Raw genomic sequence first — 72,089 nt, 5'->3', positions numbered from 1 at the left:
GTCATATTGCGTTGCTCTGTTCATGCTCGTCGCTGTGTATGACCTCTCGTATGCACTGGTTCCACAAACGCATCATTATCATGGCAGTACGTCCTGTATGAGCAAACATTTAGCGGTATGACAAACACGCCCGTTGACATCATTTTGCGCCGTTCGAACTCACTCAACTGCGTATGTTGAGACTTTTGATGTCGACTAGGCATACTGACACTTGCCTACGTGTTTCCACATTGATTGTCCAGTTTCCACTGCCTCTCTGCGACATGCACTGATCTTGTGATGATCACTCCCATCAAAGATGAGAGATCGCTGACTACCAATTATATTTGTGAAATCTGTCGTAACTATTTTTTTAATTACATATTTCTTGTTGGAAACAGAATTTATGATGATGTTAGTTAAACTTACTAAGCTGACCGTCCATTTGAATGTTACATTCATAAATCATGTTTAGGTTGCATTAGTTTAAGGTCACATGGATAATGATAAAGCAAACGGTTAAACAAATCCCAACATGAATTGCTTGATTGTTGTCAAATACAAAAGCTCATTCCCGAACAGTGGCGAACATTTGTTTCATTTAGTTAGTTATTACAGTTATGATGTGAAAAATAGTCTTGTTTTTGTCGCAAAGAAGGTAATTATCACTGAAGGTGAAAATATGTACTTAAAAAAAAATGTTTTAGCCGATGTAGAACGAATATCAAAAATTAAAGATTAAAAGCTACTTGCACTGGAATCGGAAACTTCTAAATTGAGATTGAAATTTGATATTGAATATTTTAAACAAAATTAACACCGTCTTTCCTCTGCAGGAGTGTTTGCTTTATCTTCCATTAATGTAATAAAGTATTATTTAAAGGAAAAAGCACAGAGCGATATTGTATTTGTATTGTTGTTAGGGCTTTCTGAGTGCGATTGTCATTTTGCTCCCTTCGTTTTTCATTGATGAAATAGCATACTTAAAATCATAGATTATATTAAGATTTGTTTTCTTCTGGAGAAAAGGGTGCAAATGATGCCATTACATGGGGCTGCAAATTACCAAATATTTGTATATCCCGTTCTCACTCTATTCTCTACTAAAACCAGATTTGGCAAAAATAAACACTTTGATTATTATAGATTAAAAGAGATAACAAACACCAAAACAGGGTTTCCTCTAATCAATGAAGTGCTAAGAGTATATATCCCATCGCCTTTGAAATCTTTCTATTAAAAAACGGAAGCGGCATAAACCAAACCACTTTAACAGCAATCACTGTAGATTAATAAAATGTAATATATAAAGATAAATCTTTCCTTGCAATCAATCAAAATCACAAAAAAAAAGTATTTCAGCTACACTCTAATTTCCCTAACAAAAACAGAAGTGGTGAAATCTATTATCACTTCTGAGTTCAATATTAATTGATAAAATATCATGCTATACATATCGTAGTCCATCACATGGTACACATCTGACACTGTTACATGTTTTATAAATTCGGAAAGGATAGAGCAGTAATAAACGTCAAAAATAATCATATACATGAGCAATCGTAGCAGCAATTTATCAATATTTCTTAAGAGAGTACCATGCTTTTTTGTGGGGAATATGACAATAAAAGATTCAAACGTGGTAGTGAAGATCATAAAACTTTAAATTATGATTAATTTTGATGTAGAATTGCAGGTATCTTAGTTATTGTATTGTTTGAAAGAGGTATTAAATAACTAATTCAACGAGAATGAAATTAATAACAGTAATGGAAGGAATTGACTAAAGTTCATATTCCGATTTCAGTACCAAAGTCATGTGAAGCACATTATAGTCCTCGACGTGTATCCGAACAATTGGGTTTGAGACTTTAATCTAAATCTTAATATGTCTAATTAGTTCGAATTCGCAATCTCGTGCGAGAAAATGAACTGGGTTAGCCATTTCATCACACACAGCTTATAATAACTTCTCAGTCGAAAATAAAGTGAGAAAAATACGAAACATGATGAAGTAAATTTATTTCATTCTAATTATTTCTCAGTAATTGAAATCAGACTCACGCAAGCAAATGTATAAATCGAGGTGAGAGCAAAACAGGAATAACGATTTAATTACAATAGAAGATCAGAGAATTTGTAAGTCGAGACGAGTCTCATTCTAAACAGTCATGTTTTTGTTTGTGTCAATTCAATTCCTTAGATAATTTTATATTTTAATTTTAGTTCCATTATAACTTATAATTTTTGTAATATTTACACTCAATTTTTTTTATTGATTATGTGGTAGTGAAGATAATAGATATTACTGTGATAAATCCAATTAACGAGCTAAACATGAATAACGAAAGACATAATTTTAAACTTATAAAAATGGAAGAAAAAGTAGTTTTCAGAGTTGATAGATATGCATATTTCACCTTACAAGAAGCGGTGCAGTACACGCCCATTGCTCAGGGTATTACTCACATTACTAAAGCTTTATTTTCTTACATTTTGAAAGAAAATATTGTGTATTGTTGAATAACTATGAAAAATCGTATAACAAATAATCATAACAATGCGACAATATGGATATATAGAGACTGTCTCACACATTTCAGGAATTCTGATATGAATGTCTGTCCTGAATACCGGAAATGGTTACTACAATTCTCATAAATTAATGTTAAGAAACTATTTAAATTCTGTTAAATGTAATGTCATTCTAGTAAATTTGGAATTCAACAATAACAGCTGTAACATAAAACATAATTTTCATTTTATTTCCTTAGAATATATATATACAATGATGTTAAAAATAATTAACCAAGGTATCCATAACCTCCGACTCCAGCGTGAAGATTGCCACCAACTCTTCTCACAATGGCATTAAATCCATTGATGTCATCAGCTCCATATGTAACAATTCTTCGGCTGCCATCAGGTTCAATAAGACTGTACTGTCCTTTTACAACTGGACCATCACGAACTTCGGTCTGCTGTTTGTTGTCTCCTGTGAGATGGTCACTCACTGCGTAGCCAAATTGGTATCGTGGGTAAGTCTTAAGGAGAAATAGTTCATAAAATTATCTTAAATGTTGTATAATTTTCACATTAAGATAATTAGTGATGTTTGTCTTTCTTATGGATTGCGACATACAGGTAACATAAGTAAAAATGAAAAACAACTAAATATTTCTTGGTATTTTCTAAATATTATCGGATTATGTAAGTGAAAAAGAAGTATTTCTGAAACTTTAGATTAAATGTGAACTTTGCAAAGTATTGGAAAACTTATAGTAAGAGACAACAAGATTTAAAATGCCTATATTCAACCTTCCATTGATATTGTCACTGAATACACTGCTGGTCTTTAAAAAAAAGAATACTATAGATGTAATAAATTACTTTCCAATAATGCATCCATTTAATACAAAACTATTACATTATATCTAGGAATAATCTCTGATGTGGTTGGAAAGAGTCAGCGTAAGTTTAACCTTCGTTCTTATAGCGTTCTCGCTACTAAATTTTTCAGTGAATTTCAGGGTTGACTTTACGTTGTTATGAATCTTATTTCAAATCTATAATGTGAAGCACGACTCATTTGTTACAAAAAAAATTTGCGTATATATATATATATATATATATATATATATATATATATATATATATATATATAGATAGATAGATAGATAGATATAGATAGATAGATAGATAGATAGATATAGATATAGATATAGATATAGATATATATAGATATATATAGATATAGATATATATATATGAGGTTTATTTTCGTTTAAGGAACATATTTTTGCATTTTTTTAAAAGAAAAGCTTCCATGCCCGAGATTGAACACTGAATACAAAATATGTATTGATCGTGCTTCCCGTCTATGAAACGTCGTAATATTGTTACTGGATAATATTCGTACTTATCTGTGCAATTACGCGTTGTTTATTCAATTCTTGAGAACGGTTATCCAAAATTTCGACTCATAATATTTTCCTCGTCACTAAAGATGATTTTTTTAAAAATAATTTTAAATAAGACGTGAGCTAAACTACCCCCATACAAACATATATATTACTAAGCTAATGCCATCAAATTCGGAGAAAACGTTCATGAATTTTCTCATCCATATTCATTCCAGGTCATCTAAAAGGCATTGATCCTCTGGGGGTATTGTGATTTGAAACTAAATGAAACCTCAACAACTGTATTTGCTATAGAACTTCTCTGGTTTCTGCTTTAAAGAAAATATGAAACGTCGTTTTCACAGTCCAAATTGAATTAAACTTAACACAATACTGCAGCATAAGAAGCAAATGATAGCCTGAGTGTCCAGGTCGGGGCTGCACAGTGGATTCATTAAAATCTTCCACCCAATTTGTCTCAATTTCTAACGAGACTTTGATAATGTATTTCTTCTAGCGTTGTCAGCAATATACAGCACATACTTTGTGTTGACCAGTTCAGATCGTTTCTCTTCAATTGCTAGGTGCAGTCACGTTATTTTTCAAGAGCACAGGTTATGATGCGCTGATGCACGAGTCCCACAGGACGCACAGTATAACCTTGATGGGCATCAATATATGCTTTGAAACAGGCTGTAGCGATTCTTCTAACTTCAATTACGATCCTTTAGAACCATTGATGTGAAGATTAACAATTTTTTTTATCATTTGTGATCAATCACTTTATAAATATGTCGAGTTTCTCTGCTAAACATAGCAACTTTATGGAACTAAAATTGTAGAACCTAACGCAGTTACACGGGAAGTTCAATCATTTTCATGGCCCAGCGCCTTATTCTAACAATCATGGCCCAGCATGAATTCTAAGAATTCCAACTTTTTTATATATATTTATTAGATTCGACTACTTGCTGTGATAAGATCTTAGGCTTGTCCAGGTACGCCACGTATACGTTATGAGTTGGGACACAAACGCCACCTCGTACTCGAAAAACTCAATAGGGTTTAGACTACCTTAAATGTCTCATTTGTTCCTATATGTTATTTGAAAATATGCAGTTACGAATATATTGCATGGTATAAAAAATGCCTTTTTTTTCTCAATCTTATGATTTGATATATGTAGACAATCCAAGTGGTATTATTTTTTGAATGACTCATCAAAAAAATTATATTATTTTCAAAGTGAGAAGCTAGTCAAGTTTGGAAGAATATTTTAATCACTTTTACCTTATTACTATACGGGCATTTGATACAGGAGATCAGGGTTTGATTATAGGCAGGAGTTCGTGTCTTTTGGATTTCAGTGTTCAACTGAAGGTATATGTCTCATGTAAATTTTATGCTGAATGGGACTCACAATTACAAATCAACTAAACAATTTTGGGGTAAAGGTAGGTTAACACTTACTACTTTATTAAATATAATTTTATATCTACTATTTATTAAACAAAAAATATGTAAAATCAAATACCCGAATATCTTTGAAATTACAAACGGTATGCTGCTGATGAAAAAAACATAATTCAAACTAATTGTCTCCATTTAATTGATTTCAAATGAATGATAGATTAGTTGTACAGTAAATGAAGTTGGAAAGTTAAAAACGATGAATGCAAATTGGTTTGTATTTCAAGTAATCTACATAATTCATAAGAAACATTTACAACCTGAATTCTCATTGTACTTACGTAATAATCAAGTCCACCACCAATTCCGGCAAGGACACCAACTGCATAAGCAGAGGATGCAAGAGCAATGAGAGCAAAGATAATCTTGAATACAAACAAAATAATATTTTTAGTGATTTTTTAATTTGTATAAAATACCCAAATAATATGTACAAAAATATTTAATTACTAAACAATTTAGTTTAGTTTTATTTTTTTCACAAGTAGTACTGCGTATGAGTAGAGCATTTTTTCCACCCACTACACTCATGAATTACACATTCTTATACACAACTTTTCTAACAGTATCTTTCATAATTTAGAATTAGAAACTTGTGTAACAGAAGTATTAAAGCTTTCTATGCTATTGCTCAAATTGTTTCCAGATAATTTCTAAGCCATGATAAAAAGTAACAGTTTGTTATATAGAAGGATATATGCTTTCTAGGAAGTAAACAAAAATGAGATTTTGGACATAGTTACATCGTACTAATGAAAGTATTCTCTTGGCATGTTGCATATTTAAAATGACTAGCTATGTCTGGTATCCAAGAGCCACCAGACATAGAAGTTCTTATTTTCTATTTCCCAGTGATGATATTGAAGTTATTTAGCTATTATTAGGGACGTTCCGCTTTGAAGTGAAACTTATGTGAAAAATCTAGTATACCACTGGTCATTAAGTTAGATTAATCTACTCACTAAAGATAACTAGATGCATTATTTTGCGTCGTTTTTGAAAATTTCTCTTTTCTGTGGGTAAGGATTTTTTAAAAATACTTTTTACTATATTGAAATCGATCTTCTTTGATTTTTATGAAATAACTGGAGATTTGCATAAATTATTTATTGAATAAAGTTAGTACCAACAGAATGTATTATGAAATCTCATTATTTCAAGTGCATATTCTAAGGGAAAGTGGCGCATTTTCATCAAACAATATATTGTATCTTGAGACTCACTACAGTTCGGTCAGACGATAAAACTCCCTACATAAATTGCTCATTTCAAGTAAGCGGAAACTTCCTACAGCGTTCTTGAGAAGTTCTGCTTTAAGGGGGTAGGAAAAAAAATCTACAGCAATTTTACAATGTTATATTAGTCTCAAGAACCACTAAAGCTAGAAAAATTAAACTCGGTAAATAAATTAATAATAAACATTGTCAGGTAGCTTTGTCAGAAATAGGTTCGATATATAGTTAGTATTTCGTTCTAGTTAATATTATGTCATTAGAGTTTCATAAAAAGACATCTAAAGAAATCTGAAGATGAAATTTATGTTAAAATACAGTACCTCATATATTTTTTCGTTACTCTTTAATTAAACCTTTGGCACGGTGCCTCAGTGGTAAGGACTTTATCTCTGGTGGGTCGGGTCCCTAGTTCAATCTCCGGACAATTCAGTTTATGCTCAATTACATTGTGTCCGTGGATTTTATCGGGTTGCTCTTTTACCTCCCACTTTCTCATTTCACCATCTCTCTTATCGTTATTCCCTTGCTTTAATCATTGTCTCATAATCGTGGGACACTAAACACAAAGATTTAATTTCAAGATTTTCTACAACAAATCATGCTTGTTGTAAAGGTGTTAAAATTTTCTCCGTTTGAAGAGTAGGCCTTTAATCTAATTATTTTTAAAGTTAAAATCGTACTCATGCATAAAACAAATCTTGACTCATCTAATGTCTTAATACGTTACAAATACTTTTAATTTAAAAAACAGAATATTTTTAAATAATTCCTGACCACACGTGGTAAAAATGAATTACTTTACACATTGTTAGCTTTTCCACTCAATGCTTCGTTGATCAAATCATAAAGTAAATATTCTACAACTTAAAATACTTATGTATACCAATTCATAAACAAGTGCATATTATGACCGACATTTCAACATATGATAATTTACGAATAAAAAATCATATAATGTTGACATTAAATGAATTGAAGATACTTACAGTGAATGCATTCATTTCTGTTATTGTTCAGACGGGCTTGTCTTAAACTGTAATTGAACAAAAAATAATTCTGTCAGTTTTATTCAGTAATGAACGGAAAGAAAGCAGTTAACAGCGTGTTGTTACAAGTAAGTTATTAATTGGTTTCCGATTTATATAATTAAATGCCAAAAGTTTCTAACGTATAAAATATTTTCATTCCACAATAATATAATGATAACCTTGTAGAGAAGATTTCTAATCGTATCATGCCATTTGAAATAACACAGAAGAAAGCAATTTAAATAATTAATTAAAGGAAATCAATCGCTTCAAAATATGATGTTCGTGGCAACAGTATAAGAGAATATACTACACCAGAGAAAATATTTTATACATCTGTTGTGACTTCCTTATATGTTGGTATATAAAGAGAGCAAGATGGCTGCATTTTACATTCCAGTTCGAACAACAGAAGCTATATTCAAGGAAACTTAAAGATTAACAACATGGTAATGTACTGTACATGTAATCATTAAGGATCGTAGGTTGGTGAATAGCCCTCTGTTTTTCTGGTATCGCGTACACAATACCCATCAAATCATATACTTCGTTCTGAAAAAAGAAAAGAAATATATAGTGAAATTGTTGCATATTTCGACAATTTTCTTCTCTGTATTCTTTGCTCGATTTTGTCATTTTTTCCTAAGTTTTGATGATTTCTTCTTTCTCACTTTTCGTATGTATCGATATCGAGACAACAACTTACAGACGAAAGGAAAACGATTTGAACTACTTGCTTCTATATTGCCAAAACAATGGCGATGCACTCCAATCGTATATAAACTAAGTGGATTTACTTCCAGTTTTCTTTTTCATCAAATATTTCTGAAATTAATTTATCTATGGGAAATATTTTATAGTTAATTTTGTGACGTTTTAATTAGTTACTTTTTGACGGTCTGTATCTCTGCGTTTCTAGGAAACTCCTCTCCACCTAAAACGTTCCTGATTTCCACACACACACACACACACACACACACACACACACACATATATATATATATATTAGATATGTCATGAAAAGCTTATGTTGCTAGATAGTATGCTGAGGAAGATATAAGATTTGCTGTCATCTGTCTTTTCTGAATGTCTGATGAAAAGGACGTTAGGTCCTTGAAACTGTAACAAGAAACGTATAGTTATTATTTGCTATATTTGTCTTAAACATAAAATTGCTTAAATTTATATTTTATTGTTTTCATTCAAAATAGAACTTAAATATTTTAACTAAAGACTCCATTATTTTATTTGTATATCGCGGACACGATTGCTATCATTAGATACATTTCTTATATTCTTTAAAATTACAGATACAATTTTTTATCATTTTGAAATTGTTAGGTCATATTTCATAATTTTTAGGTTCTTTTTACACATTTCGCGGTCTATATCTATATTTTATTTCGTGAACTTTCGTCACTTAGTAATCTTAATATAATGACTCACTTATGAAAAAAGTTTTATTTATGTTATGGACTAATTGATTGAGTTAATTATTTGTTGTGTACTATAAAACAAGATTTTATCTTTATATATATATCCCATGGATGTGATGTGTTTCCTTGAGTGTCCTTAATTATTTTCATATTAAAGTTGCCGGATGATTTTATTGTTATTTGATAGATCATAATGGTTTTGTCAATTCGTGTTTATTTGTCAATCTCGTATATTTTCCTGTACTGAAACCTGATTAAGTAAACTGTAATTGAACAAAGGTTAGCAAAGCTTCTACCATTTTAGTTATCTGTCTGCTGTGTATTTGTATATCTGTTCTGCATTAACTGTCAAACATTTATCTTATTTTATTGAAACATAAAATCTGTCTTTCCTCAAATTACAAAAAGACCAGGTGTTGAAATTCTTAATCCAATCACAATAACTGTATAAAATATAGTAAAATGCACCACTCAATGTACACTATGGAAAAATGATTCTATTTGGATAAAATTAGTAAATCAAGGGAAATGCCACTTACGCTGAAATTTTACCTCATTTCACGACATACATTTTCTTGGAGATATTCCAGCTTCGTCCACTGCTTGATGTTAAAGCCTATAAGAAATGGAAACGTGAATATTACCTCTTTTCATTAGAAGTGTTCGATAATTATTTTCTTTTTTCATCTTTAAGTAATGTTACACATGCTTCATTTGATGCACCATGATTTTGTTAGCAACCACAGAATATTGAGCAAGTGCACTTAGCAGTTAAATTATTCTATTTCGATATTGGTCTCATAAGCTATCAGAAAGTTACAAAGGATCTCACATATGACTGCTGAATAAGAAGTATTATTTTTCCTTCTCTGAGTAATGAAAGTGTAGTATTAATATACATACATCTGTGTATAATAATATATTTTCTTGTCCACAGATGTCTTCTACTCTCCTCTTGTGTCTTGCTTTGTTCTTCGGAACTTCTTACGGTATGTATTATTTTAATTATTTATCAATACCTTCGTTATACAGTATACTTTTGTATTTTATAATGCACTTAAAGAGTTAGAGTCGTTTATTACCTTTACAATTACTATCAAATAAGGGTAGTTCATGCTCTAGTTTATTAATTCGACGATTTGCTTTCGATTAATGATTCTGTGCAATCACTGTGCTTCCTTTCTACCACTGTGTTAGCACTAGGAGAATGCTAAAGAAGCAACTATCTTGCGGGTTCATGTTGAACAGAAATTTAATGAGCAGCTCGAAAAAGTAACTTCCGATGGATAATAATGAACACAATTAAAATAAAAAGAGACACAGTTTGAAATGTTTTTTTCTTAACATTCTTGCCTATTGCTTCATTTGCTTTCACGATTTCAGTGTGAATAAGGAAAAAGGTAAATAAAAAAAAAGTTGCCGAAGGATCAAAACAGTTACATTATACTACAGTAGATAGTTAATGACATGAGCGCATATACGAAACAAGCGTAAAATACACATCCACTACCATTGAAAAATAACTAATAAATTCAAATACAAGGATTATACTGAAAGTTACAGGAAAATGAAAGAACGCAGAGCATCAGAGTACAGCAATTTTTCTTGCCTTTCAAAGTAATCTTAATGTGAAGAAATTTATTGTTTCATGTCACAGAACCACATCAAGAAACAGTTATACCACTCCAAAGTTCGTACCTGTGAAACAAGCAGTTTGTGTGCATCTGTGCCTTCTTCTAGAGCAAATGCGCTTCCTTCGCAATATGTTCTTGATTGTTGAGAACAAAAAGAAATCACTGGTGATAAACCAGGAAAATGAGGAGGATGCAACATGACTTCAACGTTCTCCTGGTCCAAAAAAATCATTTGTGGCAGTTACTGTGTGTGAGTTGGCATTGTCGTGACACAGAATGATTCGACGGTTGCGGAGGGACTATATACTCACATTCACACAACACCACACATTGAAAATTGAAAGTAAACTTTTCTATTCATTTTTCGAAAAATACCTCTTGGATTCATTTTAAAATTGAATGAAGTCAGAACACTCACGGCGTACCTTAAAACAAACTAGAAAGTATGCTACACTTACATATCAGTGAAATATATTAAATAAATGCTATTAACAGCGAATATTGAATATAAAGGTACCAGTTCAATTTAACTTATCTTGTTAAGTAACTTTAACAGTAAAAGTACATTTAATTCATTAATATAATACTCACGTTTGTACTTTTCAGCCGTTTTCAGCACTGGAATCAGCAGCCAAAATAACAACCGGCTCTCCCTCGCCACAATCCCAGTAGTCGGTGCTTATGGTGGCTATGGACTTGGTGCCGGATACGGTCTTGGTGGTTACGGACTTGGTAGCGGGTATGGTCTTAGAGGATACGGTCTTGGTGGATACGGTCTTGGAGCTTATGGACGTCTTGGATACGGAGCCTGGGGATATGGTGCACAAGGTCTCCGTGGAATCGGTTATCTTGGTTAAGAGTTTGAAAAATATGTAACTGTATTCGTCTTTTCGAATAAAATAAGAAATGAATACATCTTAAAATATTGACTTTTTTAAAATTATATCTCTTCTACAATTAAAGTATAAACTTTAAGGTGATGTTTATTATCAGAAAATTATATTAAATAACTTAGTTTACATGATTTCGTTAATTTTGAGAAGAGCTATTAGTACACTCTTAGGAAATAAAAGATATACTTAGAATGGCAGTGCAATCAAGAAAATCTTAATGTATCATTCTGAGCGGTAGGAAAACAATTGCTACAAATATTCATGCCGAGCCTGAGGTGCTTTCTTATATGCCAGCTTTTAGTAGCTTTCCTGCTTACTGTTCCTTCGTAGTTCTCTGAAAGGTAATTATTGTAATGCAACCATGAACTAAACATTAAAAAATCAATGACATACACTAAAGGTACTGTTCTGGATTTTTTCTAGTTGATGGGGTAATGTAATGAAACCATGAACTAAGAATAAAAAATAAACATCATTTTTATTCATAAAACTGGCAATTTTGTAGGTGAAAATGGAACAAAGTTTTTTGTAATATCTTAATTGTTGCATACGTGCATAAGATTATTTTTAAAAATCACAAGGACAGTATTTGTAATCAGCTGTAGTCAGGTAACTGTTTTTCAATAGTAATTAACATTCGGATAAAATCACGAATAAGACGAAAGGAAACCACAAGGTAAATTAAAGTTCAAAAATACTTATTTTTATATCATTAGATAACAACAATATTTTGTCAGAAAGTATAATTAGGACTTTCCTAAGATTTTGTAAAGTTTTATATTGGCTTTTGGCAAATTGAAAAGAAAAAAAAACTATTGAGGCAAACAAGGACAATTGTCCATATAAAATAATCAAGTTTGCAACTAGAAAAATTACTCCTCATTCTGCATTCTGGATCCTGCATCCAGCATCGAAATGGAAAGATCCATACGAAATTACAAATACCGCAAGAGAGACCATTGTTTGGTCAAAACCAAGCGAAATATATACTAAGGTAAAGTATGACTACAGAGAACTTTAACTATCAATTTTGCATGTAGCATGATATTAGGAGGTCTCTAAAAGTGACAGGCAAATTTCTGAATGTTTAAGTACTCAGCTTATTCCTGTTATAATTGGCTTAGCATTGAGTGAATCTAAAAATTATTTGTTACACAGTTAAGCTAACATACCATGTCTGGTTATTAACTTAGTACTTTTGAATGTTCACAGATGAATAATATTGTCACAAAACTATAAACTATACAGGGGTAGGACAAAAAATCTAAAACGTTTGTAAAAGTGTGCAAATCATACCTAATATGTTGTGGGGCCTCCTTTTGCGTCCAAAACAGCTTGGATCCAACGTGGAATGGACATATACAGCTCCTGAATCATGGTGTGTGGAATTGTGTACCATTGTTCCCCCAAAACATGCTCCAGTTCCTTAAGGGATGCTGGTAAAGGGTAATGAGACCGAACACGCCTTTCTAACTCAGACCACAATGGCTCAATAATGTTCAGATCTGGTGATAGTAGGACTCAGGGGAGGTGTGATAGCTTCTGGTCATGCTCCTCAATCCATGATTTCACCGTTTTTGCAGCGTGACAGGGTGCCAAATCATCTTGGTAGATGCCATCACCATCAGGGAACTATATTTGGGCCATGGGTAGAACCTAGTAACCAAAATGGCCTCATACGCCTTAGCATTCATCATTACATGCAGGGTTATGATCTCGTTGCTAAAATATAGCATTAACTAATATCGGTCAATTAGTTTGTGAATATCTTTTCTGCAAAGATTTCCAGTTCATCTATCTCATACCCGTCATTAGGATACACTGTTTCCTTACAAAGAAATGCATTCCTCTAAATTCCATACTGGTGGCGAAAATTAAATTATTCTGTTTAATATAGAATGAATGCTGCAAGTCGTTGTAATAGTCGATTTACTGTTCGTAAACTTGAAAAACATTTTATGTATACCCACTAAACTTGCTGAAAAGTATTAAAATTTCAAAATAATGGAAACACACGAGTATATGTAAACCTGAATAGATAAACAACCAAGTCTTCTAAGGATTTCCATTTTATATGTGTGTCATTATTTCTATTTCATTTCTTAAATAATCTTATTTTTAGCGTAAAATAATTTTCGCTGAATACAATAACATCACAAATCAGGTGATTTAGATATGTTATTGAGTTTTTCAATGGCCATGCTTAGCGTAGTCACTAACGCTCTTGCGTTTTGTACGAGAGGTCCCAATTTCCATTCCTGTAGGATCATTCGATCGAAAGGGTGTAACAACTTTTCACTTCAGTCCCATTTGTAACTGTTTCCACATTCTCACTAGATAAATATCGTTATGGTATCTAACATACAGGTCCCAGGCCCTTTTGATTCTTCCTCCTTCCTCGGTTAGTGAAGTCAATGAGGGACGCGATCAATCATTCATGAGAGTCTTAAGGGCGAAGATGATTGTAATGACGTTCTTGTATCGAAGTGAAATACATCGCTAGATTGGAAACCTTTAATGACTGTGAAGAAACAATGTGTCTGTAATATTTTGTTGACCTTAGTCGCAAACAACGAGAAGCAAAGTTACTCAAATTTCAGACATGTTAACATAGTTATAGGATACTGTCATCCATCTTTTGAAGCTTTTGTTTTGAGCTGTTGAGTTAAAAGTTCAAAATATTCTTTGTACATACTATCACAACAATAAGACCATACTCAGAAATTTTACAACAGGACGTAGTAATGTCAGTTTAGAATTCGCTCGAAAACAGGAGACACTCTCTGGTATATAAGTAGGAATCGTGTTTTGCATTAGTAAATTAACCAATTATTCATACTTTAAGCTTGTAATGGTGCTTAACAACAAAGAGCAATTCCAAATTGAGGACTTGAATTGAAAAACAGACTATATCCACATATATACAGTATATACACATATTGTCAATTGAAATATCTGTTTCACGCAGCCAGCTTTAGGAAGGAACAACAAGGAACCTAAGGTATAGAACACGCAAAAAGCATTTCTAAACAAAAACAATTTACTACAATTATTTTTGTTTGTAATGAAGATTATCCTCAGGTGGACTTAACAGGTTTTCCAATTCAGGTCTTGATATACGAATGAACAAAATAAAGTAGTTATAAATATTAGAGTACAATTCATTTAATGTTATGTTTGACCAGGCAGGTAACTAATATAATGAACCAAATTTGAAGGATTTCTTAGGGGAAAGTTTGTAATAAATTGTTTAATTCGAATATTAAAGTTTATTTGTAACCATCTAAACGGTTGAACCACTTATTAGTGACGCAGCATCATTGTCTATTGTTTCCAACAGTTATTTCCTTTAAACATTATGTTAAAGACAGTAAAAGGAAAATATTTCGATTATAATTACCATCTCTCGTACGTTTGTCCAGAACAAATAAATTATGCATTGTCAGATTCTGAATGGCATTTACATTTATGAAAGACAATATATAATGTGCTAGTTTTGAGTAAATCGTCCGAAAAGTGCTCGGCGACAAGAATAATCTGCTATTTGTAGATTTTCCCAGATTAATTATCTTGAACATCAGTGTACATTTGGTAACACAGTATTGACAAACGAAATATAAAGAAAATAATTAGAGCTGGTTTTGAGATAATCTTTAAAAGTTCACTATTTAGTAACCTACATTCTGTTAAGGTAGGAAGAAACTTTGATACAATTTCTCGGAGAATCTTAAGATCAAAATTTCGTTCAAAATCGTTGAATAGTATGATTTCTAATTGAGTGTTCTATAATTGAGGAGCACGAATGGATAATAGATATAACTTTCTCCATATGCAGAGGTCACGAAACGTGTGCATCCTTCAAAATCTGATATTCGATTTTTTTTCTCGATCTTCATACCACCTTCTCCGTGATTCACACCATATTTTGTTTACAATTATACGTAACTGAATTTGCGGGAACTATCTTGGGAGTTACAGTAGTTGCAATGTATAAAGTTAGTTTTTGAACAGGTCAGATTTTATTTTACATCAAAAAATAATTGATATAAACAAAATCTGTTAACTAATGGAAGCTTAAAATGATAGTTAATAATAATAATAATAATAATAATAATAATAATAATAATAATAATAATAATAATAATAATAATAATAGTAATAGTAATAATAAAGTTATAAGAACGGTTACCTAATTAAGAAAACTTGTTGTAGAAATTAAAAAATACGATGAATAACCTAGTCCTCCCTCCTGTAGTTAAGTACGATACCATTATGCTACGAAGGTTTAATGCATACCTGGCAAATTGGAATACTAGCTATACCAGATGTTTCTTAAGCGCATTTTACTTAGAAAAAAATATAGAAACATTCACAGAAGTCTTAAGGTATTGGGTTTTTGAGGTATTTTTTAGACTTTCAGTCAAACAGCTACTGCATTGTCACTATTTACCCTAAGATCATGTTTCCTGTCTCATTCTCTTCAGAATAGAGAGGGCTGTCAAATGGTACCACATACATGTCCATACCGTATAAAAGGAGAGGGAAAATTGAGGGAATATGGAAATTTCGAGAAAATGTTTTGTCACACTTTGGGCCCTTCTGGAATGGCCCTGTGTGAACGTAGAGATCAGAAAAAATCAGATAAATACTACTCGGTAGACTTAATGTGTGTACCATATTTTAAGTTTCTATCTCTAATACTAAGGACAGGAAAAAATTACCAAGAATCCACCCAATGCACCAGATTACTGCAAAACACCCTGATCTCAGGAAAAACAAAATCCTGAGACATCCATATTCATCCTAGAATCATGGTTTGCCAACCATTCTCTTCAGAATAGAACTGACTTTCAAACGGTATCATTCAGAGTCCACATCGTGTATATGAGGCGAGAAAATCGCGAAGAAATGGATTTTTTTAAAAACATCTCTTTTATAAATGTTTTCACCTTGGGACCCCCTCTGTTTTAACGCAGAGATCTGATAAAAATCTGATAAATACTACTCAGTCCACTGAAACTTTGTGCAAATTTTCAATATTCTAGATGCAAAAGTGAGCCCACCAAAAAGCCCACAACACCTCATATTCCCGTATAAAAAAGAATATTTGGTAAAACTTTCCTGAGACATCCCTAATTATCCTAGGATCATGGTTCGCACATCTTTCTCTTATGAATGGAACTGCCTTTCAGACGGTACCATTCACATGTCCTTATCGTGGATCTTAGGCGTAAGAATTAGTGAAAAAGGGAATTTTTGGTAAAAAAAAAAAGTATCACTTTTTTTACCTTTTTGTCCTCTGGACCCCCCCCCCCCCTTTGCTAACGCAGAGACCTGAAAAAACTGATAATACTGCTCATTGGACTGAATGTATGTGCAAAATTTCAATCTTTCAGGTGCAAAAGTAAGCCCGCCAAAAATAATAAAAATAGGCCTAACAAACGAAAATATATTTTTTAAAGTTATGGCGTCATCACGTCCTATGTCTCGACCCAGGAAGGCGTAAAACCACGCGTAACGTGTACTACAATGCCTCCCCACAATGCCTGCCAAAGAAATGGATGAAAAAGCTCAAATAGGAGAGTTATAACGCAAAGTACTATAAAACACCCGTATGGTAAACATTGTACCAGAAGATCTTAAAAGGGTAAAATATAATGAATTACAAAACAATGGTTGCACATTTTCTTCTTCCTAGACCGCGGAACCAATATCAAAACCTCAATCTCAACTAGGTACATATTATTTTACGGCACTATGTCTTATACACAATATAATTAGTTAAGGTTTGGAGTAATTCTTAATAATATTATTGACAATAATAATAATAATAATAATAATAATAATAATAATAATAATAATAATAATAATAATAATAATAATAATAATAATAATAATAAGGGAATAATATAATTACTAAAACAGCTTCATAAACAGTTCAATTTGACGGGAAAAAAATCAGCACGACGGGACTCGAATCCGGTTCTGCCAGCTGGTTGTTTCGTACGAGACCCCCATGCTTCAACTACTGCTAGTACAAGTTGTCAAATTATAGTACTAGCTGTGGAGAAAATACGTTTGCCAATCATATTTTAATTTAAGTTTTCTGAAACCTTGCTAATAGCCATATATGTCTTGATAAAACTTCAGGAATTAAGAAATAACCGTCTCCGTTCTTTTTTCTTTCTAGGCTGCGAAGCCAATATTAATATCTAAGCTTCAAGTTAAAAATAGCTTGAGACATTTTTCTCCTTAAGGAAGATTTTTTTTAAACCTATTTCTGAGTGAAGAGAGAATTGGTGAGTAATTCAAATGATAATCAATCTTTATACGGTCCTTAGTATCTGGACTAGTCTTTCTTGAAACATTCTTAAGTAGTTAACCGTATTTTGTGGAATGCCAACTAAGTCTTGGTGCCGCATTAGTTTTATACCCAGGTAAACAGGGTTCGAATCCCTGCAAAGTTCGAAATATTTAGAGAATCAATTACAAGTGCAGGTCATACTCGTATGATACACAATTTATTGTGTTGAAGAAAAGGAAGGAGACGTTCTCAAGACGAGAGTTATGATATATAATATGTGTAGTTCCATGAGTAGAGACTAAGATTTAAAAACGTATTTCATTCAGTACTTCCAAATTTGATATTTTCATTAAATTTCAACATATTTTTTAAATTATATATGATCAGTTTTTTTTTTTTACTTTTTTCTCATAGCCAGTGTGCAGTGAAATTATATATATTTAAAACGAATTATAATATGTTCGATATATTATACTAGTTGGACAACATGAAAAAAAATAGATATTAATCTTAAAAAGTCGGGGACAACTACACTATTTATTAATTAATTTATAACATATTTTATTATGGCTATAGCAAGTTGTAAAAGTATCCATAATTAACGAGTAATTAAAAACAATAACTGACTGGTAATATTTTGTTGCATTTTTTTAAAACACAAACTACCTTCTCAGTACTAGGGGATTTCTCCTTGAGATTATTTGGATTGAGAAGCGAAAACACAAATCTACATATCATTATGGTTAATTCAATTAATATGAAGACGTAGATGAATTGTGAAAGCCAGTTTTGTGAACGGCATAATGTAACATTTTTCCGGTATTGACGGATAACTATCTATTGCACTTTGTGGATAGGTAGACGTCTTTGAGTTTTACGTTCCACGGGTATGCCGTATAGGCTAAAGGAGGAGGCGGTGATGATGAAATAATGACTGAAATGGTGAAATGAAGAAAGTAGAAGGAAAAAGGAGAACCACGAGAAAACCCATGCACACAGTGTTTGTCCACCACAAAGTTCGCTTGGTGCGAGCTGGGATCGAACCAGGGGCCCCATGCACCAGAAGTGAACGCTCTACCACTAAGCCAGCGCGGCCCCAATAGGTCGACGTTTCAGGCACGATATTAGAGCTGCTTGATCATGTTGAAGGAAGAAATAATATGTAATGTTCTCTAACTACAAGACATGGGCAAACAAATAGGATTTCACAGTCATTTAGGAAACAAAGATATTTTAGCAGTTACAACCTGGATACCTTCTCCCTACCTCCGAAGACATTACTACACTGTACGTCTACTTAAATTAATTAATTAATGGAACTGTATTAAGCGTTTGAATAACAGAATAAATTCTCCAATTCAATAATAAACTTCATAATTCAAAAGAATAACTGTTTTATTTCCTTAGAATAAATAATTCACTATGTTGAAGGGAATTAGCCGAGGTATCCATAACCTCCGACTCCGGCGTGAAGATTGCCACCAACTCTTCTCACAATGGCGTTAAATCCATTGATGCTGTCAGCGCCATAAGTGACTTGTCTAACACTGCCATCGGGTTCAACAAGACTGTATTGTCCTTTGACAACGTCGCCATCTCTCACTTCGGTCTGCTGTTTGTTGTCTCCTGTGAGGTGGTCACTCACTGCGTAGCGAAACTGGTATCGTGGGTAAGCCTTAAATACAAATAGTTATATTATTAGAAATGTTCTAAGATTCGAAGATTATGTTTATTACTTATTATTTATTTCACAATGGTTCTTATAAAAATATTTAAATAAATAAAAGTAGAAAATTTATTATATTGTGACAGATGTTTAAAAATAAATTATAAAATTTAAGAAAGACCTTTGATTAAAGATTACGATTTTATTTTAATTTTTTTTTGAAAGATATTTAACTTTCCAAGAAAATGTTATCTGAATTTTTGTTTTCTTATAAACAGAATTTGCTAGTATCTGCTTAATATCGTTTTATATTGTATCCTATTGAGAAAAAATATTATGAGTTAGCAAGAAATACTTTCCAAGGTGATTTGAAGGTATTGATGTCATTTCTTATAATCTGTGTATTTAACCAGTCGAAAATTTTCAACATTAAATTGTCTTAGTTTGGATGTCAATGCTGAACTTATATTGTAAAATAAAACTAACTTACTTAAACATAAAGTTGGATCTATATTGATTATTATTGTATGCGCAATTTTTCAAGAATGATTTTGAAATTAAATAGAAATTGGCATCATTTTACTCCATGGATATACCCTCTTTCTCATTAATCGAAGTGAGCAATAATGAAAAAAAACCTGCAGCATGACAGTATCTGAGGAAACTTTAGGAGAAAGCCCTGGAGAAGTACACGAACATGCCGATTCCCATCACATACTTGCTTGGCGTGGGATCAAACCACGAACCTCTAGCCCCGGAACTGATCAAGCTTTATCGTAGACACCGTGCCCCAGAAGGAAGAATTATACATCTCAGATAGAACATTATTTACAAAAAGAAATGCAAAACGCATATTATATTCATTCTCGACTACAAAATGTCATACTACGTTATAACTAAAAGATTTACGTAAAAATGCACAAGTATAGGTAATAACACAATCATTGATTATTATTAATACTGGTATCTGTAAATTCAGTTTTTAATATTGGACAGTTGTTCATTGCGATCTCTAGATTTTAATACTATTAAATGAGAGCGGAGCTGAACTGAAGCGATGGCTCCACAACTGTTGTTTTAGCCTAATGCCATTAGCTTCAGAAAAGGCATCCATCCATGCACAAAACATTGCATATCTCATAGTCTCACGTTTTTATTTGGATGAAACATGTAGATAAAGCGATTTCCATTACTTCTTTAATTAACAAAAAATCGTATAATTGATCTTAAAGGTTGAGTTGCTAGCGTTACGTCTCTGTCTACTTAGTAGGTATAAATATTAATGTTGTCGAGATCCCCTCTAATGTTGTATTAACAATGCGCAATTATTTAAATCAATGATGTTGTTAGTAGCTAATCAAAGTTAACAAAAGATCAGCAAATTCCTGGACATTTTATACACTATAATTTATAAATACAAATTGTATTAATAATAATTGTAATTTTCCGTTTTCTACTTTACAAACAATAATTCTGTAAGTGCAGCAAAATAAAATTGCAAGTTCAATTATAATGCCTAACTTTCGCATTAAAAAATCATTTTTGTATAACAGTATACAAATTCCCTAAATTAATAATTATGCAAACCCAATAATTTCCAAATAACGTACATTTTAAATGTTAGAAATCCACTAAAATTGTAATAAATATTTGTATATTTTTACTTTTTTTTACTTACATAGTAATCAAGTCCTCCACCAATTCCACCAAGAACACCAACTGCGTAGGCAGAAGATACGAGAGCAACTAGGGCAAAGATAATCTAGAAAATAATAATAAAGGCATACAAACAGCATTCATTTTGAAAAGAAAGAAAAAAACATAAGAAACAAATAGTGCGAAATAAGTATTAAGTTTCTACAGATATTAATATTCTATTTTCGAATTTATGTTTGTTTACAATTTTATTGCAGTCTTGAAGCACATCTCATGTATAAGGAAACAGCTTCTCTTACTACCATTAGAGACAGTTTAGAAAAAATATTGAAAAAGAGTGTTTAGTTGTTGTTCAATTTGTTTAACAGTTATTTAAAAACGTTCATAATTTGAATGTGAACTTATCTTTAAGTTATTGTACAAATTGTGTTAGACGGAAGTGTATATTCTATTTGAAAGATAGTGTAAAATATACGCGATTAACACGGTGGTTATCATTTTTGCCCTTAATGAATGCCCATAAGATAAATTTTACTCAATCAACGGTAAGCATAGTAGTTGTGGGCAAACTACTCGCCCAAATGAATATTCATGAGTGTGTACTTTTCTGACATGGTAGCACTTGGTAATGCACGTTTTAAAAAATGGATACACCCTTTTTCCCCGCATACTAATGACACATAATGTATGCAGGTGCGGCCGGAGGTAACATGACATATAATAAATGGTTTCCGGTCAAAAGAAATGTTAATTGGACAAGCAGAATACAGAAAAAACCTTTTCGGAAATAAAATATGCAGATCACACACGTAGAACAAGGTAATTCATTAATATTCAGCACATGTAACGCGACAGCTGCTGCTGGAGAATATTGTAAAAATTGTGATCGTCGGAATGAGTGAAAGAAAGCACTAGAAGCTTCCAGATTCTTTTTTCTAAGCTTATTATTGTTGGAATAGGGAAAGAACACTCTCGAAACTTCTGGAAAGGTTTCTTGTATTATACTTGTTTATTTTTATATGGGAAAGGGACATATTGTAATTGTCTGGAGTATAAGGGGGACGGAACTGTTTGGTTTTAATCGGGAATTGATTGCGGATTTTTCGGCATTGAAAATGATATGACTTGGTGTACTTTTTTGGAATTATAACGTGACTAAGATATAGTATAATGTAATATGGAGGGTACAGGGAATCAACATTAATGATTGCACTGGGACTTGAATTAGTATTCTCCCACTTGGAGAACCGTACGCTAAATATTTTGCTTGCAGTGCGAACTTGTTACTTATACATAACTATGAATTGTGTAAGACATAACAGGTATATATAAATTATATTGTACAGAAAGTTAGCAGAATGCGCTCCGGGAATCGAACCAGGACTCTTCCACGTGAAAAGCCGTACGACAAACATTTTGCTTAGCAGATGTTGTTACTTATATGTAGTAATGAATTGTGTATGACATAACAGGTATATATAAATTATATTGTACAGAAAGTTAGCAGAATGCGCTCCGGGAATCGAACCAGGACTCTTCCACGTGAAAAGCCGTACGACAAACATTTTGCTTAGCAGATGTTGTTACTTATATGTAGTAATGAATTGTGTATGACATAACAGGTATATATAAATTATATTGTACAGAAAGTTAGCAGAATGCGCTCCGGGAATCGAACCAGGACTCTTCAACGTGAAAAGCCGTACGACAAACATTTTGCTTAGCAGATGTTGTTACTTATATGTAGCTATGAATTGTGTAAGACGTATAACTGGTATTTAGAAAGTATATGGTAAGAATTATTATTATTATTATTGTAAACTGTTGTGTTTTGTTTCATAAACGCTAGTGTAACAATGAGGTTATATGGCGACAGAACGTTTAACGTTACCGCAGATTGAACTTAAGGGTTTTTCATGTTGAAAGCTAAGGCAAAAGAGACCCGAGATTGTTTGAACATATTACCAGGATGAAATGTAGTAGTGAAGTTAAAACGGAAACTTTATACTTATATTTTGTAATTGGAAATCGTAATACAGCAAATAATTAAATTTTAATTCTTTTATTGTTTTTAGGTGGTGAAGGAAATAAAAAAATCTTAATAGAAACACTGGAGAGCAAACCTTATTTTCCTGAATTGTTTGTTGCGGAGGTTGTTAACGTAAAGGAGTTATAGATTGGTTTTTAAAATATGGATTTACTGAAACCGTTGGATCTTAGTTGTATGAAATATCGAAAATATTGGATAATGTGTGATATGAATATTGAATACTGAAATATCGACATAAAAGTTATTATAAGTTTTTACATCCAACGAATATACTGGCTAGACTAAATGAGACGGTGATGATGAGTAATGAATGAATATGGTGGAATGAAGAAAGTGGGAAGAAGCAGGAGAACCACGACAAAAACCCACGCACATAGTGTTTGTGCACCAAAAAGCTAACTGGAAACAAGCTGGGATCGAACCAAGGACCCCATGCACCAGAGGTGAACACTGTATTGCGTACCCACCATAGCTTTTTCTATGTATTATATTTGGATGAATAAAAGTACGCATGTATAAGTTGGTGGAACGAGAATGTAGGTGGAAACGGGAAAACTTCACACACAATGTTTAAACTAGAAAATACACTTTGATTGAGGGAAAGCATTTTGTTTTAGAAGTGACTTTTTTATGATCAGCGCTATTTATTGTTTATGAACGAGGAAAAAAACTTACTGTAGCAGTTATTGGAGAATTATACTTTTGAAACTCTTTATACAAAATTATGTGTTTATATAACTTTATACATACTAGTAAAGAAGATATATGATGTACATTAAGGACGATTTTGACATTATTTAAACAGTGTAGGTAACGACTCTTAAGGCAATACAAGAGACGGACAATTATTTGACAGCGCAGATTAGTTTATATGCAGATGGAAACAATTGCTTTAAATAAGAGATAGCACTTTGAACGTATAGTTTGGTTAAAATTGCTTTACTTTAGAACTGATAACATTAAGTACAAGGTAACCAACACCATTGGCGATAACTATTAGCAGGACTGTGACCGATGGGAATTAGCGTGTTGGAGAGACAGATACATTTTGCATACATAATAATAATGAGTATGAATATTTGACTTTGGCACCTAGAAGATTATGCAACCGACAAGTTAAAAATGTTTTGAGGATTGCATATAATATTTACAGACAGTCTGATACGATTTTGTATTTTATTTGAAGTGTGATGAATGTTTGTTGAACTAAAAAGGGTATTTTATTTATAGGTCTTGTTTGTAAGTTAGAAAAACAAGAAAATATTCTTGTAATGGTGTTATGACCACCAGAAACGAAATAATAGCTAACATGTTCTTTTTACAGTTGAAATAGATTTCTGTCAATTTAAACTTTAATAAAAACTAGTCTGAATTTCGACAATTTTAAACTTTGTTGTAATTGTTACAAATGCATAAGAAAATAGTATTTTAATGTTTTAGTTGTCTGCATATACAGTGCAGATATATTTGTGAGTGAATACATGACATATAGTTATAACATATCAGAAGTGTTGTACTTCCGAAATTAGATTTTTCTAAACGTTAAAGAGATTATATTGTGCAGTTTTCACTTATTGAGTTAAATTTGGTAATTTAAGACGAACTGTGGTTTTGCTTTTTACCCACTGCAGTTGTATTGGATTGAAATACTGAACTTACTATATCTGGATTTTTAGTTACTGTTTTACTGGTTCTGTATGGTTGCGAAACATGGTCACTTACTCTGAGGGAAGAACATAGACTGAAAGTATTTGAGAACAGGATCCTGAGAAGAATATTCGGACCCAAGAGGAACGGGAATGAGGAATTGCGGGAACTTTATAACGAGGAACTACATAGTTTATACGGTTTACCCAACATTGTTAGAGTCGTCAAGTTTAGGAGGCTTAGGGGGCAGGTCATGTAGCTAGAATGGAAGAAAGTAGAAAACGCTTTCAAAGTCTTGACTGGAAGACCCATAGGAAAACGACCATTAGGAAGACGTAGGCGCAGATGGGAGGATAATATTAAGATGGATCTCGCAGAGATAGGAATACAAAGTAGAAACTGGATGCACTTAGCTAAGGATAGAAGTCAGTGGAGAGCTTTTGTGAACGCGGCACTGAACCTGCGGGTTCCATAGGCGATAGAGTTAGTTAGTTTACTGGTTTTATGAATGATTTGGGAGGGCAGTTGTTTAAACTGGAATTTGAACCATTACTAATGCTTGTAATGAGAAACTATATATATCTATTGGGAAGTGTGGACTTTCTTTTACGCAGATGAGAAGTAGCCTGTGTGTAAGACAGCAATACGAAAACGAGTATTTGCACAACGAATTGAATTACTATTGCTTACAACAAGATTTATTTTAACTGTACCTGGGACTTTTGATTGATAAGTAAATTAGTAAATTATATTTTAAGCGGTGTTGAGATTTATTTGTATTAGGTTATCGACTACTGTTTGGATTATTTTTAATTTATGTTTTATATAACAACAAGGTTATAAAGAACAATATAACAGTAATATGGGTTTTCGAACCACAATAGGGATAACTTTAATGCAGTTGCTGTGTACATGAACTGTTATGGAACATTAATCACTTAGTATATAGCATTTTTATATTATTGTAACTGCAAGAGAACTGTATTATAAGACTACCTAACACATGTAAATAATAGTTAGAGCTAAAATACTGAGTTACTGGCAACTGAATTGTCAGTGAAAGTAATGTATTTTTAAAGAAATAAACTGATATTAGAAAAAATAATCTTAGTTGTTTGTATGCTATATGAAGAAACTAGTGTTTAAGAAACAGTGCATTAAAAGAAAAAATAATTGTTTTTCGAAGAATATGGCAGGAAACTGAAAATATTTAATACTTTGTTTTAGATTTTTAGAGACATTACCAACGTAAGTAAATGATGAACTATTGTCGATTGAACGGGAATCACTGAGGTTGATACCTTGTGTTTAGTTTATGATATGAAGACTTTAACACTCTTGTTTACAGTTACTTTTAAATGAAAACAACATATAATCTTGTATGCAGAATGGATTGAATTAAGGGCATACCTACGCGAGGGATTCATTGGATGCGGACCACATTTAAAACTCTATAACCCAACAAACATTTCAACACTTTCTTAAGAGAATTATGCTTGCAGTAGGAGAGAAATGTGTGATATACTGTAGAAAACTCGATGTTACAATACCCTTGTACTCTTTATGTCTTATAAAAAGAAGTTAGTGTACTCTTTTGCTGAGAATATAGATGACAATATTGTAAAATTACGTGTCGTTTTATTGCAATTAGAATAATGTTACTTCAATAATGCTTAAACGCAGTCACTGTTAGTGCAGAATCCACCCTCCAACAATTTTCAGGATGTGTAGACCCTTACTTGGTATATGATTTTAAAAAGAATAAACATTGTACGGTAACCTCTTGAAACTTGTAGACCCACAGTGAAGTATAGTCGGATATGGGGGAGGGCACGGTGACTCAGTGGTAGAAGAGATTTTGATGTTTGTGATTTAAACCGACCAACTGAACTTTGTGGTGGACAACATCTCTTTTCTCCTGGTACTTCCATTTCCTACATTTATTTATTGGCTTAAATAGCTTATCCGATCTTTCTCTCTTGTAATAGAATTATTGCAAGGCTATGATCATATCTTATAATTATTATTAAATAATCCTTATTGAAGGTTTAATTTACTTCATGATTTCTTTGGAACAATAAAAATTTATGCTTGAGATGGATTGTTTTCTCAGGGAGGAAATGCTAGAATCATGAGAACTTGCTTACATGCTGTGTGCCAAACATAATAAGCCCTTGGCGGGCTAAGATCGAACCATGGATCCATTACGCGCCAGAGGTGAACGATTTGAAGGCGATGAAGAATATTTTATAATCCCACAGTAGTATTAATAATTGTTTGAGATTCTTAGTATACTATGTGATACACAGGTTACACGAATTTTATTTTGTTCTTTTTGAACTAATGTTTAAGAGGACCAGAAGGATAGATTTCAAGAACCACCTATGGTTCAAGGATTACAGTTTTAATTTTACAGCTTTATACACATGCATTCAAAATTATACGGCCATTAGATGGTTGTATAAGATTCTTGTTGGACTTGATTTGATTTGAGTTTAACGTCTCTTTTCATCAGCGAAGCTATATGAGACGTAGACCTACTGATTAACGTGGAATCCGAACCACATGAGCTCCCGCCGGGAATCGAACCTGGGTAGACTTTTGTAGGAATAAATGTTTTCGCTGGAACCTTTTTTAAAATTTAATGTAAAACTTTAAACATAATGAAGAAAATAAGAACATACTGAGGTGAAATAAACTTGAAAACTCCCACCGTGCAAAAGAATTAAGGAAAACAGCCTCTGTTTTCAAGCTGAGACTATCCATGGTTGAGATTGACCACCAAATATAACAATTATTTTTCTCAGATGATGAGTTTGTATGCTTATGCCAGTAGCTAAAACTGGAAAAGTGAACCAGGTAGTGTTTGCAAAATGTATCTCCTCACGTCCAAGTCTATCAATTCGCTGACGACACAGCATTTCTAACAACGGCTCGTACTATCCAACGTATCAACAGACTAATGCAGCCAGCCATCAACACATTTGTCCATTGGTGTGACTTAATCTCAGAACATGTGCAATTGTGATGGACAAAAATTCCATGGGTAGTGGGGCTGGTGGACAACAACAACTTCACGAAACATCTGTTGGTATTAAAATTAACGATACATGAACTTTCAAAAGACGAAATGTTTCTTTATCTGGACTGTTAATACTTTTTTGAAATTTCATCAGAACAAGCATTCAACTTAAACTATAATAAACGAACGAACTATCTAGTTGCATTATAGGAGGGCGATACAGGTGTGGATGAAAAGTTTATGTATTGATTTTTGAATACGAGTTGTGTGCGAGTAATTCAATTTTATTTAACTTTTAATATTAGAGATTATTTTATACGACCATTTAATATTTTATTATTTCTTATACATATTCGCTTTCATCATTTGTCCATTGTAATGTTAATAGAAAAAATGTTTTATTTAACAACATGAGCACGAAAACCTACAAGAAAAATATTAGACAACAACATTCATAATTATCACTGTACGGAATACTTCTTTAAATGGAAACAGTTTGATCCATTGGTAGAGTGCACCCATCTGTCACGAAGATCCCTAGTTCAATCCCAAGACCGTGACAATTTGTGATGGACAACACCCTGTGGATATTCTCGGGGTTCTCCATTTCCTACCACTTTCTTCATATTCAACATTTTTACAATCATTAACCATTCAACGTTGCCTACTTGTAAAATGTCTCGAGTAGATGAGTATATAAGACTCATGCCAGAACAAAATGTTTTCTCTTTGCTCTCAAGCCAGAAAAAAAGCAGAAACTCATATCTACTTGCCAGAATAAGTGTTTTCGATTTGCTCTCAAGCCAGAAAAGAAGAAACTCGTATCCACGAAGTGAAATTTCTCGAGTTGCTACTCGCCAAATTTCACAAGTTTCGTGGATACGAGTTTCTTCTTTTCTGGCTTGAGAGCAAATCGAAAACACTTATTCTGGCAAGTAGATATGAGTTTCTGCTTTTTTTCTGGCTTGAGAGCAAAGAGAAAACATTTTGTTCTGGCATGAGTCTTATATACTCATCTACTCGAGACATTTTACAAGTAGGCAACGTTGAATGGTTAATGATTGTAAAAATGTTGAATATGAAGAAAGTGGTAGGAAATGGAGAACCCCGAGAATATCAACAGGGTGTTGTCCATCACAAATTGTCACGGTCTTGGGATTGAACTAGGGATCTTCGTGACAGATGGGTGCACTCTACCAATGGATCAAACTGTTTCCATTTAAAGAAGTATTCCGTACAGTGATAATTATGAATGTTGTTGTCTAATATTTTTCTTGTAGGTTTTCGTGCTCATGTTGTTAAATAAAACATTTTTTCTATTAACATTACAATGGACAAATGATGAAAGCGAATATGTATAAGAAATAATAAAATATTAAATGGTCGTATAAAATAATCTCTAATATTAAAAGTTAAATAAAATTGAATTACTCGCACACAACTCGTATTCAAAAATCAATACATAAACTTTTCATCCACACCTGTATCGCCCTCCTATAATGCAACTAGATAGTTCGTTCGTTTATTATAGTTTAAGTTGAATGCTTGTTCTGATGAAATTTCAAAAAAGTATTAACAGTCCAGATAAAGAAACATTTCGTCTTTTGAAAGTTCATGTATCGTTAATTTTAATACCAACAGATGTTTCGTGAAGTTGTTGTTGTCCACCAGCCCCACTACCCATGGAATTTTTGTCCATCACAATTGCACATGTTCTGAGATTAAGTCACACCAGTGGACAAATGTGTTGATGGCTGGCTGCATTAGTCTGTTGATACGTTGGATAGTACGAGCCGTTGTTAGAAATGCTGTGTCGTCAGCGAATTGATAGACTTGGACGTGAGGAGATACATTTTGCAAACACTACCTGGTTCACTTTTCCAGTTTTAGCTACTGGCATAAGCATACAAACTCATCATCTGAGAAAAATAATTGTTATATTTGGTGGTCAATCTCAACCATGGATAGTCTCAGCTTGAAAACAGAGGCTGTTTTCCTTAATTCTTTTGCACGGTGGGAGTTTTCAAGTTTATTTCACCTCAGTATGTTCTTATTTTCTTCATTATGTTTAAAGTTTTACATTAAATTTTAAAAAAGGTTCCAGCGAAAACATTTATTCCTACAAAAGTCTACCCAGGTTCGATTCCCGGCGGGAGCTCATGTGGTTCGGATTCCACGTTAATCAGTAGGTCTACGTCTCATATAGCTTCGCTGATGAAAAGAGACGTTAAACTCAAATCAAATCAAGTCCAACAAGAATCTTATACAACCATCTAATGGCCGTATAATTTTGAATGCATGTGTATAAAGCTGTAAAATTAAAACTGTAATCCTTGAACCATAGGTGGTTCTTGAAATCTATCCTTCTGGTCCTCTTAAACATTAGTTCAAAAAGAACAAAATAAAATTCGTGTAACCTGTGTATCACATAGTATACTAAGAATCTCAAACAATTATTAATACTACTGTGGGATTATAAAATATTCTTCATCGCCTTCAAATCGTTCACCTCTGGCGCGTAATGGATCCATGGTTCGATCTTAGCCCGCCAAGGGCTTATTATGTTTGGCACACAGCATGTAAGCAAGTTCTCATGATTCTAGCATTTCCTCCCTGAGAAAACAATCCATCTCAAGCATAAATTTTTATTGTTCCAAAGAAATCATGAAGTAAATTAAACCTTCAATAAGGATTATTTAATAATAATTATAAGATATGATCATAGCCTTGCAATAATTCTATTACAAGAGAGAAAGATCGGATAAGCTATTTAAGCCAATAAATAAATGTAGGAAATGGAAGTACCAGGAGAAAAGAGATGTTGTCCACCACAAAGTTCAGTTGGTCGGTTTAAATCACAAACATCAAAATCTCTTCTACCACTGAGTCACCGTGCCCTCCCCCATATCCGACTATACTTCACTGTGGGTCTACAAGTTTCAAGAGGTTACCGTACAATGTTTATTCTTTTTAAAATCATATACCAAGTAAGGGTCTACACATCCTGAAAATTGTTGGAGGGTGGATTCTGCACTAACAGTGACTGCGTTTAAGCATTATTGAAGTAACATTATTCTAATTGCAATAAAACGACACGTAATTTTACAATATTGTCATCTATATTCTCAGCAAAAGAGTACACTAACTTCTTTTTATAAGACATAAAGAGTACAAGGGTATTGTAACATCGAGTTTTCTACAGTATATCACACATTTCTCTCCTACTGCAAGCATAATTCTCTTAAGAAAGTGTTGAAATGTTTGTTGGGTTATAGAGTTTTAAATGTGGTCCGCATCCAATGAATCCCTCGCGTAGGTATGCCCTTAATTCAATCCATTCTGCATACAAGATTATATGTTGTTTTCATTTAAAAGTAACTGTAAACAAGAGTGTTAAAGTCTTCATATCATAAACTAAACACAAGGTATCAACCTCAGTGATTCCCGTTCAATCGACAATAGTTCATCATTTACTTACGTTGGTAATGTCTCTAAAAATCTAAAACAAAGTATTAAATATTTTCAGTTTCCTGCCATATTCTTCGAAAAACAATTATTTTTTCTTTTAATGCACTGTTTCTTAAACACTAGTTTCTTCATATAGCATACAAACAACTAAGATTATTGTTTCTAATATCAGTTTATTTCTTTAAAAATACATTACTTTCACTGACAATTCAGTTGCCAGTAACTCAGTATTTTAGCTCTAACTATTATTTACATGTGTTAGGTAGTCTTATAATACAGTTCTCTTGCAGTTACAATAATATAAAAATGCTATATACTAAGTGATTAATGTTCCATAACAGTTCATGTACACAGCAACTGCATTAAAGTTATCCCTATTGTGGTTCGAAAACCCATATTACTGTTATATTGTTCTTTATAACCTTGTTGTTATATAAAACATAAATTAAAAATAATCCAAACAGTAGTCGATAACCTAATACAAATAAATCTCAACACCGCTTAAAATATAATTTACTAATTTACTTATCAATCAAAAGTCCCAGGTACAGTTAAAATAAATCTTGTTGTAAGCAATAGTAATTCAATTCGTTGTGCAAATACTCGTTTTCGTATTGCTGTCTTACACACAGGCTACTTCTCATCTGCGTAAAAGAAAGTCCACACTTCCCAATAGATATATATAGTTTCTCATTACAAGCATTAGTAATGGTTCAAATTCCAGTTTAAACAACTGCCCTCCCAAATCATTCATAAAACCAGTAAACTAACTAACTCTATCGCCTATGGAACCCGCAGGTTCAGTGCCGCGTTCACAAAAGCTCTCCACTGACTTCTATCCTTAGCTAAGTGCATCCAGTTTCTACTTTGTATTCCTATCTCTGCGAGATCCATCTTAATATTATCCTCCCATCTGCGCCTACGTCTTCCTAATGGTCGTTTTCCTATGGGTCTTCCAGTCAAGACTTTGAAAGCGTTTTCTACTTTCTTCCATTCTAGCTACATGACCTGCCCCCTAAGCCTCCTAAACTTGACGACTCTAACAATGTTGGGTAAACCGTATAAACTATGTAGTTCCTCGTTATAAAGTTCCCGCAATTCCTCATTCCCGTTCCTCTTGGGTCCGAATATTCTTCTCAGGATCCTGTTCTCAAATACTTTCAGTCTATGTTCTTCCCTCAGAGTAAGTGACCATGTTTCGCAACCATACAGAACCAGTAAAACAGTAACTAAAAATCCAGATATAGTAAGTTCAGTATTTCAATCCAATACAACTGCAGTGGGTAAAAAGCAAAACCACAGTTCGTCTTAAATTACCAAATTTAACTCAATAAGTGAAAACTGCACAATATAATCTCTTTAACGTTTAGAAAAATCTAATTTCGGAAGTACAACACTTCTGATATGTTATAACTATATGTCATGTATTCACTCACAAATATATCTGCACTGTATATGCAGACAACTAAAACATTAAAATACTATTTTCTTATGCATTTGTAACAATTACAACAAAGTTTAAAATTGTCGAAATTCAGACTAGTTTTTATTAAAGTTTAAATTGACAGAAATCTATTTCAACTGTAAAAAGAACATGTTAGCTATTATTTCGTTTCTGGTGGTCATAACACCATTACAAGAATATTTTCTTGTTTTTCTAACTTACAAACAAGACCTATAAATAAAATACCCTTTTTAGTTCAACAAACATTCATCACACTTCAAATAAAATACAAAATCGTATCAGACTGTCTGTAAATATTATATGCAATCCTCAAAACATTTTTAACTTGTCGGTTGCATAATCTTCTAGGTGCCAAAGTCAAATATTCATACTCATTATTATTATGTATGCAAAATGTATCTGTCTCTCCAACACGCTAATTCCCATCGGTCACAGTCCTGCTAATAGTTATCGCCAATGGTGTTGGTTACCTTGTACTTAATGTTATCAGTTCTAAAGTAAAGCAATTTTAACCAAACTATACGTTCAAAGTGCTATCTCTTATTTAAAGCAATTGTTTCCATCTGCATATAAACTAATCTGCGCTGTCAAATAATTGTCCGTCTCTTGTATTGCCTTAAGAGTCGTTACCTACACTGTTTAAATAATGTCAAAATCGTCCTTAATGTACATCATATATCTTCTTTACTAGTATGTATAAAGTTATATAAACACATAATTTTGTATAAAGAGTTTCAAAAGTATAATTCTCCAATAACTGCTACAGTAAGTTTTTTTCCTCGTTCATAAACAATAAATAGCGCTGATCATAAAAAAGTCACTTCTAAAACAAAATGCTTTCCCTCAATCAAAGTGTATTTTCTAGTTTAAACATTGTGTGTGAAGTTTTCCCGTTTCCACCTACATTCTCGTTCCACCAACTTATACATGCGTACTTTTATTCATCCAAATATAATACATAGAAAAAGCTATGGTGGGTACGCAATACAGTGTTCACCTCTGGTGCATGGGGTCCTTGGTTCGATCCCAGCTTGTTTCCAGTTAGCTTTTTGGTGCACAAACACTATGTGCGTGGGTTTTTGTCGTGGTTCTCCTGCTTCTTCCCACTTTCTTCATTCCACCATATTCATTCATTACTCATCATCACCGTCTCATTTAGTCTAGCCAGTATATTCGTTGGATGTAAAAACTTATAATAACTTTTATGTCGATATTTCAGTATTCAATATTCATATCACACATTATCCAATATTTTCGATATTTCATACAACTAAGATCCAACGGTTTCAGTAAATCCATATTTTAAAAACCAATCTATAACTCCTTTACGTTAACAACCTCCGCAACAAACAATTCAGGAAAATAAGGTTTGCTCTCCAGTGTTTCTATTAAGATTTTTTTATTTCCTTCACCACCTAAAAACAATAAAAGAATTAAAATTTAATTATTTGCTGTATTACGATTTCCAATTACAAAATATAAGTATAAAGTTTCCGTTTTAACTTCACTACTACATTTCATCCTGGTAATATGTTCAAACAATCTCGGGTCTCTTTTGCCTTAGCTTTCAACATGAAAAACCCTTAAGTTCAATCTGCGGTAACGTTAAACGTTCTGTCGCCATATAACCTCATTGTTACACTAGCGTTTATGAAACAAAACACAACAGTTTACAATAATAATAATAATAATTCTTACCATATACTTTCTAAATACCAGTTATACGTCTTACACAATTCATAGCTACATATAAGTAACAACATCTGCTAAGCAAAATGTTTGTCGTACGGCTTTTCACGTTGAAGAGTCCTGGTTCGATTCCCGGAGCGCATTCTGCTAACTTTCTGTACAATATAATTTATATATACCTGTTATGTCATACACAATTCATTACTACATATAAGTAACAACATCTGCTAAGCAAAATGTTTGTCGTACGGCTTTTCACGTGGAAGAGTCCTGGTTCGATTCCCGGAGCGCATTCTGCTAACTTTCTGTACAATATAATTTATATATACCTGTTATGTCATACACAATTCATTACTACATATAAGTAACAACATCTGCTAAGCAAAATGTTTGTCGTACGGCTTTTCACGTGGAAGAGTCCTGGTTCGATTCCCGGAGCGCATTCTGCTAACTTTCTGTACAATATAATTTATATATACCTGTTATGTCTTACACAATTCATAGTTATGTATAAGTAACAAGTTCGCACTGCAAGCAAAATATTTAGCGTACGGTTCTCCAAGTGGGAGAATACTAATTCAAGTCCCAGTGCAATCATTAATGTTGATTCCCTGTACCCTCCATATTACATTATACTATATCTTAGTCACGTTATAATTCCAAAAAAGTACACCAAGTCATATCATTTTCAATGCCGAAAAATCCGCAATCAATTCCCGATTAAAACCAAACAGTTCCGTCCCCCTTATACTCCAGACAATTACAATATGTCCCTTTCCCATATAAAAATAAACAAGTATAATACAAGAAACCTTTCCAGAAGTTTCGAGAGTGTTCTTTCCCTATTCCAACAATAATAAGCTTAGAAAAAAGAATCTGGAAGCTTCTAGTGCTTTCTTTCACTCATTCCGACGATCACAATTTTTACAATATTCTCCAGCAGCAGCTGTCGCGTTACATGTGCTGAATATTAATGAATTACCTTGTTCTACGTGTGTGATCTGCATATTTTATTTCCGAAAAGGTTTTTTCTGTATTCTGCTTGTCCAATTAACATTTCTTTTGACCGGAAACCATTTATTATATGTCATGTTACCTCCGGCCGCACCTGCATACATTATGTGTCATTAGTATGCGGGGAAAAAGGGTGTATCCATTTTTTAAAACGTGCATTACCAAGTGCTACCATGTCAGAAAAGTACACACTCATGAATATTCATTTGGGCGAGTAGTTTGCCCACAACTACTAAGCATTTCTAACGCAAGGACAAAGATCTTTCAAACTTGACAATCTTACGAAAGGAGAATGTATTTCTTTCCTGTATTAAGCTTATTCATAATACTCGTTTAAATAGCTGTCGCTACGTGCCCAAGGTAGTTAATGCCAATAGATGGGACATTCAGTTTAAAGATATAAAGAATTCTGTGACGTATTTATTGCAACAGCATTGAACTACTTTGAATTGTTTTGTTTTCTTATATAAGAAAGATTAAACATATTTGGATTTGGGAATTAATATTTGTGTGTTTTACAACCTATACTGTATCGATTCAATAAATAATTTGAAAATGAACAGTAATGATGCTGAGTCTGAATATGATTTGCTGTATTTCTTATTAAGAAAACAGTCGTAACTATATTTAAATATCAACATTAATATTTCTGGACTGTAAATTAGTTTTGGTTAAACGAAAGAAAAGGTATATGCAAACAATTATGTTATTTAACTGTGAACACTTTGAATCAATAGTATAAAGCAATCCGAAAATATCAAAGAAACATAAGTATTTTAAAATGAAAATCAGAAAGAGACATAAAGTTCACGTTATCGTAAGTTTTAAAATGTTGTGCTCCTCCTGTGGCAAACCCGTAGAAGAATAAAATGAAAAAATGAAAAAGTATGTTTTCTGACTTTCTTGGATCTGGCAACACTGTTAAGGGTCGCACATTCGAAACAGGGGAGCACAAAAGTTACCTCGTTGCTATTGTTGTTGCTGCTCTGCCGTGCTATTGATCCTAATTTTTTTTTATGATTCCACCCAATGTCTGCCCTACATGTGAATATTTTGTTCTTGAGTAAGACAATGATCAGTTTTTCCAGAGTTCCAGAAACGTAAAAAAAAAAAAAAGTATTTTCTTCTGCATTTTTACTTTCTTCTTCTTCCACACGTTTATATAAGGCGGGTACAAACGTTATCTTGTTGGAATTGATGTTACATAAGATTTCCAACGAGGTACAGTTAATGTCTCTGGGACAATTACGGGCTTCACTAAGATTGTCAACATGAGGCTAGACCACAGTCCATACCAAATAATATACAGGGTGACTATAGTAGGTACGACGATCCGATTTTTTACCTGCTTTGCTATTGAAAATACACCCTTTCTTTTCTTTTTTGCATAATTTCGCTCCATATCTGACCTACATGTCAGATTTTTTCCTGACTACCACAAAGAACGTAGTTGCTAGAGGTCCAAAAAGGTCAAATATTGGGGGTTCCTTTGATTAGAAAAAATGCACTGAAAAAAGGGTACAGTCAATACCCTTTCATTTAACCGCTCGCAAGCCTAAGAGCCAGATGTATAGGGCATCACTATAGATATGCTACATTGACTTGATCCCTAGTCTTCCGTTGCAAGCGCTGCTATCGGCTGAAGGAATCCCACTCGCTTTCTTTCGCTTAGCAACAGCTGAACGCTTATTCGCTCAACGCGTGGTGTGTGAGGGTGTGAGCGTTAGTTCGCATTTTTGCCACGGCTCAAGACATTTTGGCAGCATAATAGTTAGTATGTTTTTTTTATCTCTATTGATATCAATTTTTATGCTTGTATCTCGTATCGGGGGAGTGACCCCTTAAATGCAGAGTAGGAGCGAGGGAACTAAAAATGCAAGAATTTCACCCAATGTTCCACTGCGTTACTCCCATATGGATGAAATGCACATCACTGAAAAATTTGGAGAGATTGACACATACATCTTCTCTCTAGGTTAATTAGGAGCTGAGCTCAGAGGATTAAACTGTTGTCTATTAGAGACAACCGTCCTCAACGGCTAGTTGTAACTGGAACATTAAGCCAGCAACAACCCTTTACAGACATTAGCATGATAATGTAATTGTTAGGCTCATCAAAACTAGGAGGCTCAGGTGAGAAGGTTATGTAGTCAGAATGAAAGAAAGAAGGAACGCTTTCAACTAGAAATTCAATCGAAAAAAAAAAAAACAATTAGAAGACCTCGGTTTAGTTGGGAGAACAATATGAGAATTGATCTTGCTTAAATTAGAATACGTAGTGGAAACAAAATCCAAATGACTAAAGATAGAAGTCACGCAGCATTGAACCTCGGGGTTCCATAAACTACATAGTTTGATAGTTAGTCAGTATAATAAGAACATAATTCAGATCACAACAAACCTCTATTTTGTAATTATTTCAATTGTGTAAAAGCGTCGATTTATGACTATTTGTCAAATTATTTCTACCATTAAAAAATAAGTAGGTATAATATGCATGTTCATGTTTAACAACTGAATATTATACAATGTATGAAAGAGAATAGTTGAAGTTAATTGTTTACGAAAGATATCACACAATTACATTAGGGACAATTAAATGTATGTATGTATATATATATATATATATATATATATATATATATATATATATATATATATATATATATATATAAAGTAGTCCTTAGAGTAGTCAGGCACATGAATTCATAAATAAATAAATATTTAGCATGTACGTTATTTTATACGAGTACCATTATTAGAAATATTACTATTATTAGAAATTATAATGATACTTACAGTAAAAGCGTTCATCTTTGTTGTGTTTCAAGTGGAATTATCTCACAATGTGATTGGAAGAGAAACGTCTGCAAGGTTTATTCAGTAATGAACGGAAAGAAAGTTGATATCAGAGTTTCTTCTCCAAGGAAGTTGCTCATTGGTTCCCGAATTATTGTATTTATTGTCAATTTCTAATATTTGAAATATTTTCAGATAACAGTAACATTGTAACCTTGGCAAGATTTCTGATCAAATGGAGAAATTAATTTTCTGAAGGAAAATTGTATCATATAATTCAAATGTTATTATCGTGTTTGCTGTATTATAAGGGAAATGTTGATACAGGAAAATTAGTTTCTCCACATTTTCCATTTATTTATTTATTTTAATTAACGTTCTTTTACGGTTTCCGTAGACGTTGGTATATAAAGAGAACAAGATATTCACCTATTACAGTTCATTTAGAACAATACGAAAATTAATCACAGCAAAATGGTAACGCACACACAGTTATTTCTCAGTATAATTACACTTAAATATATTCTTTATGAGGTGGTTTAATTATACACTGTGTATTAGATCATAAAATTGTAGGTTTGGTAAATATGCATTGTACATGACGTTTCGTATGATAAAATAAGTTAGAACACACTCTCTCCCTCTCTCAATATATATGGAGTAGAATGCTGGCATTGCTAAGGGACAGGCCTTAAATATTTTTGTGTGTTTGTATTTTCTTAACATTTATCTTCTTTATAAACCATATTTATTTAAACTGTAATTTACCTTAAGGTAGCAAAATTCTATACTGTTCATAATCAACTGAACATTTTGTGTGAATATTCGTTCCTTCACGAAAAATCTTTCCAAACTTATTTTATATTAATGAAATTTCAAATACGATTTCCCTCATATTCAATAAATAATTCCCGTTATTTGAAGCTGCAATCCATTAAAAATAAGGGGTAAAATACACCATTACACCAACTTTCTCCATACATAAAAATAATTTTCTAATATAAATAATCGATTTTGATAAGACAGTCTGTATATTTCCTCAACGACATTCGGGTCGTTCTTATCGTTTACAGTTAAAACCCGCAAAGTTTAATTATTTCTCGATGATAATAAGAAAGTGCATTCCTCAGTACTATTCGATAAACTTATTATTATTTTGATGCAAAGTGTCATTTATTTTCTTTAGTTCTTTCTGAATAATCTAAATTCCTTGATTCAAAATTCCCAGAGAAACAAAGAATCGAATTGTATTTCCTGTAAAGATAAAATGAATAATAATAATAATAATAATAAAAATTGAATAAGCTATTATTTTCTTCTGCAATCTACATCATCATTATTTATTCACAAGGACAATCTTAAATCTAGTAAACATTTCTCATATGTATTTTTCCGTCAAATGCCTTTTACAATTTTGAGGCAGTAAATCTACGTATATTATTTGCTAAATTTAACATTGTACGATAATTCAATAATTTAAGTCTGTTAATATTTGTTGCGAGAAGATGATAGTATTTTGAAATACGTTTTTTGCATTTGAGTTATCTTAGACTATTGCCAAAAGACACCTGAATGTCAGCAACTCTTTTTCGCTAGTAACTGATAGCATTTATAAGGATGACGAATTTAATTAGAAATATTTAATTGCCCTAAACTTTTCGTCTGTTTTAATTGAACCTTTATTGTAGATTTACAAATATATATATATATATATATATATATATATATATATATATATATATATATATATATATATATATATATATATATATATATATTCTGTTCTCTTTCCAGATGTCCTCAACTCTCGTATTGTGTCTCGCCTTGTTCTTTGGAACTTCTTATGGTATGCATATATTTAGTTACTTAAAATGCGATAGTTACCTAATTGCTTAACATAAGTATTAGCTCGATATATTGTTTTTTTTTATTTTTTTTTTTTTTAGAAAATCTACTGCAAAAAGAAAAAATTTGGAAATAAAGGCAATATATGCACCTGCCTTTTATAATAAATACTACTTTTGACTACTGACATAATAATGTTCCTATTCAACTATTTTTGAAACTGGTTGGTTTCCTTTCTTGCTCGATTCTGACTTAAATTCCAATAAGAAAGCAACTTTCATGTTTATTTGTGTGTAGGTTGAAATGTAGAGTTCATTCCTAGCAACAAAGCTATTTGAAACGTGCACCTGCAGTTTAAGGGTGAACATGGACCTATGTAAAAGGTTCAGTTCTCTCCTAGCGACATCTAAACTCGGGGCCATCTGCAGCAAACATCGCACACTACTCACTAGACCAGTGGAAAGGACTTAAGTGAACTTTAGTAACAGTAGAGTACTCATGAATTTATGGAAACGAATAAGATGTACTTCGTTTTGTTTTGGAATGTAACAAATAGACTTTCAGTAAGAATGACGAATATCTATCCATATTTAACCTAGTTCTTTTCTTCCTTAATTTGGGAAATCTAAAAGCATAAAATCGGGAGAAATCAATTAAGCGATATTATCATCATGGTGATATGGCTGTACCATAACCAAAGTAGAAAAAAACGTGCCTTGTAAAAATTGGACGAAATGTTTCATAAATATTTTTATGATATATTTGTCATTTACTGAAGATCCTGAGAAAAGCTTTTCCAATGATGCATCTGAAAATACTCGACTAATTTTTGCACACTTACAAAATATTCAGAGTTCTACAATTAAAGTATGTAAATGTGAACCTTTTTACATTTGGTTTATTATTTGCTGTAATTTATCATAAGAAGTACATTTAACTTTAGAATTTGCACTTCTTTATATATTACATAACTCATTGGCATTTTGTACTTTATTTAGCCGTTCTGTATAGCAGTGGTATTAGCAGCCAAAATAACAATCGGATCTCCCTCGCCACAATCCCCGTAATTGGTAATTATGGTGGCTACGGACTTGGTGCCGGATACGGTCTTGGTGGTTATGGACTTGGTGCCGGTTACGGTCTTGGTGGATATGGACTTGGTGTAAGATATGGTCTTGGAGTTTATGGACGCGGTGGATACGGAGCCTGGGGATATGGTGCACAAGGTCTACGTGGAATTGGTTATCTTGGTTAAGAGTCTTGCTAAAAAAAAGAAAAAAAAGAAAAAAGAAATAGAAAATAAACACATTTCAAGAATCAAATATCGTTTGCACTCTCTTGCTGAAAATTAAAATAAAAAATTTCAAAATAATGTCTACATTGCTACTGCGAAAATATTAAATTAATTTCATTGCTTCGTAAGATGTACATATTAACCCTGGGAGTCCCAAACGGGTCCACTGGACCCATTCGACTTTTCGTTTATTGATTGCAGAGTGTTTTCGTGAGAGGTCGCTAATATTCCATGACTTTTTCTTTATGGTGCTCCTCACCCATGGTATGTCAGAAATACTTTGTTCCTTTAATTCACGTGGTATATATAAAAAGTATAGCATTGTGTACCAGATGGGTCCAGTGGACCCACTGTATACTTTAAATATGAATACTGATTCAACTTTGGTTGATTTACATTGTGGATCATAAATGTCATAATTAACGTTAGTGTGTTCTTTATTCTTTGTTAGTATTATGTTTAAAAATATTTTACTTATAAAGGAGTTTAATGCAGTGTTAGTAAGTTTTCCTAACTAATTATTTCTTTTGTACGTAATGTTTACTGGTTTATGGTGTTTTCTCCCTGACACAACTTCTCAGGGGCATATTATAAATTTCTACCTGTAATACATTCTAAACCAGCCAGTGAACGTTTCACTTTAGTCATTGGATTTAGTGTGTGAGGATAATGGCACGTGGCGGACTTGCCGATAACGATATACGCCAATGTCTGTTGGCAGAAGAGGAGGATTTTTTTTGTGATTCGACAAATAATGGAGAACTGGACTGTGAATTATTAGAGTTATCTGCATGTGAGAGTGATTTTTCTGATGTTAGTGACAGTGACTTGCAAGATAAAGCAATTTTCCGTTCCAGAAGTGGCTTAGAACATTGGCATTTAGTACCCTTCACTACCAGTGGCGGGCGTGCTGGTGCTGTCAATGTAACTAGAGAGGACCGTGGTCCTACACTGTATGCTAACAGGGAAGTTGATGAGAAATCCGTTTTTTGTGTATTTTTTTGTAGAAACATTCTGGAAACAATTTGCAAGTGGACTAACAAGAAAGGTAGGATAAAATTTCCTCGTGAGTGGAAACCTGTTAGTGTTGAGGAACTTCAGAAATATATCGGCGTGCTAATACTTATTGAGGTATACAAATCAAATAATGAAGAAACTAGGCAGGTCTGGAGTAAGGAAAACGGTCAACCTATCTTCAATTCCATTATGAGCAGGAATCGTTTTCAACAAATTAATTCCGCCCTACGTTTTGATGATGCAGAGCTCATTCGCCAGAGAAGACCTGATGATAAACTATCTCCAATCCGTGCAGTGTTTGAAGACTAGGTTAAAATTCTACAGGACGCTTACATTCCCGGAGATAACATGACGGTGGACGAACAGCTTGTGACTTTTTCGTGGACGTTGTCCCTTTCGGCAATACATACCAAGTAAACCGGGTAAATAAGGAATAAAGTTCTAGGTTATTTGTTATAGCACCACAAGCTGTGTGGAAGATGCAAATATATAGCGGAAAAAGTCCAGAACAAGGAAGAGAAGTCAATCAAGGGGAAAGAGTCGTTCTTCAACTAACAGAAGAAATTACTGGAAGTGGTAGAAATATTACTGGGGATAACTTCTTTACAAGTCTTTCTCTTGACGTAAATTGAAGGAACGAAAACTCACCTACGTCGGAACTATACGGAAGAGTAAGCCAGATCTCCCAACTTCATTTACCAAAGCGGATAAAAGTAGGGCTGTAGGAAGCAGTTTCTTTGGATTCCAACAGGATGCCATGATAGTTTCGTACTGTCCAAAGAAGTACAAAACTGTTACACTTCTGAGTACAATGCATAACCAGCCTGAAGTTGACACTTCTACAGCACAGAAAAAGCCAGAAGTAATCCTTTACTATAACAAAACAGTCTGGCGTGGACACTATGGACCAGATGACCCGCTGTTACAGCACAAAGCGAATGACAAGGAGATGGCCTCTGGTAGTATTCTTCAACATGATTGATATAAGCGCACTCAACGCTTATATTATATTATTGCCACTAGAGAAGAAAGACAAGAGGCAGAGATTGAAACGCCGTAACTTCCTGATTTCCCTCAGCAAAAAATTGGCCCATATTGGAGAAAACTTTCCACAGAAGAGAAGCCACACAGAAATTGATCAGCTCACGGAAAAAGAGTCATCTAAAATTAAAGCTCGATGCGGGATCTGCCCATCAAAACGGGATCGCAAGACAAGAACCTTCTGTAACAAATGCAAGACAAATGTGTGTTCTGAGCACAGCAGAGTTGTTTGTGAAAAATGCTTCGTACACTAACCTTAACAAATGCAAAAGAAAAGGAAAAGGATCGTAATTTTCAGTTATTTGGAAGCAAATACTTGCTACTTGTAATCAAATGTTGTTATTATGTGTATGTAAAATGTTGACTATTTCATTGTGCCTAAAAATTAAAACTTTTATTTGAGCTCATATAAAGAAATAGTAATACCGCTAATTTAGCATATTTCTAGTGTACGGTATAACTACGATAAATTCCAAGTGTATTTCATTAATTCGTCATAAATACATTGCAAAAACTACATAATTTAGTATTTCGTTGTTTATTTTCTCCCCAAAATTTAATTATATGTCTAAATGGTCTCAATATATTACTGTGGGTCCATTGGACCCGACTGGTGCACAAAGGTATAAAAATATGTCTGGAGTTCCAGGGTTAATGGAACAAAAATCACAAAGTAACCTTGAAATAGCTACACTCCTAATAATTATTATATTTATTTGCCAGAATTAAGCTATGTTGGGTGCTAAAAGAATTTGTGCTCTGAGTAGGATATGTCGTAGGAATCTAATCTGTTTTTGAGGATTTGTAATATTGTATAACGCTGCTAATTCTGAGAAAGGTTACCTTGTTTAGTACTCTATTTGTTTAGTAGTCTGTTTACCTGTCAAGTAAGTAGCTCGATGAACTGCATTGCTGAAACCCCATATAAAATGCATTTTTTAAGTAGCAATTAACAGAATATGTAACAAATGTTGTCACATGGCGATTGAGGGTGATAACGTTAGAAATATAAACTATCAAGGGCGCCGATGCTCGGAAACAAAGGAGGGGGGCTCCGGAACTCGTGTGGACCCCCGCATTGTATTTATGAATATACAGTACAATCCCTCAAATCCGAACCCCGGAAATCCGAAAACCCGGCAGATCCGAACATATTCTCAGGAGAAAAAAAATAACTACAGCTGGAAAATGAAAAAAAAAATAGATTTAATCACACAAATTTAGATTTTTTTAAGGTTTTAACATTTTTAGACTTATTGCTTATGCAAAATCATTATCTAATTATATTCTTACAAGAAGACAGTTATAGATATGCGACAATCATTTTGGACATGAGTGTACACCCGCCAGTCAAGGTCACTGCCCTTTCGACCACTGGGCCACCCTGTCTAACCTCAGTCGTTGTTTTACCGCCAATTCAGTGACGAAATAAGTACGTAATATTATTTCCCGGGTAATCCGAACACCCCCAAATTCGAACAGGTTTCAGCCCCAATTAGTTCGGATTTGAGGGATTGTACTGTACAATATTTGGCATAATTTATATTCAATTTATCATAAAATCCTCTTATAGGCCTTCTGCATCTGAATGCCCTTTCCTTAAGTTAAAGAGAAATCGGAGCCGTTGGAAGCTATATGTCTGCAAATAAACGTTAGAATCTTTCCAAAATTAACATGCTATTGCCTTGATACAAAGTAAATGATATGTAAGATTTGTTTATGTAGAAAGAAAAAGATATTCATTTGTAATTATAAGAAACATATAATAATAATAGTAATAATTAGCTATACAAAAATTTCCTTCAAGAATAAAAGCATATTTTACTTTTAATTTATAATGTCGCAACAATTCTGGTTACTTGTGCATTACTAGTCGGCACCTAAAGTATTGTGAATAAGTATATAATGTCTTTTAAGACTCTTACAAGGTTACAAGATAGCCCAATTAGTATCATCTGAACGCAATACACATTTTATTATTGTAAAGTTTATACCTTATTTTTTGAGCTCCTCGAAATACTGGGATCACAAGATTGTTTTCTAAAACCATAACGTTTACTGCTTTCTACCAATAAATGATCCAGAATGATGATTTCATTTTCTCACTATTAATATTTACGATAGAAATAACACTAATTTAATGAAGATTTAAGTGTGCTCTCGCCATTAGTTTGTTTAGTTTACACTTCATACACACACTAAAAAAACATTAATGTACTATCAAAACTTATTTTCAAACTTTCTTCTTACTTACCAAAACTGTGGCTAAATAATGAATTTAGGTTTACATATCCTTTCTGAACTTGCATTAGTCACTCAGTGCTTTCATGAATACTGTTTCATCGTGTTTCAGTGGACTTCATGTCGTCCGTTATGGATATCGAATGCTTTATATACACGAATGCTTTATATGCACAAAATTGGTAGTTACTTGCTAGTAAAATGTCGAGCAGTTATCAGACTTTTGATACAACACTAAGCGATTAAGAAAAAAGATTTTGATCGAATCGATGTAATATTGTGGGTGCTAAAAGGGATCTTAATTCAAATGAGTAAATCGAAATTAATAGTTCCCTTTCCTTATAGTGAAATTAAATCATCTCCTATCTTTATAACAACGTAAGATATGTGTTTCTCTAAAATGTTATCGCAAGTTTCCTTGTGGCAACTTGGCTAACAAACACTCCTATCATATAAGAGAGTAAATTCGATTCTCGATGAATGCTCATGCAGTTCAGATCACAGGTTAACCAGCAACTCTACATCTCTTATGGTCTCCACGTTAAAAGGGACGATAAAATACAGATCATAGATACAAAAATATAACTTTCACACTATATGAAAGAAGTAATTTATTCTGGTTTTATGGACAATGAGTTTGACTTATATGTAGCAAAGAGTTACATTTTGTAGAACTCAGCGAAGTTAAAAATACCCTTACTAAAAGCAGAAATGCATTAACATTACAATCAAGGTAAACTACACAGTTCTGAAATTATCGCAAACGTTCAAAAGAATTCAATCTTGTAACAGATCTATGACTTCTGGCTGCAACACAGTAATGGCGAAAGAGAAAGCCTTCTTTAAGTTGTAAATTTCTCCGTAAAGAGATAAAGTAGAAATGCAATCTTTCCTTAAGATGCTAAATAAATTAAAAAAAAAAAAAACGTTGGTCTCTACCTGTTGTCGTTTTCATTGTATGGCGATAAAGGTTGAAACCAGAAATGAATTACCTCTACCTCATCTAGCTTGAATAGAGAGTTACTGAAGTACTTGAAACTGTTCTTGGGAGGCCGAATCGATTTTATAAAGCCCCTTCTTGATAACTCTTATTGTTTGCTTTACGGAAATGAATATTAAAACCGGACATATTAATAAATTTCAATCAATTTCTGTTTCGTTTGGTTGTTATCGTTGGTTATGGTATATTTTCTTCAAACTCTGAATAGATTGAAAAAAGCTCTTATCGTTACCAATCGCCGTTTTCATTCTGTGACGATCAACTTCAAATCGGAAATGGATGAATTACACCACATACGATTTTAGTAAAGAAATAAAAAGAGAGAATCCAGAGTTCCTAGAAACGCTGATTTGATTTCAGAGAACCACTTCTCATTGTAGATTAAAGCGAATGTTCTAAGTATATTAATTTTAAAACAGGAAATGAGTGGATTGATATCACTTTCGGTTCCAATAATGAGTGACTGGAGGACATGGGATCTATTGTCGGGACTTTGAATTAACTCTAAAAAACGAAAACGTTATTTGAAATATTATATAGCTTTTTCTTTGTGTGTAAATAAATTTTGAAGATGAGATGCTAGAAAAATTTGAAACGTTTTTTGTTGAAGTAGAGTATTACGGGTGGTTAGAGTGTGTTTTATTGCAATGGTGAAGTGATTTCAATACAGTAAAGAAAATGAAAAGCTTCTTGCTATATATTACTACTTTTGTTCTGGGCAATCAATCTTGAAACTGGAAACGTTAAAAAAAAAACTACCACTTGCGGTTTCAATAGAAGGTTATTGTAGGAGGTCAAGCCTACTATTTGAACGCTCAATCGATTCCCAAAGAAAAGTACTTTTCGATATATTTTATCAAGTTTACTCTGACACCTGTCAATGTACAGATAAACGGACGTGTTATGTATTCGTTCTAAAGGAATTCCAATACTTGAGGATAGCACAGTTTAGAAGGTAATGCAATTTTATTTATTTCTTCCGAATAAAAATTAATTTTATCTCCTCTTTACTTATTTATTTTCCATATACATCAAAAACTCCTGACAATCACCACAATCACAGAGACTAACATAATAATGGAACGAAATTGGCCTATTTCTAAAATATTAGTTCTGGCAAAACGGATTTTGGTTAGAGAAAGTAATTTGGTAAAGCATTCTATGTCATAACTAAGTACAAGCCAATGATGAGCATATATACAAAAATATAATGGAAGTATCTGTCCTGAAAACACGTCAAATGTGAGAGTTGGCAACGCTGACCTCAACGGGCCTCTTGGTTTTGGTGTGTTAAGCAAATTCTGTTCTGTAAAGAACAGTAGAACAGCAGTGTCCAGTGAACTGCACAGACATTGATATTGTAAAATAGACTAAATCTCTGATTTCCATAAAAATCGAATTATGGAAGCTCGGTTATTTGGCGCTAGCGTGACGAAAGTAGCAAATGTGTTGAGTATGTTGCGATGAACGAAGCTGAAGGCAAAAATGACCTATAGACTAAAACTCACTAAAATAACGCTTATGAAGAGGAAAGGTGTTTGGAAGAAAACTCTCAGTCACAGGTCCTGCAGATCCCCATTTAGAATTGTCGTGTGACTGCAGGGCAAATGATATAGAAATTATAAAAGCACATCCCATTGCCTGTGTCCACAATCGTTTACATCAACTCAACATCCGACATTAGATTGCACAGCAGAATCACTAATAAAGGAACAACAAGTGTTAATAAAACACCAATGGTAAAGCAAATAGGTGCAACATTCACCATCGATTACTAAAAATATGTAATACGGTCAGATGTATCATCATTTATTATACCACGTACGTATGCGTATGTTGTAAACACGTACACACACAAACAAAGAAGAAACGATAAGCCGCAGCTCCTTTTACCAAACGTTAAACTTGTGCTAGAGAAGGTTATGTGATGTGGGTCGTAAATCTTGGTCTTCAATCTTGCATTTTTGATCTTTAACATTATATATATTTTTTTGATTCTTTACTCATAAAATACCAAATGTAAATATTCGAAGTTAAAACAGACAACCCAAATGTTAAGTGACCTGATAGATTGAAGCGACGTTCCTGGAACGGTTACAGATAAATGCTGAAGATATTTTAATTTCAATTTATTTATTAACTTTTTATCTTGTTTTCGGTATAATTATGTTCATACATTCTTACTAACTAGAATTGTAACACTCTACATCCTTCATCTTAAGGTATTTTCAATGGTCAAATTATGTTTACAAATTCAAATTTAATTATGACAGAAAAGACACTTGAAGTTGCGAAGGTGATGTGTTTCTCTTTTCACTATTTTCAACTTTACTTTTTTCCCCCTGATTATTGTTAATTTTCATCGCATTTATTTTCTTCTGCTTCTTCCTTTAAAGAGAGTGTCAACTAGAGTAATATTTGAAGGAATTAGTTAAGAACCGGACAAACACTCTGAACTAATGTGTATTCTATAAAACCGTTATCATATGACAAGTAAACTATGCACATTCGTTTTATTGTGTATCAGTGTAGCTAAGAGACATACAGAGGCATGTTGCCCTAAACATACCCTTCAGCTCTCAAATAGATATATTGTAGTTGAAAATTGTAAAAATGCACATACGAAGGTCTGTTGCATAAAACGAAGATCTGCTCTTGTTAAGAAATATTCTACCCTTAAATCAAGAACTTTACATTACTCTAGAAACATTATAATTAATGTTAAAAGTTATAAGCAATTTTGTAAACTTTTAATTGGAAACGTAATATCATGTAAAATAATCATAATATTTTTTCTTCATTCATAATACTCCCGCAATCGACAGATTTTGTATTAAGGAAGGGATCGAGCTTAGAAAAAAAAACTTTATTTAACACTCATCATGTGAATATATCGTTTGGATTTCTTCATTGCTTCTATAAATCTCTATTATTTATCGCTAACACGGCTAGCGTGTGGTAAGTGCAAATATATGAGAAGGAAGATTAATATACGCCTTTGCTCTAAACGATTTTAATGTTTACACATCCAAATCTACTGATGTGTAATACACTGTATCTCTTTGCCCTTCCGGGAATAATAAAAGGTAAAAAGTAAAGAATACAAAATACTACCTTTAAACTTTTAAACATCCTCATAATTTTTATTTCTTAGAAGAATTTTAATTTTTTTTTATATTTTATTAGATTTAAGAATTGTATTTTCTTCATTTATACTGTTTCGTCGTTTTTCTTCCATCTTAAATTTGTAACGACGTGTCTGTAGTGTGGATAATCTACGTTTTATGCACTATTACATGTACAATCAATTAACAACATTATTTGTCTTAACATAACCGAGAATATTTATGCCAATTTCAAATTATTCGTAATTTTGGGGCAATTAGGTAGTGGTATGTATTTATACTATACATTAAAACCACAAAAATGAACCTGATTCATGTGGATACGAAATATTGAAGACATTGTAATTTGAATTTAACCCGCTCAGTAATCCAATTCGAGACTATACATAGCAAAGATGAGTAATATAATTGTGAGTTTTAACGTCTCCCTCCGTCTAGCCTCTCCAATTCGAATCCAAATCGAGGACATTTTAATAATAATAATAATAATAATAAAATAATAATAATAATAATAATAATAATAATAATAATAATAATAATAATAATAAAATAATAATAATAATAATAATAATAATAATAATAATAATAATAATAATAATAATAATAACTGCCAATCTGAACTCATTCTAGAGAGAATAGGAACCCTATCGCTGTCAAAGAGAGCTCAAGCATGAAATATATTTGAAATTCAAATAATAACAATTAACCAGCCTAAATAGAAGAACAAAGAACATTGGATCACCAACTTCTTTCGTTGGTCCAATCAATATTTCTTTCTAAAAAAATCCCTTTCTTTAAAAAAAAACATTCCACCGTAAAAATTATGGGGGAGGGATCAATTTACAAGGATCAGAATCACAAGAGGATGTCGAATCCAAGTTTTTAAGCTAAGCAAAGCGGAACTACTATTCACAACCGCACAATGAAAATACGTAAGACGTGACACTGCTACATTTTATAATTTATTGAATAAATTCACACTCACCTTTTAACAGTTCCTGCTTTACATTCTCTAATGTAATTATGATAATCGCCTCTGCACCTAGTTTAACTGAACTTTCTCGAATATTTGCAACCGAATATGTAGGTCGAATGAGTACCAATAAAAAGAAATACCGCAAATTATGTCTAATTTTTCTACTTCCAAGGCAACAAACCTTCCAAAAGGAAAATAGGCATCCGAGTTAAACTCATAGTTGAGCTGGGAAGCTGAACACAATATTTCCAGCGACTATTAAACTGAACAACATTTGTCCACCACACAGCTCCTATTTCCGGTCATTTAATATCACCAAAACTCGATTCAGTCACTAAACCACTGAATTCGGAGGTTAGTAACTCACAATATAAATTAAATAATATATAAAAATCACACTGTGAAAACCATAACACCATTTTTAGCGGGAACTAAAATACCCAATCTGTCCTGGTCTGTCCAATGAGCTCTTTTCTTAGAGCATACAATTAGAATAAATCTTTCACAATTTTCACACATTAGGCTTAATATTGTGGTTGAATTACTAATGTCGAAGCACACTCAATAATTATAACCCTATTCATTTCTCCGGCACTATCTTCCAACTTGCCCAATGCAAACCACTTTGACACATAATGCGAAGCACTTCAAACTACAAGCCAACTCGAACCAAAAGCAATAAGAAGATCCACTCCGTACGAACAACAAAAGACAAGTCAGGTATCACAGAGTGATACGGTGACTCGAAGACAACACAAACGAACTAGCCACGCCCCGTTTTACGCGATTGCATTCCTTTTTCTCTGTCATGCTAAACCTAACCAGAAAAACTTTCCATTCTCTTTTTCTTCCTTTTTTTTTTAAAAAAAGAACAATACCATATAAGGAAAACTAATCGTTCTAACTAATCGTTGTAATATAGTTACATACTATTATACAAGGGTCAACTTAACGGCATTCGAAGTAACTATAACCAAACCCTTATCACCGACCCGAAGCTCATTTTTCGAATTTAAAAGGACATTGGGAAAGACAGACTTAATTTCGAACTTTATTAACCAACCCTCGTATATAAAAGGAACAATCTTGAAGCTTTCTTCATCAGTTTGGTATTTTGTACATTTGTGTTGGTAGGCCTCACTTCGATTTTTACGGCCATATATGGTCGAGGAAAAAGGACTGTTCCCGTGAAAGTTACATGCTTGGTGAACGTCCCTTTGAGTCTAATTTTCGGGACAGTCACTTTTCACCTACGCACTTTTATAACGAAAAGCTCATTGGACAATAATTCTGGTCCCGACGCTAGGAGCGAAAACCGGGATTTTCCCGGTTGACCATATACAAGCTTTGGTTTGCTAAATAGAACTCTCAGTATGTGTTTGGTACGCGTGCCTGTTTGTCACTTCGAAGAGCACCCACCAAGGCGAGTGGGGTGAGGTTCCAAATAAAGAAGAAGATCCTACTTATTTAGGAAGCACATCCACATTGGATCCCCATCTGATTACTCAGGGTGAACTAATTGACCTCATACGGGATTTAAAACTCTCCAAGATACAGGCAGAACTTCTTGCTTCTAGATTTAAAGACTGGAATCTGCTCCATCGTGACACTAAAGTGTAGTGTACATTAGGGTACTGTACTGTTTACTTACATTTACTGGTTATTCCTTTTATCTGTGTCATACAAAAGTAGCAGTCTGAAGAATGATCTTTTGGTTCCCTACAGATCATCGGTGCTGCGAAGTTCGTGTTTCGCTCACCATTTGCCCACACAGTCAGACAGTGGCGTATTTAGGGGGGGGGCTTCCGGGCTTAAGCCCCCCCCCGAAATCTTACTTACTATAGTAAAGTATATGAAATATCTTGCAGAATTTTCACATTTTCAAGCAAAGCCCTCCCCGAAAGTTAGCAAAGCCCCCCCCGAAAGAAAATCGTAAATACGCCACTGCAGTCAGACGTTTCACGCAAGTACAACAAATGTAGTGAGGAGCCCAATTCTTATCTTGGTCTCCTACACAGCTACCAAAATATAACTGATAACTCTTCCTCACAAGTGGAGTAAAACATCGACGTTGCGATTTAAATGTCAATTCCCCACATACAGAAATTGTCCGGGTGATTTACAAACTTCCTCGGCATCTTGTATACTGTACTGTATCACACACACATACCCACACGAATCTACACTCCATCAATTACGTAGCACAAACGTAATTTAACTCAGTGCATCACCACACAACACAATCTATTCGAACTCCACAATGCACAAACACTTCAACTTACACGCGGCCACATCTAAAACACGTCCAACTTGGACCGTCACTGAACGCTAGTAACAGTCATTAGGCTACGTGAGTTATCATTTTTTTTCATTGTTGCCAGATCAAAATATTAAAAAAATGACTCATTTTCCACAGAAAGCATGCGTGTATTTGTGCTTGTATTTGAGTATCCATCTATGTGCCGACAATAATAGGCTACGTCAACGTTAGATTTCTTGTGTTTGGTAAATATATAGTATATTCTTGCATAGTATATTCTTTATTACCTATAAATGGACACAATAGTTTATATCTCTAGACAGAATAATGCGATTCACATGAAATTAACATTATTTATTAAGTAGTGTGTTTTAGTGCAATTCTGTTTCTGTATCACTATATACAAATAGCAAGTTGAGACAACAAAATCTTATAAACTACCTTTTTGGAGGGAATTTCCCACAAAATCCCTCTAGAAATTCCCTCATAAAAATGGTGACACGGTGTATAAATCAGTGAAAATATGTTTTATTTCAAATCCAATGAGGTATAAATCGTGCTTATTTTGTAATTTTCGTGGAAGTTATATGTGATTTTTCTGCACTAATGAATATGGTAAAATGAACAGTACACATAGCATAGTTTTATATAAATATGTTTATTTCTCTAGAAAGAATAATGCGATTCTTATGAAGCTTAGAGGGCTTACTAAGTATAAATCTAGCTAACATACAATACAATTTACATCATGGCTAATATCGGTAAATTTGGGAGTGGTAGCAACATTATTGTATCTACAGATTTTACTTTGTTGTTCAAAATCGTTAAATACCCGAAAGATATTGTTGTCAAGCTGTCAGATGTTTATTTTGGAACAAATATGCTATAACTAATGTTTAAGAAAATATGTCATATTTTATACAATTTGTGTGTTTACATACCTAAGGGTACCCGAGCTACAGGTACAAAAATTGTTAAAAAAAAAAAGCGGAAAATGTGAGGGGAAATTTCCCGAAAATCCCTCTGTCACAGGGAAACTGGAGGTTATGGAGAAAAACTGATTGTAAATTCGAATTCTACGTTAAAGGTTCTATTAGAGTCAAGTATTTTCATTTCTGTGCTAAAATCGTATTGACTAGTGTTATATATGATTTTACATTATTTAACGTATTATTTACATTATTACATTATTCATATTCTCCTGTTATTTATTAGTTCGTATTATTTCAAACAGTACTAATAAGAAGTAGTGTTCTAGGATACTAAAAAACAAAGTATTTTCTTATAAGTGTCGTTGTTTTTGTAATCACGAACTACTTGTGAACAAATTGACAACTTGATTTAATCCCATATTCAATAGACACTGTCTTCAACAATACTTATCTCTACTAACACCATTAGAAAAGCACATTTCTTAGGAAGTATTGCAATTTCTAAAGGACAGTATTCTATACATAAAACGAGCATCTATTAACAACGATCTTTTTCCTTAAAAGGGCAGGAAATTATTTGAAAAGTCAAAGTCCCTTTCTTCTTTTTGTAGTTTTGACTGCTAGAAAATAAGATAGAAATTTAATGGAAACGATGTAACTTATTTTTGTCTAGAACTGATTTTTCCCATATAACTTATTTTTGTCTAGAATTTAGCTATCCTTTGTAAATCTGTAGTAATCTTTTTGATACATTCTGAGCAATTATTGCAGTAATTTACCAATGTTTGTAAGGGAATATGCTACATATATGACAATCAAAAAGGATGTAATAGATAGTAATGTAAAGTATGTGAAAAGTATAAAAGTTGTAAACTTTCATTTTATTTTCCTCAGGGTTCAATCTCACTGAAGTCTATTTGTTATCACCAATGTAGTATTGAATAATACATACTAAACAAGACAAAATCAGTCAAAATATTGGAATTTATTAATTAGACGTTATTATGTCTTCTTAATACCTTGGCTACGTGAGACGAAATACGACGCTTAAAGTAGCATCTGAATCTCTATTTGTGATTGTAATCCAAGGCTTGGTATAACCAATCGAGATAGAAGAAATAAATATTTGAGTAAAGACAAGTAATTAACCACTTGTTCACGAAATAATTTACATCTTACGGCATTTCTAGAGGTATTAATTAATTAAGTGAAAAGATAAAACACCGAGTTAAAAATTTTTACTTGTATCTTTGTATGTTCATACAATTTATGTTCCGAATATCGAGTTTAAATCAATAACTAATACTAAAAATTGAGATCAGGATAAACCTGTGGATAAGACAAGACCAAATACACTGTTTGTAGAGACGAGGCTAGGATTAAATCGTTTTGTCGTCTCCTTATCCCGATTCCATTCCCGATTTAACAATATAAGTTGTTTAGTTATATTTTTGAGAGTTTAGTTATATTTAGATGCATTGACTTCTATAGAATTTCAAGAGTATTTTATAATTGTTGTTATATTAAATAATCTAAAGACGAATCCTAAAAGTGATTTTATAAACAACATATTGAGTCACACACTAAAAAAATACTTTCTCCCTGTTATTCATAATACACAAGGAAGCTCCTTGTAAATGTCAAAATACTAGAATAGTAGGGTCTTCAAATAGATGTTTCAGAGCTATGAGACAACGACCAAAAAGTGATATTACGAACAGAACACAAAGTGAAATAAAGACTTCCAGTTTAACTTCCTACTTTCATGCCCTCCTGGATGAGGTAGACGACAATTAAGGGAAATGAACGATGATGGAACATTTGGTGGAATGAAAATGTGAGAAGGAACGAGGATACTCCGGGGAAACCCCCGGTCACGATGTTGTCCACCAGAAACTTACTTGAACTGGAAACGAACCGGGAACCCCAAGAACCAGAGGTAAGCGCTTTACACTGAGCCTTCTGAACATAAAATACATTTTAACAATTAGCAACATAAGTGCTCACTATCTTCTTCGGACAACATTACTTCAAAAACATCAGTAGCAGTTGCATAATTGTTTAAACTTTAATAAATATTTTCCTACTCAAATGCGTGCAGGAAATCAACAATAAGAGTCATAATGATAAATACTAACTTTGCTTTATTTTCTTAAAACAAGTACGTTACTATGTTCAGCAGAACTAGCCGAGATATCCGTAACCTCCAACTCCGGCGTGAAGATTGCCACCAACTCTTCTCACAATGGCATTAAATCCATTGATGTCATCAGCGCCGTAAGTGACATGTCTTACACTGCCGTCAGGTTCAACGAGGCTGTATTGCCCTTTTACAACATGACCATCTCGAACTTCAGTCTGTTGTTTATTATCTCCTGTGAGGTGATCACTCACTGCGTATCCAAACTGATATCGTGGGTAAGCCTTAAAAGAAAATATGTAGATTATATTTTTGGAAATAATGCTTACATTTTCATTAATCTTCTTATTAATCAATGCCACTAACGAACTTCTAAAACAAATAAAATATATATGTTTAATTGTATTTTTAATTCAAGGTTCATATGGAATCAAAAAATCTATTATATTTAAAATAATTCTGAAAAAGATGTTGAAAAAGGAATGCAATATTTAAAAGTAAGAGATAGATATGTTTCATTTATGAGAATGATTCTTATTTCCAAGTGAAAGCTCATTAGATTTATCAATATCAATCTTTTTTTTTCAATTGGTATCCTCTCATACAACTACTGATTTGAGATAACAAACACTAATTTTTGATATTGTTTAAATAAGCTAAGAGTAGACGTAATTTTGTTTTCTATTTCTTTTATTGGAACAGTTCTAGATTTACAATATTGAAATTACGTAGATACAACATTTATGGTAGATTAATATTCTAACAAATATTAATTATTGAAACACAAAGTGCAGATGCGTGTTGATTATTCTAATAATATAATTTGTACCTATGGCAGGAATGTATTGAAATCTGAGGTAGGACATTCTTTCCAAAAGAATACTGCACCTGGATTTTCTATAGTGAAACATTGTATCCTTATAACTGAAGGATATTGCACTGATGTGTGTAAGTGAATCTGTATGCGATAATAGATCATTGCTCAATTGCAGAGTACTGATTTTAGTTTCAATTTCAATTTTTAATAAACTATACTCTTCACTAACTTGTATACTTAGGTAATATCAGAGATTTTTAAACCCTTAATTCACTGTCAGCTAGGAATGAAGAATTAGTGGTAGAATTAACGTAAAAGTATGTGTTAAGAATGTTTTTCTTGATCGCTGCAATTTTTTAAATGATTTCTTGTAGTGAGTGAACCCGAGTCCCATCTTAGATTTAGTTTAATTTCAGCGACGGCAGAAGGCCTGACGGGTGACTTGTAAACATAATCAAAAGTAATATATATTAGTGCCCAGTTCATAAAGTTTGGGTTTGCTGAGATTGTTAGAAGAATCTTCGGCGTTGCTGAAGTACAAGTTCAGCCCCATCAATATGGTCTAGTGTACGAAGAGGGCACATATACAAATAATGGAGAACCTTTGATATTATTGCCCAATCTATGAAAGGAATTGTGAAGCAACCGATACCTTTTGAGTCCAAACTCAAATCCCATACGTATCCTAAGGTTTTGAATAATTTATATGATCGTGTTCTCCCTGTGTGAAATAATATCAATACAGTAAGTAATTGCATAAATACAAATGCTGTTCATAACAATTGTAATATTCACTTTTGTATTTTTAAAAATAATAAGTGGTCTTAATGCAAAAAAGACACTGTTAGTTAAAATATTTTGGCACATTTTAAGATTGTTGCATATGATGTTTCAGAGTTAGAAATGTTTGTGAATTTTAATATCAATAGTCTACTAATCGGTTAATAAATAACTATAATATCGATACACATTGTACTTACGTAGTAATCAAGTCCTCCACCAATTCCACCAAGAACACCAATTGCATAAGCAGAGGACACAAGAGTAACAAGAGTGAAGATAATCTAGAAAACGAAATACAATATTTCCAATATTCGGCATGAAGTGTAAATTCTACAAATTAACAAAATTTCATATGAAATGAGTATTGAGGTACTACAAAAGTCAGTATTATACTTTCAATTTCATGTTCTTTTATATGTATAACACGTGGACACTGTCCAGTTACTACGAATTTGCAAGTCCATAGTATGTATTTTCAAACAGTTATCCTAAGACCTTATTTACAGTATTTTTATTACAGACAGCTTAAAGTATTTTGGATCTTTAAAAACTATGTTAACGTGTTGTTCAATTTATTCCTCAATTATTGATAAACGATGGTTATTCAAATATACCCAGATACATAAAATACAGTTTAAACTGCAATAACTGATTGTGAAAATTTTCTGCTACAGTGAGCATATTTTATTAAAAGAAATTGCAACATTACTCATATTTAATTATTATTCTGATAATAATACAACAACATAATGGTTAACAAGTTTGCACATGATCAATGTTCACGAATTGAATTTTCTGAGTCGGAAATAAATATTTCTGACATGAACAAATAACCTTTGGCTTTGGTAATCGCATCCTTTTCGTTAAAGGAAAAACTCTCATTCTGTAAGTAACACTAACTGTACTTGTTAAAAAAAAATCTATCCAATATATGGCGCTATATGTCTGACGCTAGTTGGTGATGCAGCAAAATGCAGATTTAAAACATTTTTGACAGTTTCGTTACATTGTTTTAATATGGATTTGTTTCTCAACAAAACACAACAGATACTTAGATACTTAGATATCATAATTAACATTTCGCTATTTTTAAAGCGATTCATTATTACGATTTAGTTGCAGTTTAAACTGTATTGATTCAGTTAATAGAGTGAAAATGAATACTAATTGACTGAGTGTTAACACTTTTTGTTGCTTCCTATTTATCACATAAGCTATGAAGGCACTTTGATACAAGCATTAAATGAGTTAATAGGCAAACTAAAAGCTTCAGCTTTTTATGGACGATTTTATCCTACAATGTACAGCTCGCCGAGGGCTAAATGTAAAGAACTGTCTTGGGATGAAGTGACAAAAGAAAATAATGAATAGTGTTACTGTGAGTTACTAGCTAAGCCTACGACGTAATGTGTCATTGATCGCAATAAGTGATACATAGAGCAATGTCTGCAGGAAACGGAGGATTGGACATGAATTCCCATTACAACGTTTTAGAGTATATTTTGCCGGGCATTGCAACATGGAGTCGAGCATTATCATCCTTCACAATCACTTTATCGTGTCTTTCGTTGTATTGTTACTGTATGTCTTTAAATGCTCGAGTTTAACGCATTAATTGATTTCGATACAGACTGTCTATGATTGTCTCAGTCGGTTTTAGCAGCTACTAATACACTGTACTGAGCTGGTCCTACTAAATACAGAGCGTGATATTTCAGCTGTGAATATTCGGTTTGGTCGTGGGCGTTTAAGAAAACAGGGCTGTCTTCATGACATTCTTTGCTTGAGGTTATCGTATTGAACCCATTATTCGTCCGTGATTACAATGCGATGTAGAAACCCCTTCCGCTTTGTCTTTGAAGAAGCTGTTCACAAGCAAACAAACGCCGTTCAACATCTCTCTGTTTCAGTTCGTACGACATCCAATTTCCTTGCTTCTGAGTTATTCCCATGGTTTTAATGCATTTTGAAATAGTTTATTGAGTCACTCCTAATGATCCTGCTAATTCTTCTTGCGTTTAACACGAATCTTCAAGAAGTAATGTCTCAAATTCTGCATATTTGAAAATCACCTCTCTTCCACCGACATGTCGACCACGGACATGCCGTTAAAATCACCATTCTTCAAGCTTTGAAACTACACGTGAAATGTTCTTTTATTAATGACGGTCTCCGCCTCAGATCTCTTCATATTCAAAAATAAAATTAAAACCTAATGCAAACGGCGAGTATTTTGCTCGTCAACTGAGAATAACTTTTCGATGTCGTCACAAATCGACTAATACTTCGATGAAGTTATGTTGACAAATGCCAAAGGTTATATCACCAGTTGCTACTAGAGCCATCTCTTCGAAAACGATGTAAACATGGTTATAAACCTAATAGATACAAAAGTATTTTGCCAAGCCCATGGCATGAAACTTATGAGGTGTAAGTAAAAAGGAAATTATTTAGAAATTTGTTTTTCCTCTTTTGATTAGATAGTAAGATTGAATGCTGTTTCTATGTTATTTCCTTTTGAAAGTATTTTTTTTTATTCAACTACTATACTAAAGTGTATGCAGATTGAGGTTTCCGTGCTTGGGAAAAGGAAACTTAAAATGCATTCCTGATTTTGTGCATTAGAAAGTTTTAATTGAAAAATAAAAGAACCACTCATTTTATAGACAATAGCATAATAAAACTGTTGTTAATATCATAATAAGAAATAAAACGTGTTAAGAACTTAATAATATACTAATTCTACTTTTGTAAGACTGTAAAACTCTCTGTCAAACTCTAACTGCCTATCTGATAGTTATTTGATGCTGCCAATTTATTGCAAAATTTAATTGTAGCTCATGCATAAAATGAATTTTTGATTTAAGTGCCTGATAATTGTACAATTTAGAAAATAGAAATTTCGTAATTTATTACTCAAAAATGTAAAATAGCACTTATTACACCAGCACCAGAAATGGGTAGATATTTTCTGATTACCTGGCATTGTTTGTCAAAGAATATGATGGTCACAACTTAATTTACCCATACATGTTAATTCTTAAATAAAGGCATGTTCGGCATGTGTATGATTATAAATGTGTAGTAAAATTCCATTGCACTAATGCGTGTTAGAAATTAAACGAATACTTACAGTGATTGAGTTCATTTCTGTTGTTATTGAAATGAGATTATCTTACACTGTGATGAAATGAAAGAATTTTGCCAGTTTTATTCACTAATGAACGGAAAGAAAGTTGTAATCAGTTTCTTCTCCAAGGAAATAGCTAATTAGCTCCCTAAGTATTTGATCTCATTGTAACTGTTTCTAATATTTGAAATATTTTTAGATTGCAAATATAAAGTAACCTTGTGGACAAGGAACCTGATCAAATAAAGGCAATTTTCTTAAGAAAAACAGGATTCGTATGATTCCAATATAACCATCGTATTTGCTGTACTATAAGATAAAATATTGATAGACGAAAAGTAGTTTCTACATCATTTTATTTGTTTTAATTAACTTTCTTTCGTGGTTTCCGTAAACGTTGGTATATAAAGAGAGTAAGCTATTCACATATTACAGTTCATTTACAGCAACACAGAAGTTAACCTTAACAAAATGGTAAAGTATATGTGATTCTTGTTTAAACGCTTATTAAAATAGTTTTTTTTTATTAAATTTATTCTTTAATAGACGTTTTAACTATTTTTTGTTTTACATCCTAGTTTTCTGATTGGGTAAATTTGCATTGGATATTATCTGTTTCACAATAAAATAATTCAGAGGTTTCTCTGCATATCTTTAATGAAGAAGATGATTCTATTACTATTGGATGTACCTTAGATATTTTATATAGTTTTATTATCTTATTACTTATCTCTATATAAACAATATAGACGTAAACCATAATTTACGCGAGGATAGCTGAGCTTGTGCTGTTTAACTTGGTAAGCATTTCTGGGTGTTTATATATTCTTGCTTCACGATAAATATCGCAAAGCTTATTCAATTTAATTAAATTTGGAACTTGCATAAGTAACCCTGTTTTCTGGATTTGAAACTCAGCAAAAATAAGTGTTCAAATACATTGCTTATAGCACATTTGCATATATTTATAAAAGTGATTTCTCAGTGTAAATTATGTAAGGAACACGATTGGTTTCGATAAAAAAAAACATAGGGCATACTTTCAATAGGATATTCTGATTGTTGCCATTTGTTACGGTTCAGATCCGTCAAAGATAATGAGTAAAAAGGAGGATAATTCCCGAAAACGTTTTCAAGATTCCTTATTTGAAGAGTCTAAAATACAAAATGTCCTTGATAAAACTCAATAAAATTATTGAAACTGAAGCAATATGGGATTTATTTTCTTTAATGCTAACGAGGCATAAAAATTACCTGTTGTCAAAGTTTACAAAGAACGAAGGGTTCACTTTAATCTCGTTTGAAGATTACATTAATAATAATAACAATAGTAAAGAACTAAAAAAGCTTTTACTATTACGATAAGCATCATCATTAATTTTATTAAGACAAAACTAGTAAATTTTGTCAGATGTATTGTTTGCGTAAATTCTCCTTTCAAGTTTAGTGATTAGTCTACATGTAATATTTATAAAATTTAAAAATATAAGATGAATTACTAATTGAAGTTGTGTTAATTTACGTTAGACGAACGTGATGAGACTTTGAAATTCGTTTCCAGTTGTTGAGTTAATAACTAGTAGCACAGTACATCTAAAAAACGAATAATACTTTTTCATTAGTAATAGATGGAGTTTACGAAAGATGTTCTATATCAAAAAAGTTAATTCTGAATTCGAAAAATTAGTTTTCTTTCGATTCTTTTGCTTTCTTAAATGTAGTTTTAATGCCGGTTTACTTAAAAATAATTTACATTTTCCTTTTCCAGATGTTCTTCACTCTCGTTTTGTGTCTTGGGTTGTTCTTTGGAACTTCTCATGGTATGTATATAGTATTCACGTATTTACAAGTATGTAAAGTACCTATTTTTGACATAAACATTTGTTCGGTGTAGTTTTCTCGTACGTACAAGTGTGTTAAGTACCTTTTTTGACATAAGGGAGACCCGGGTTCGATTCCCGGCGGGAGCTCATGTGGTTCGGATTCCACGTTAATCGGTAGGTCCACGTCTCATATAGCCTCGCTGCTGAACGGGACGTAAAACTCAAAAATCAATCAATCAATTTTTTGACATAAATATTTGTTCGATGTAATGTATTTTTCAATACATCATTGCAGAAGTCCAATAGCAAACAAGGCTGTCTTACGCTCCAGCTTTGCAGAGTGAACATTACTTTTGACTACGACGAGAGTAACTCTCTGTAGAACCAATTTTATGAGTGGTTGGTGTGCCGTTTGCTCAGTTGAGATTAAATGCCACCAATAAAGCAACTCGTTTCCTTTTCCTTTCTCTTTTTCCTTTCTTACTTTTCTTGCAGTTTAGTATTTCTCTCTAGCATTGAGATTACATGAAACTTGCAAGTTTAGTTTAAGGTGGAACTCGTTTCGTAGTAAAGTGTTACGGATTACAACATTACTTACTAGAGCAGCGAAAAGTGCAGAAATTTATTTTTCTCCGAGTAAACAATCTAGTAATATCATGCTACTGAATAAAGAGTTTATTTTCATTTTCTTGGAGTTCAGAAATAAAAACTTCATTTCTTAAAAATGGAAATATTTCCAGTATTACCTGAGCCTTTCTGCCTCTTCAGTGCATGTACGTGTTATTACATTGTTTGTTTATGATTTCGGTATATTCTTATTTTCAGGTCATCACACAAACTCGTGGCCAACAAATTAACCAATATACTTCACGGTAATTTCAAAGCAACAGAACGTTAATTGAAAATAAAAAAAAAAATGAAAAAGTAGGATATTAATCTAAAGAATTTGGTGATACGGTATCAAGACAACCGTATTCAAATAATAAATTAGCGTCAACGACTCATAGTAAAAATTCAACGCAATTGTTCAATATTTTTGGGACGAAAGGTCCAAAATATTCTATTCAAAATTTTTTGTAGGTCCTATATCTGGAGAACTACATACAATGTAGCCAAATCCAAACTATCACTTAATTCAGTATGATCTTTTTTCGGTAGAAAATACGAAGCCTCGATTTAGGGGTCATTCAAAAATTTTGTAGCCCCTTATTCAAAATCTAATTATTGGCCAAGATCGCAACCTTTTGAGTCGTTATTTTTTGATAATATCTAACATTCTTGCTGAAGATCGTAAACTATTGATCCATTTTTGTACCATTCCTAAAATTCTGGTTTGAATAATATGTTTCTAATTTATTTGAGAACTTAAGTTTGAAGGTAACAAAGTAGCACGTAAGAACACTTTACAAACCTTGGAATATTTACAAATTAACGAGAGGTCTATGATTTTAAAATTTAAATGGAATTTTCAACATTTGATTTCCCATTCGTTCAATCTTATCTTACCAAATATGTTTAACCTTAGAATTTATGATAATTTATATGTTGAATAACTCGTGAATATAATTCTTAATTTTTCTAAAACTCTGTTTAGCTGTCCTCTACAGCAGTAGTGTAAGTAGTCAAAATAACAACCGACTCTCCCTCACCACAATTCCCGTAGTCAGTGCTTATGGTGGCTACAGACTTGGTGCCGGATACGGTCTTGGTGGATATGGATTTGCTGGCGGATATGGTCTTGGAGGATATGGTCTTGGTGGCTACGGTCTTGGAGCTTATGGACGTGGTGGATATGGTGCACAAGGTCTCCGTGGAATTGGTTATCTTGATTAAAAGATTGATAAATATGTTTGCTTGATAGTAAATTATAGAATAAAAACATTTAAAAACTGAGTGATATTTATTTTCTTTCCCTTTAAAAATCAAATTACAAACAGTAAAATACTTTATAACTAACAAACCGAAAAGTAGTTTTTTTCGTAAAATGAGAAAGGCTATTCAAAGAGATATTAGTAAGATGACAGGGTAAAGTTTCTGGACATATGGTCTCCATCATTATTATATTTGTTCCATATTGAATACAGAAAGTTCAGTGATACACATTTTCATGAGTTGATTGTGGCTTCTTTGTACATTATAGTCTATTGGGAGATTGGTAGTATTGTGTGCCGTCACTAATTAAATACGGTATGCAAAAGGTTCGTAATTTGTTGATTTGAGAATGACAGTGGTACAAGGAATAAAGTGATTTGAATTGTATTTAAAAGGGTGTTCACTTTAGAAGAGTTTGCAGAATAAGCAACGAGTGTTTATATATAACAAGATTGACAGAGATTCTCATGGGTATGGTCTGTAGGACTGAAGGATTAATGTGACTGATCGTTAGGGACAAAGCAAGTAAGATGTAAAATTTCTTTATATGGAAGACGAGAGATTAATTTGTGTTTCTAAGAAACATATGAATAGAATATTAATCAATTGTACCATAATTACTTACAGTAGTAAGTGCATTTGTATTTATTTTATGTGCTGTCATAATAGTCCCGATTACTTGTGTATTACTAGTTAGCACTGAGGACACTATTTATGAATGGACATTTATTTTTTTTCAAATTCCTTAATACGTTGCACTCATTAAAAAACTCAATGTAACAGAAAGTTAGATGTTTGATTATTTCAAACGAAATCAAGTAATCGGAAAAGAAAGTAAACGCAGTAATGTATAACGTATATAAATCATTAGACGGAGATAAGTAAGAAACATACATGCATTAAACTAATGTCAAGGAAAGGAATAAAATTCTACTCAATTTAACATGTTATCTGGAACCTAGTGGAGGTTTGCTATATGATATTCTTCACTATATTTTGAAAATAAGAAAATTTATGTTTATTACAAGGCAACTTATTAAATCTGCATTCACAACATTTACAATCTTAATTCAACACATATTTCATTTTTGTGAAGTCACTTATTATTTAACTTTTTCGTTCTCTTCCTCAAAAAATATTTTCTAAGCCACTACTTTTGCTCTTCTCTGTCATTAAGGAATACAGAACTATGATATCATTGATTACACTTCTGGACATTAGAAGCACTATTACTTAATGAAGAGATTCATTTCTTCCATTACATCTTTTTCTTTATATCTTGCACACAAACAAAAGAAATAAAGAAAACATGCGGTATTAAATTCGATTCTAGATAAAAACAGATGTCTCTGGTAAGACGAGTAGTGATTTAGATCGGATCGCACCATTTGAAGTATCTTTGGCTCTAAAATGAGTTATTCTTAATTCAAGGAACGTTCAGTACCTCATGTAAACAAATACACGTGGTGATGGCTTTATTTCATTGGTTACAGAGCCTATCAACATCCATGCGGTAGAAGAAAATAGTCCATCATCAAGTAAGCTCCTTTTTTTTAAATGTTTTTGTTTCTTATAAAGCAATTTCCTTCTAGAAATGCAATTTCCTTACAATTAAATAATAGAAGAAACAATATATCTAAGAATTAAATTGAATTAATGCAATAAAAGAGAATACGCATGCGCAGAAAATGGCTTTGCTCCACCTTCGCGCGAATTACAGTTTACAATATGGCCGCGTGCGGGGAATATGTAAAACATCGACAGGGTAAACCGTTGTGTAGTGGTGAAAAACGTATTGTTCTCAATGTTTTCCATAAGCTATGTGAAAAACATCCAACGCTAGCCATAAAAGACATAGTGAAATTAACTGCAGAATTTACTGGTGTGTCTGTATTTATACTGCAATTGATACTACTTGTCCCTTCTGACAGCTCGCTGTGCGCACGTGGTGCTCAATGCTGTGTTGCCAGCTTTTGCGTCGGGTATTGAAACACGAAATTATTCACTGCAAGTAAATCCCAGTTTTATAAAATTAAATTACCCAAAAGAGAACTAAAAAGAATGCTCTCAATAACCAGTAGGTCCACTATTCAAGTTGACATTTGAGTAAAACAATGTGCATTTATTTATGTTCAAATTGGCAATGTGCGGAAAGGGTGGAATGTTTACCATTGCAGAGCGAGAGAAATGAGCCATTATAATTGGCTGAACGTGCTGTTGTCATAGAAACAGTTCTTCTTGTCTGATTGTTATGACCACGTGCAGGAAGGAAAAACAGAGGAAAGCAACTGTCAGAAGGGACAAGTTGTGTCAAACGTACTGTAGTGTTAATGGTGCTCGCAGTGAAAGATTAAAAAAAGGAATACTGCCAACTCCCGGGAAGAAACATAGACGTGAGAAACCAGTATTGGAAGTTCAGTGTGATGAATTTGTAAGAACTGCTATTCGTAGAAAAGTTCATCAATTTTATGTGAGAAATGAACCACCAACAATCAATAAACTGCTGTTCGCTGTAAACAGCGATACAGATTTACCTAATTTCAAAAGAACGACTTTTTATACTCTACTGTGTGAAATCGGGTTCGAATTTGTCCGCAGAAATCGAAAACAAATAATCATTGATCGTGAAGATATACCTAAGGAAAATTCGTTCCTACAGGCAACAAGGTAAAAAATATATTACCTTGATGAGACTTGGGTCAATGAAGGTCATACAACAACAAAAGTGTGGGTTGACTCAAGTGTAAAAGATAAAAAGCAAGCGTTTCTTTCAGGTTTGAGCACCGGCTTGAAAAATCCTACAGGAAAGGGGAAGCGCCTGATTCTCCTACATATTGGAAGTGAAGACGGTTTTTTGGAGGGAGGGGTCTTGCTTTTTGAATCCAACAAAACGGGCGATTATCATGATGAGATGACAGGTTATGTGTTTAGCAATTGGTTTCGAAACATTTTGCCGAAACTCGTACCTAACAGTGTGATTGTCATGGACAATGCGCAATATCACAGTGTAAAGTCAGAGCGCATTCCAAACAGATCGTGGGTCAAAAACGATATTATTGAATGGATGGGAAATAAAGACATATCATACACAAAAGACATGATAAAAGACGAGCTAATTCAGGTGATAAAAGCAGCAAATGTAAAATCAAAATATGATAAATATATTATTGACAGTATGTCAGAAAACGCTGGCCACACTGTTTTAAGACTCCCTCCATACCATTGTTTGTTTAACCCGATTGAGTTGGTGTGGAGTCAGGTCAAGGGTTATGTTAGAAGTAACAATACCACGTTCAAAATCAAGGAAGTTAAGAGCTTGGTTCAAAAGGGCTTGGAGCAGGTAACAGCTGATAAGTGGCAAGAGTGTATTAAACACGTCGTAGGCGAGGAGGAAAAATTCTTAGAATTGGATGGGATCTGTGATTCAGTTGTTGACCGTTTGGTTATAAATGTTGTTGACACCAGTAGCAGTGAGAGCGAGGACACGAATATGGAAGGGATTCAACCCATGTCAGATTCGCAATAGGTATGTTAACATGTTTTTATTTTTCGCTTTTGTTTACTTTTAAAACCACAATCAATTCATCAAATAGCATTATTGTTATTTTAATCGCGAGTAGGGAAACAAATAGAAATTCCAACTTTAATATGTAGTAATTATTTCTTGCTTTTATAATGCAAAATAGCCATGTTTGAAATTAATCGTTTCGTCTGCAAGATCACAATATTTCTCGTGGTGGTATTGTTTTGTAAACTGCGTGGTACAAGCACGTGCTTCTCGAACGAAGCGCTGACCGACAGCCAATCATCTGATGACTGGCGGAGTAATACCATTCTGCAATGTTTACATCAGGATCAGAAGGTTCGTTGAATGAAGAGTAGTAAACCCTGATAATCTATTTTATTATCGTGACACCAGCTGATATCCTACTAAGATGTGTGTTTCTCTAAATCTTACCGTGAATTCTTTTGTAGATAAATGCGTACCGTACGTTCCTTTCACATGGGAAATTAGTTCGATTCCAAGTGGGAATGGGAACTCATATGATAAGGATCCATGTTAATCTGGAAATTCTCGTCTCATATAGTATCAATGCTTAAAGAGGCGCTAAACAAAATAAAACAACTATCTAATTTCTGCATCACATGTAAGAGGTAATATCTTAGGTTTCTGTATAGAAATGGATATCACCTATAGCCATAACAAATTATAGTTTGTTAAATTCTGAGAATTTTGAAATAACTTAATTAAATGCTGGTATACATTAAAATTGCAATCAACGTGAACCCAATAAAGGGAGGAACGAAATCAAGTAGACCAAACGTACAAAGCTTACCTGGAAGTAGCGTAATGAAATATTGAAACTACAACAATGGTTAAATTTACCTACAACAACTTTAGAAATGCTTTATAGAAGGTTATAAAATTAAATACAGAAATACATGTTTAGCGATAAAGAAATAGATATTTAATCGTCTCCAAGATATATTTCATAGTTGAAGAAGTGTTTACACGCGGCACCTTACTTCCAATGACTACGTTGCTCATTATTAAGAACGCAATACCAAGTTATAACCAATATATTGGACCCAAAATGATGAAACATTGCAAACTGAGCCTAGAAGTACAAAATTGCTAAACTTCCGCTCTTCAGAACGCAAGAAAACGTGAAGACAGTTGTGTGTAATTGGAGACGGACAGTGGGATCACAGTGGAGTGGAGTAGTAGTAGTACGCCGATAGTGGGTGGTCACGACGGCTGTATTACAGGAAGAAATCGAGAGAACGAAACTCTGAATGTTCTCCTGGAGTATAGTAAATCATATGTCCTTGGCCAACCGCAACGCATTAACTGTAACTGACCAATTTCGCAAGTTTACGATCCCTTGAGCTAATACCAGAAGTGTTTAATCACTGAAAAATCGGAAAAAGGCGAGGGGACAATAGATAGAAAATAGAAAGTAATAAAATAGAAAGTGAACGCGTTATAAAGATGATTTTTTTTTTTTAAATATTGGCCCTTTCTAGGGGCTAATGTAATTTCCCTCCTCAATTTTTTGAATCTAGCGTCGAAACTACTGAAACATGAATGTTTTAACTTGGTGTTCTAAGAAGCACTAACGATTGCACTAGAAGAGATCATTAGCGCTTTTGAATTTGGCGAGAATTTTACCCAATAAAAATTCCCAATTTATTCCTTATGGGCGTTTCGGGACATGTAATTGACCATAGCCACATTAATAGTGAAGCACTAACGAAACTATTAGTGTTTTCTGGAAGCACTAACGATTGGACTAGGTTTAATCGTTAGTGTTTTCTGGGGGGGGGGGCTAATGTGAAATCCCCCCTCAATTTTTTTTTGCTTTTAGCGTCCAAACTACTCAAGCACTAATGTTGGAAGTTGGTGTTCTAAGAAGCACTGACAAAGCGCTAACAATTGCACTAGCGCTAACAATTGCAATTTGGCGGGAATTTGACCCAATAAAAATTACCTGATGGGCGTTTCGTGACATGTAATTGGCCATAGCCATACTAATACTGAAGCACTGATGAAACTATTAGTCTTTTGTGGAAGCACTAACGATTGCACTAGGTTTAATCGTTAGTGTTTCTGGGAGGCGCTAACGTGAAGTTGCCCCCGAAGTTTTTTTTTACTTCTAGTAACCAAACTATTGAAGCACTAATGTTGGAAGTTGCTGTTCTAAGAAGCATTAACGAAGCATTAACGATTGGACTAGATGAGATCATTAGTGCTCTTATGGGGGGGGGGAAACTTCTCGGAGGTGTTACAAATCGATGGTGAAAGAAAAATGCGTAATTTGTCACGGATATAACATCTAAACGTTGCATCCTAGAGAAAAAATGAAGAGAACATTTCTTGTAGAGAATTGAATGTAGTTTACTTCTTGTAATAGCATGTTTTGCTCTAAAAATGCTTTCCATGCGAGATATTTAAAAGAAAAAAAAACTAATTTTTGGCGCAATTTTTGCAAGATGGCGGCCAAATCCGGGGTATAGAGTAATGCAAAATTAATATGTTGTTACAGACACTTATAAAGAAAATAACATTTGTTCCAGCTTTCCACCCTTTTTTCGTTATTCGACCCTAAATCATCCTTTATAGACTGGCCTATACCTACTTTATTGTTTGCCTATTAGTATAAGAGTCAAACCCCTACGAATTTGGTTTCCACCCTTTGATTGGGTCTGCAATTGGTCAGTGCTAGTTTTAACGTTTTTCGTAGCAGAGTTGGCCAAACATATTAACCTGTTTATGAACTATGACAAATGTGAGGATCACACACAATATATTATTATTATTATTATTATTATTATTATTATTATTATTATTATTATTATTATTATTATTTATTATTATTATTATTATTATTATTATTATTATTATTATTATTATTATTATTATTATTATTATTATCCCATATGTAAGGGTTGTGGTCGTGGGTGCTCAGTGCTAGTGTGTGGGTTTCATGGTCCTATTATAAGTCGTATAATTTTCTGGTGACCGTAAGGATCTGTCGATTCGATGAGGATCACCTCTAATAAGTGCAGTCCTGATTTGATCTTAGATCGCATCAAGTGTATAGATTTTCTATGGATTCTCAAATGTCCTCTAACATTTCTATTTCATTAACTCCTACATTAAAATTTATTGTCAATTATTAAAATTTATTGTCCTCCGTTTCCGTTAGCCTGTACATCATCATGGCAATTAAAACTTAAAGATTAGCTAATGTAAGCTTTTTCAAATATTGTTTGAAAGGGGTGGGGCCGGGACGTATCTGGGGCACATACTGCATACTTACTTTTAAATTATACCATGTGTCACGTAAAGCTGTCCTCTTTTAAACATTAATTATACTAATGGACAAAAGATACTTCTTCTCTGGCACACGGAAGAAAATACCTGATTCTAATAGAACTTTTCACGTAGAACTCGAATCTGCAACCAGTTTTTCTATATAACCCCCAGTTTTCCCCTGACTGAGGGATTTTCGGGAAATTTTCCCTCAAATTTTCATTTTTTTAAAACCATTTTCATACCTGTAGCTCGGGCACCTTTAGGTATACAAACACTCAAATTATATTTGTGTTAGCTTGATTTATACTTAGTAAGCCCTCTAAGTTTCATAAGAACCGTATTATTCTTTCTAGAGAAATAAACCTATTTATATAAAACTATGATATGTATACTGTTCATTTTACCATATTCATTAGTGCAGATAAAATAACATATAACTTCCACGAAAATTACAATATAAACACGATTTATATCCCGTTGGATTTGAAATAAAACATATTTTCAATGATGTACTCACCGTGTCACCACTTTTTGTATGAGGGAATTTCTACAGAAATTTTGTGGGAAATTGCATCCAAAAAGTAGTTTATAAGATTTTTTTGTCTTAACTTGCTAT

The 72,089-nt window shown here is 33.0% G+C and overlaps 2 protein-coding genes and 1 long non-coding RNA gene across 3 annotated transcripts; 2 read left to right on the top strand and 1 right to left on the bottom strand.

Annotated features, from left to right (window-relative positions):
• The first annotated feature begins 2,562 nt into the window (after window positions 1–2,562).
• On the top strand, window positions 2,563–11,548 carry LOC145684627 (uncharacterized). Its single transcript, XM_081757016.1, has 3 exons — window positions 2,563–3,017; window positions 9,988–10,039; window positions 11,291–11,548. Exons 1-3 carry the CDS (start codon window positions 2,982–2,984, stop codon window positions 11,539–11,541), a joined length of 339 nt encoding a protein of 112 aa, XP_081613142.1. The 5' UTR covers window positions 2,563–2,981; the 3' UTR covers window positions 11,542–11,548.
• A 7,749-nt stretch (window positions 11,549–19,297) lies between these two features.
• On the bottom strand, window positions 19,298–51,589 carry LOC145684626 (uncharacterized). The gene is made up of 3 exons (XR_014131340.1): window positions 50,906–51,589; window positions 21,226–21,309; window positions 19,298–19,556 (listed from the first exon to the last, which is right to left on the bottom strand). It is a non-coding gene; the product is annotated as an uncharacterized LOC145684626 (long non-coding RNA).
• A 15,975-nt stretch (window positions 51,590–67,564) lies between these two features.
• Window positions 67,565–68,179, top strand: LOC145685044 (uncharacterized). Its single transcript, XM_081757388.1, has one exon. It carries the CDS (start codon window positions 67,565–67,567, stop codon window positions 68,177–68,179), a length of 615 nt encoding a protein of 204 aa, XP_081613514.1.
• Window positions 68,180–72,089: the final 3,910 nt, after the last annotated feature.

This window comes from Thermobia domestica, chromosome 5, assembly GCF_964235325.1.
Source record: "Thermobia domestica chromosome 5, izTheDome1.hap1.1, whole genome shotgun sequence".
In the NCBI taxonomy this organism is placed as follows: domain Eukaryota; kingdom Metazoa; phylum Arthropoda; class Insecta; order Zygentoma; family Lepismatidae; genus Thermobia; species Thermobia domestica.
Note: the sequence above shows the minus strand (reverse complement) of the source record. Positions and strands in the feature narration are given on the sequence as shown.

Bases quoted from the DNA above. Each gene is read 5' to 3' on its own strand.
- LOC145685044 (XM_081757388.1), top strand. From the start codon at position 67,565: ATGACAGGTTATGTGTTTAGCAATTGGTTTCGAAACATTTTGCCGAAA.
- LOC145684627 (XM_081757016.1), top strand. From the start codon at position 2,982: ATGGTCACTCACTGCGTAGCCAAATTGGTATCGTGG. The intron at 3,018-9,987 runs GTAAGTCTTAAG...TCTTGTCCACAG, and splicing joins TAGCCAAATTGGTATCGTGG to ATGTCTTCTACTCTCCTCTT. The intron at 10,040-11,290 runs GTATGTATTATT...TGTACTTTTCAG, and splicing joins GTTCTTCGGAACTTCTTACG to CCGTTTTCAGCACTGGAATC.